Source organism: Neopelma chrysocephalum, unplaced genomic scaffold (genome assembly GCF_003984885.1).
Source record: "Neopelma chrysocephalum unplaced genomic scaffold, ASM398488v2 Primary Assembly neopelma1_68, whole genome shotgun sequence".
Classification (NCBI taxonomy): Eukaryota; Metazoa; Chordata; class Aves; order Passeriformes; family Pipridae; genus Neopelma; species Neopelma chrysocephalum.
In genome coordinates, this window is record NW_020897727.1 from 9,101,701 (window position 1) to 9,162,648 (window position 60,948).

General features: G+C 42.8%; 4 protein-coding genes across 5 annotated transcripts; 1 reads left to right on the forward strand and 3 right to left on the reverse strand.

The window, feature by feature from the left end:
• Positions 1-22,280: 22,280 nt before the first annotated feature.
• On the forward strand, positions 22,281-30,332 carry MPHOSPH6 (M-phase phosphoprotein 6). Its single transcript, XM_027684968.1, has 5 exons — positions 22,281-22,389; positions 26,057-26,169; positions 27,744-27,834; positions 28,840-28,937; positions 29,373-30,332. The coding sequence occupies exons 1-5, from the start codon at positions 22,339-22,341 to the stop codon at positions 29,533-29,535; spliced, it is 516 nt and encodes a 171-aa protein (XP_027540769.1). The 5' UTR covers positions 22,281-22,338; the 3' UTR covers positions 29,536-30,332.
• A 400-nt stretch (positions 30,333-30,732) lies between these two features.
• On the reverse strand, positions 30,733-39,128 carry LOC113968417 (arylamine N-acetyltransferase, pineal gland isozyme NAT-10). The gene is made up of 2 exons (XM_027684966.1): positions 38,993-39,128; positions 30,733-36,539 (listed from the first exon to the last, which is right to left on the reverse strand). The coding sequence occupies exon 2, from the start codon at positions 36,532-36,534 to the stop codon at positions 35,662-35,664; it is 873 nt and encodes a 290-aa protein (XP_027540767.1). The 5' UTR covers positions 36,535-36,539; positions 38,993-39,128; the 3' UTR covers positions 30,733-35,661.
• A 183-nt stretch (positions 39,129-39,311) lies between these two features.
• LOC113968416 (arylamine N-acetyltransferase, liver isozyme-like) lies at positions 39,312-50,204 on the reverse strand. Of its 2 annotated transcripts, XM_027684965.1 has the most exons (4): positions 50,095-50,204; positions 44,372-44,477; positions 42,842-42,933; positions 39,312-41,547 (listed from the first exon to the last, which is right to left on the reverse strand). In XM_027684965.1, the coding sequence occupies exon 4, from the start codon at positions 41,540-41,542 to the stop codon at positions 40,649-40,651; it is 894 nt and encodes a 297-aa protein (XP_027540766.1). In that variant the 5' UTR covers positions 41,543-41,547; positions 42,842-42,933; positions 44,372-44,477; positions 50,095-50,204; the 3' UTR covers positions 39,312-40,648. The 2 variants fall into 2 exon arrangements, with proteins under 2 accessions (XP_027540766.1, XP_027540764.1); XM_027684963.1 differs by lacking the exon at positions 42,842-42,933.
• Positions 46,038-50,208, reverse strand: LOC113968418 (arylamine N-acetyltransferase, pineal gland isozyme NAT-3). Its single transcript, XM_027684967.1, has 2 exons — positions 50,095-50,208; positions 46,038-48,241 (listed from the first exon to the last, which is right to left on the reverse strand). The coding sequence occupies exon 2, from the start codon at positions 48,232-48,234 to the stop codon at positions 47,362-47,364; it is 873 nt and encodes a 290-aa protein (XP_027540768.1). The 5' UTR covers positions 48,235-48,241; positions 50,095-50,208; the 3' UTR covers positions 46,038-47,361.
• Between the last annotated feature and the right edge of the window lie 10,740 nt (positions 50,209-60,948).

Sequence of the window (60,948 nt, forward strand, 5' to 3'; positions counted from 1 at the left end):
CACACTGATTATGATGGGGCTTTTCTTTCAGCAGCTGCCACTGAGCAATGTCACACACGGAGAAAACGGAAAGTTGACTCTGCCCAGTTGTGTCAAACATTTGAAAAGAAGAGAGAAAAAAGAACACGTGGTGAAATGCAGGTGGTAACTCTCACTGTTGCATCCTGCTTTAAAGAAGACTACAGGAGGGATTTTTTTAAGAATTTAGGCATGGTGAAACTCTGTGATGTGAGTAATCTGATAAAAATCAGCCCATCAGAAATGCATGATATGTTAAGCGCAGTGATTAATTGAGTTTTGGCTTTACAGCATCAAGACAAATGCATCCGTGTATCTTTGAGGAGGAAGGGAAGATAGGGAAGACATTAATTTCCATAATGTGACTGAAAGAAGTGTGGCCAAAACCTTGCTTACACCAATGCAGCAAAGTCCTACCCCTCCACAACAGGATAGGGATGATTTTTATCTGGTCTAAGGGGTGAGTGACACTTTGGAATTTCAATTCTGAAATTAAAGTGAGTACATGTACATGTACCCCTCACTTGCACATTGCAGCCTTCAGAAAATACTAGTGATGTATATGTTTGCTGATCCCATCACCATCATTCACACACAGAGAGACAACTGCAATTAGTATGAAAGCTGGGGGGCTCCCTAATGATTTGAAGCACATCATGCAGCACTGTGGGATGCAAAGCTTTCTGTTCAAGTGCATCCTCTGTCTACAGTCAGGAGATACAGTACTTGTATCCAAACTGGGAAAAATGCAGCAAGACGTTGCCTTCAAATAGCAGCTGTTCTGAAGCAGCACATCTCTGCCTTTTTGCTGTCAAGAGACATTGCACTCTGCGAGGGCAACCTTGATTAGGAGCTGCTTGTTGTGACAGCCTGGGTAGAAGTCTACGTCGGATCAAAAACTCCTGCTTTGTCTTTGGAGAAGGTTCTCCCTCTCTTTCCCAAGGTAACCTTCTCTGAACCACTTCCATTTTGGATGAAACTGTTGCCCTTTAGTGAGAAGCTGAGCCCAGCAGGTGAACAGCCAGGTGAGAGGGACTCATCAAAACCAGCAGCTGAGCGTGACTTTCTTCTTGCAACAACAGTTTTGCGGCTGATTTTCAGTAGACTCAGTACCCTCAAACCGTTTGGGAGTGGGGAGCTGGAATTTCTCCGTCTAATTACCTGGCTAGAACTTTGACATTTCTTTGCTGTGAAAGAAGGGGCAGGGAATACCATGTAAGAAAAACATGCCAGAGAAAGCAAAGCCAGAGAGAAACTCTAAACCCAGGTTCTCCTCGGGGCTGCGTGTTTGAGCTGGGCACCGCCATCAGTCACCACGCAGCCCCAGATGGCACCGAACCACGGGTGAGGGCTGGTGGCTCTGCTGATGCCCGGGAGGGTGGGAGCCAGGCTGGCACACCTGCAAACAGCGCCTGCATAAGAGGCATCCTGGCAAGCCCTGCTCTGCTGAATCGGTGGCTTTCCAGCTCGCTTCTGGCCTCCACGAGGGCACCTACTGCCTGGCAGAGCCAGGGCACAGCTGCTTTTTGCAGCCACGTCTCTATCTCTTGGCCGCCGCTCTCCCAGTGCCAAGGCAGCCCCTGCCTCTTCTGTCCTTTGAGCCCATAAATGCTGCTGGCTCGAAGGCAAGAGCACTGAGAGGCAACTCTGAACCCTGCACAGCTGCACACTTTGCCTACGCGACACATTTTGGAGGAGCGGGAGGCACCGTGTGCTCCCAAATTATCACATAATTTTTTTCCCCCCTCTAACCCTTTTCCCAACAGCTTGGATGTTTCAGTTGGGGGATTGTGCAAAAAGCTTTCCCCAAAGTGAAAGCTGGAGGACATATCCCATGGGAGGGACATCTGGCATCCCTGCCTAGGGCGCTGAATGCAGCAGAGCTGAGCTGTGCCAGGGCTCGATGGGAGTTAAACCCAGGGGACCCCATCTCCTCTCCATTGCTTTAACCGCTGTGGGAGCTGAAGTTCAAAACTGTTCCATGTGCTGTGAAAACGTGAGGGATTAATTTAGTACCTCGAAATATTCCTGCCTCCCAAAGCACACAGAGCGAGCACAGCTCCCGTTTAGTGCTCACGCTCGGTGAAGAGGTTTTCATCCTCGCCATGGGGAAAGAGGGGTTGTTTTTATTCAGAGCAAGCAAGAAAGGTCCATCTGATGTAGAGCAGACAAAAGATGCGATGAAGATGTAGTGCTGGGGAGGGAGGGGGATGGAGAAGCACTCGTGGCGTGGCTTTCAATTAGGTGCTCTATTTTGCTCGCAGGGGTGGGGAGGCATTTTAATCTGTTCCGTAGGCAGGCAGTGATTGTGCAGGACCAGTGCCCTCTGGGAGGATGCTCATATCTCCATACAAAAGCGAAAGAGAGAGGTACTATCAAACAAATGTTAAATAATGAGAGCAGCCACACAGCCTATTAAGGGCTGGCGGAGCGCTGTCGCGGCCGCGTTCCCGACAGATTGCTGCGCTTTCTACTTCATTCCACAATTCCGGAGATGTTCGTCGCGTGCGTGGCTCAGCCGTCCCCCCGGACTGCCCTTGGATTAGCAACACCTGGATCCAAGGCTTGTTTGCCACCAGCATTTAGTTTTCAGGGATTTAGAGTGGATTTGGCCTACAAGGTGGGATTTAAGTGTTTGCTCCTACAAACTTGGTGGAGATCCTTACAGCGTGTTCACTCATAAACTTCATGTACTTTCTGAGTTGTTGAAGGCAGTTATTGAGATCTGCAAATAAATTCCTTATGTTCTTCTATTCACAGCTTCTTTAATATAGGATTTCTCTGGATTAAATTTCCACCATGAGATGTCCATGGATCCCTGCATGGGCCATTCGCTTAAGAGTTGGACTTGATGATCCTTGTGGGTCCTTTCCAACTCAGAATACTGTGTGATCCTGTGAATTTTCAAGTGTTGTCCAAAGTGAAGCAGCAGGTATCATGGCATTTCTTGCCTCCTCACAAGATAAATTACAGCACTAATTCACCCTGTGAATTTAACTTGTCCTAAAATTTCTTTGCTTCAGGTTCCTGGCTGTAAAATGTTATACATTAGGAAGTGTAATCATAAGGATAATTAATGAAATTCATGATTTAGGGGAGGTGGTGAACCTCCACCTCATTAGAAAGGGTCAGGAACAAATGGTCTAATGAGGAAGGTTTCTGGCATCATCGATCCTGTCCTGGTGCACAGGGGTGGAGGATCATTTTTCCTGAATTCTCTTTCTACCTTATTTTCTCTCAGTGGCCAACCACACACCATCCTGAGAGGGGACTCCCCAGGAATAGGGAATATGCATCTAAGGAGCACCAGGAGAGCTTCAGTAAAGAGAATATGTCCCAGGAACTGTTATTTCTGTTCTCATCCAGTGCTTGGATTTGGCATACTGCACATCACTGGAGCTTGTTCTTTCCTTGCAAACAGAGGAAAAGGCAGAGAGAGTAGAAGCAGACAGGGATCCACGAGAGGCCACACTCCTCTGGCAGAGCCTGCAGCTTCTCATGGCTGACATTTGCATTGGCTCCACTGCAAGACCACACTGAGGATGGGGTTCACCTTGCCTAACTTTAAATGCCTACAGTGATTTTTCTCTTCCCAAACTTGCTCAGATGAATTATACCTTGGAAGAAAACCCTTCTCCCTGTTTACTGTGGAGGGAGTATAGCCAAGGGCTCCACAACAGAGCACTGGAAGACACACTGAGGCAGGATGAGCCCCTGCTGCCCAGTTCTGCCTGGGAACACTCTGCCTGTACTGTAAGTTCCACCGGATAAAATTGGGTTTCCATAAGGCACAGCCTCGTGGCAAAAACATCCAACTTAAAAGATGCACAAATCACTTTGGAGCAGCAGAATCCATAAAAACTCGTTACCAGTGTCATGCTGTCTGGAAATTGAGCTCTGGCTCTGATGCCTAATGAGAGCTAAACTAACACAGCAGAGGCTATGCCAGCAAGCCTGTATAAAAACTGGAGAAACTAAACATGTCGAAGACTCTCCCCCTCAGCCAAATTTGACCGAAGTCAGCCTGTGGGTTCAAAATGTGCACAAGTACACAAAGCACAGTGGTGTTGGTTTGATTTCTGCTAAACCCAAAAGGAAACAAGGTTCTGATTCTGCTGAAGTCAACCACATCTCTGTGCCCAGGAGTTTCCTCAGAGCAAACCTAAATTATTTCTTTCCACAATAAAGGGATGTTGCCAGCTGAGCTCTTTGGAATTGTAAATGCTTCCCCACAATGCTTTATTTTCCCATTATCTTGAGCACTCATAAACCTATTGCCTTAATTTTAATAAGATTACATACAGTTTGGTATAAATACCTTCTATCCATCACTATATTAGAGAAAAGAGAAACAATAATAACTTAATTATCTCTTATGCAGAAACTAATTATAATTCTCTGGATTCATAATCAATACTTTGAAGCTGTTCTATCTCAGAGAACACTTTGTCAATATTTTATATACTGTTAATAATTCATCGGTTTATTACACAATCAAAGAGGAATCTAACTGCAGAAGGCCTCAGCATAGGAGGAAACAGCACAGGAAAAAATGAAGTGGAAGAATGCAAAACCTCAGGGTATGAGGTGAGGGGCAGATTGACAACTGCTCATACACACCCTGCACCACCAGCTTGCTCCACCTCTGACAAGGGTAAGGCTGTGTTTGTTTGACAGGAGAGTTGGTCAGAGGAAAGAAATATGTCAAAAATCCCCATTGAAAGAACCAGTTAGAAGGGAAAAAAACACTTTTCAAGTGTGATGTAAAAATTTAGTATCCGGCAAGCAGCATTGTCCTGGCTCAGCGCTATGATGGGCTCTGTCCTACAAATGCAGGGACATAAATCACAGTCTCCTTCCTTAATATCCTTAAGCCAAACACTTGTCCAACATTTGTCCTTTGTTACTGCAGTGCAGCAAGTGTTGAATCCATTGTCCATGTGCCTGAACCCAAATCACCCAGGATGATGCAGTTTCTCAGTAACCTCTTCAATTGATCACCTCAGGAGATACAAAATCTGCCTAAAAACAAAGGGACACGTGGAAGCACAATCTCTGTGATGTGTGGGGGGGAAATGAAATATTATTTACGGTGATCTAATTGGTATTTGAAAGAGCTCATCATCACCTTTAGAAGAGGAGAGAACCCAAGAAAATATAGGAGAGGAGAGCCCCTCAGGTCAGCCTGACATTTGCTGTCCCATGCGGGGGAAAACACTTGCACTGAAAATAAGATGTTACAGTCATGAGGATTTGGAAGCAAACTGGGGAAAGTGTTGGCTGTGATCCTGAGCAATTAGGGACAGCTGCCTCTGCTCGTGGGCTAATGTGTGCTGTAGGAGAACACAGAGCCCGATGCAGAGACACAGTTCTGGAACCTGTACAGAGCTGTGATAAAAGATGCCTTCTGCCTTCAAAATTCTAAGCAGATGCAGCACTGAAATCAAGGCTTAGCATCACCTCCTTACCAAAGGGAACCCCAGCAGTGAAGCAGCAAGTGCCCTCACTGGCACAGGGGGTGAGCAGTTCTCATTTCTAAGTTCTGTGCAGCATCTCTCACACAAAACCACCCTCTTTGTCAGTTTGGTTTACTTTACTGAGTGCAGAATGGGTGCACTGGGTTTGCATGGCAAGGTTTTGGTAGCAGGGGGTGCCACAGGGGTGGCAGAACCTTCTCCTGAGTCTGAGAGAGCCAATGCCATGGCTGAGTCCATCAGGGATGGTTGGTAGTGCCTCTGGGATAACAGATTTAAACAGGGGGGAAAAGCTGTTGTGCAACAACAGCTGAAGAAAGGAGTGAAAAGGAACAGCTCTGCAGACATCAAGGTCAGTGAAGAAAGAGGAGCAGGAGGTGCTCCAGGAGCTGGAGCCCCTGGTGCATCCCATGGAAAGGCAGTTGTGTCCCTGCAGCCCATGGGGGCCCATGGGAACAGAGATCCCCCTGCAGACCCTGGAGAACCCTACACTGGAGCAGGAGGATGCCCGAAGGATGCTGTGACCCACCACAATGGGAGTGCTCTCTAATTTTTCTCTCTCTTAGCATTTGCATTCCACTTCACAAGGAGCAGTTCTGGTATGTCTGTAGTACAGGCTGGGATAGAGTGGTTCTCAATGCACCCTGTCATTTTTGTTTTGATTACATTTTTTTTTAATATCATTATCGACTTTTTATAAGTGTCTATAAAATAGGTGCAGGATAGTAAAAGTCTTCGGAGTAAGTAAATGGATGTGGTGCTAAATGAGTTATGCCTTTGATGCTATTATCTCTAAATCAGCATAGATTATTCAGGCTAGGGGCTTTTAGAATCATAAGTGCCTGAGATCATTTCTCAGTTCATCATCCTATTACCCATAATGAGAAAATACTTCTAAATACGAAGATTACTCTTCCAAAAGATCCCTTGTGAACAATTCCCCAGGCACTGACAATATTTATTAACTCTTTTCCTTCTGAATGGAAGGGACTGTGAGACACTCAAAATCCTCAAGGATTATCCTGAAACGTTCAGCAACTCTGCATTTGCCATCACTCTCCTGGGACCCCTTTGGCTCTGCACTCCCATCTCTAACAGCATTTGCTTCCACCTCTGCGGTGCTTTTCTGCAGTGTGTAAATCCAGCTGAACCTGGAGTGCAATAAAGCCTTTTAAAACTTCATTTCATTATTTTTGAGTGGCTCTGTTTATGCTGGTATTAAGTTTCCATTTCGTCAAGCATAAGTTTTGCTGTTGCTCCAGCCGATGATTTCTACTCCCAAGCTTGACAAAACGACAGCTCCCTTCCCTGCCCAAAGTGGGAAAGACCCTCAGCATACCCATGATGAAGCTTCCCTGTCATTCCTTCATTTTTACACACCATCACTGACTCATTTCCTTACTGTATGGGTAGAATTACCGGTTTTATTTATTGGGCTGCACATTTCTAAGAACGTATTTAATGCATAGTTTCATGAGACAGTTTTCATGGAGTATAAACTTCATATTCCAGCTCTCAAGTAAGGATTCCTTTTACCTTCTGCTCACTAATACACAGTTCTGTAAAAATATAGCTTTTTGTTTCTGCTGGGCAAGGTGAGGTTTCAGCATTCCACACCTATGAGCTAATCCCATCCGGGAACGCTGCTGCTCTTGCTGAGTTTGGTCCCATTGCATTTCCATGGAAGAAGTTCAGGTCTGTGATTAAGGAGCTGATTAGGCATCAAAAGCCTCCACACAGTCCTGTATGTCCCTTGTAACACCACTTTACATCAGCTTCTGCTAACTGCACTAGAGAATTCCCCCATAATGTCCATTTACCCAGGTAGTAAAAATCAAACCAGCTACAAAAGGTCAATGTCTGGCTATGAGCTATCAATGACTGGGCATCTCAGAGGAGGTGTCACAAAATCCTCTGCACTTCATTGCAAAAATTACTGTGCTCAGGTTGGCCAAATTAGGGCCATTTCATTAGTGTATTTTCATTTGTGTAAAACCATGCTTCTGTAAATCACAGATGTAATATCTTTTCCTTTTACAAGAGGATGAAGCAAATGAAAATGCCTTTTTTTTCTCCAGGGGAGCTGGTATATTTTGCATGTTATATAAAGAATGACTGCTACCTCCAACTTCTGCCTGGCCTTGCTACAGTTTTCTTATTCTCTTTTCATGAAAAACTACTTGTTCTGGTCTAATTAATTATTAAAACTTGTGTGTTTCTGAGGTTTTGTCAGAGATCTGCATCTGCAAACAGCACATGATGTTTGCATTATTTCAGAATTGTTTGAAAGACTTTACAGGCAAACGCCAGCCTGGGTGTTGACAAGCAGCTCTTTGATGGCAGTTCATGACAGACTTTTTTTATATCATCACAGTAGTTGAAAGACTCTCTTGTTAACACCATGTCATACCAGAAGCCTGAGGTTTACTTGCTGTAATCATTTAGCAATATAAAACATGGGTAGCAAGAATTAAAAAAAAAAAAAGAAAAAGGAAGACTGAAATCTAGTGTGAAAGGTGAATAATTTGACAATTGATTCCAGCGTGATCTTTACACTTCCAAGCACAGTATTTCATGTTGGTTGCTGGCAGAGACAGCATTCTGGGTTAGGAGGACCCCACATCCAAGGCAGATGATCTACATTCATCAAAAATTGATACCAGCTACTTGTCCAGTCTTTCATCATAAGATAATTTTCCTTAGTCTTTCCGCGTAGCTCCATAATTACATCCAGAGTACACTTGGAAAAACATCACTGGAACTATGAGTGTCTCCCAGATCTGTTCCCCCATAGTTTTGCTCACACATGTACATGTGATGATGAAAGGCTTACACACTATGAAATTCGGTTTTTAAATTAAATGTGGGGGTTTTAACGTATCTGTTTTACTTTGCAATGTCTTGTTGTACTAAGTCTTTGAACTTCTGTGTAATTCTGTGAAATCCTTGTTTTTGCTTAGGCAGGGATGGATAAAGCAGCAGGGCCACACATCTTGGATTCCTTGACAAAAGGTCAGAGCTTAGGCCATGCTTGTGATACCATAAGTGCTGTGACCAACCACTGTGGGGGCAGAAACAACCACCCTGACTCTGCATTAGAACAACCAGTGAAGTAATGCTGTGCTGTGTGTTCATTTAAACAGCCAATGCCCATGGCCCCAAGCAGCTGAAAGCCCTTGCTGAGCCCCACAGCTGCTCTGGTTTTGACCAAACTACTCTTCTTTTCAGGGTTTTTTAAAGCTCATATCAGTGGTAAGCTCAGCTCAGTGAGATGCAGCTGCAGCACAGAGAGCAGCAAATCAGGGGTGTGGGATGTCTGGGGGAAAGGGAACAGCCAGGTAGATCCAAGACAAATCTTGGAGCTTTGCTCAGCATCGACTTGGACTTCGCAGGGATGTGTCTGACCAGCCAATGGACCAGCTGGAGGTTCCTCAGAGGACTGGAGAGAGTGCCAGAGGAGATCCAAAACCAATTGTACCATTGCAAGAATGTTATTTCAGTAAGTACTGAATTGTACATTGTGTGGGATATCAGAGCTTGGGTTCTGTTTTTTTCTTGTGTAAGAAAGCACCCTCCTAAACAGTAAAAGTCCATTTATTTACACTGTGCTGGCATATGAGATGATAGTTGTCAGAGAGGAGATCACAGGGTGGGACTGAACAGAATATAGTCCTGTTACATCCCTTCAAAGGATCCTTTCAGACACATTACCCTGGTCTTGAGATTACTTTTTTCTGAACCACATTACTGTTGATTTCTGAATTTAATGTGATATATAAATCAGCCAATTTCAGCTGCATTTAAGAGCCAGCAGTATTTCACTTTTCCTGTGTCTTGAAACCCACCATAAAGCACACTAATTTTTCTTAAAACAATAATAATAAAAAATAGCCTATCTGTTTTCCAGAATAAATGCTTTTTATAATTTCAGAATGTCTTGTTTAATGATCGTTATCCAGCCATTTAAAATAAAGTCTTTCAGGAAAGATGTCTTAAAGAAGATTTTAAATTGATTTTTCTATTTTTCACTGTTTAAGATTCAGCTGAAGAAAAGCAAAGACTGCCTTTCAGTATAGACAGGCTCCCAACATGTGCTGCCAAAATCTGTACTTGTCATTTTCTTGGTGGAAAGAGTTGTTTTAGAAATGTTTATATATTATCAAAATTAGGTTCCAAAATGAGCTGCAGTATCTATTAAAAAAGGGGGATAATATTATTTTAGGGAAACTAATTGGAAACTTGTTTTTAGCTAAAGTAGTTATTATTTCCATTATGACAAGCTGGAAGCAGAAGAAATTCACCTTTATCTTCCCGAGCCTGGTGTCTCACACTATTTATTCCAACTGAAATTAAAACCTGACAAAATCCCAGTGAGGCATTTCACACCAGTTAAAGACTATTCTTCTGGAAATGAACTTTTGTTCAACAATTTCATTATATTGTTACAAACATATCTATTGTAAAAGGAGGCACAATCAAAAGATACCTGGCCTTGCATATCTCCCTGTACTCCCCAAAAATCCCCAAACAAAAAAATCCCAAAGCTTAAGATTGTACTTTTTCCAGGAAACTTAAGTTTTAAGAGAAAGTGACCATCAGTTCATAGAGTAAAGAAGGTGTGTTGCAGCACAAGGAAAACTGCCATGGGGAAACAGATGCTCTGCCAGCTTTTGGCACCAACTGGACCCTCACTAGTGAGGGCAGAGTGGCAGAATCACAGAATATTCTGAGTTGGAAGGGATCCACAAGGATCACTGAGTCTAACTCTTAAGCGAATGGCCCATACAGGGGATTGAACCTGCAACCTTGGCATTATTAGCACCAAGTTTTAACCAGTTAGGCCAGCAAGGGCAGAAAATAAGAAAGAAAACTCTGTTTGCTTCATCCTGCCTTTATTCTGCCATGCCAACCCGTAGCTGTGTGCCCAGGGAGAACTGGCGTGTCCTCCTTGGATCTGCACAAGAGAAAAGGGAGAATTTTGATCCTGCACATTGCATGGTTAAAAACAACACAAAATAGCAGCTGGATGTAATATTTGCCGAGGGCTGTGCACACAGGTGTTATGTTTGGGTGAATTTAAAGCTCTGACTCCTGTACCCCTGTGAAAAGTGGCCAACACAAGGCCACACATCCCGGCACTGCTGTTGGGCAAACATCACTTGCATACGGAAGCAACAGGGTGAAAAATTGTTTCTTACTCTACTAACTAAAGGATATTAAGAGGAATAGGGCCACAGGGGTGCAGGCTACTTTTCATATTTAGCAGAATTTTTTCCAGCAGTGTAAAATGATAATTGCATGAGGAAAGGGCGGTTAATAATTTTCCCCGTTAATTCAAACGCACAAAAGTTGATTGCGGTTTGGCAGCCTGAGATATACAAATTAGGGGAGTTTAATTCTGCTAATCCTCATTTTAAGTTGCAGGGTATTGAATACAAATATGACTGTCTCACAAAGGGATGAATCCTGCCTCCAATTGAAGCCAGTAGGAGCTTTCCCATTGACTTCAGAAGGAGCTGAGTTCAGTCCCAGGCGTCTGGGTTAGCTGAGCACGAGTCCTCAGAGAGACTAACATGATTTTTTCTCTCATAATGCGGGCCAAAAATTCCTTGAAGATCCTGAAAAACTTTGGAAAACTTCCCCAGCCCCACTATTCAATTCGTGCAGCTTTCTTGGCTACTCACACACACTGCGGACGAAGTTGAGTTTTCTGTGGTTTTCCATTTCCCACTTCATTGTCTGACCCATAAATAGCCAGTGACAAAAATCCCTAAAATTCAAGGGTTTTAACACAACCGTGCCATGTCACATTCAACAGCCTACAACAGTCCATCTGCTCTACCAAACTCTTCTCCTTCCCTGTATTCCATTGCCACCACTTGTTGTTTTGTACACCTTATTTGAGATCATGTGAGATTTTAGCCCCTTTGTCCTGTGAGTAACCCCAGTGAAATCAGAAGAAAGCCAAGCAAACTTGCTCTCCAGAGGTTGAATATTCTGCTTTGACAGAAGTGAAAATTTTGCTGTTGGCTTCAGTGGATGTAGGATGAGCCTACATGTGATGGTGTAGGAAGGCTGTAGTTCAGACCTCTGCCTCTGAGATAGTACATGTTTTGGGGACAACTGTTGTCTTTGAACACCTCTAAAATGACAGTAAAGCTATTTATCCATCTTTGGAAAGCATACCTGTATAGCTGAGAAGTGTAATTTAAGGTTGATCAAGTCAGAAGGATTTAATCTCTTATGGTGTGGTATATCTGGGCCAAAGCACCCTGCCATCATTTAATCTGAATTCACATCTACAGATGACATGACATAAATAGTACAAAGAATCAGTCCAATCAGAAATGTATACAGCTTGAAAATACCCCTTTGGCTTGAAATATTGCAGGAAAACCAATCCAGGATCTCTACAGATCTGAATATGAGCACAAGTTACCAAATACATCTGACGTAAGTCAAACCTCCTCCTCTTGAGTCCAGCAATTGCTGACCTTTCTGCTATTATTCATCAATTTAGGGGGAAAAGCTGAACCCAGACTGTTTTCAAAACCTGTATGGTATTTCCAAACACTTCTGCCTTCCTGGTGATGATTATTATATGCTGTTCTAATTAAACAGCTCTAATTTACATCTCCCATCACGAGAGGATAGGAGTACCAGAGCAGATTTATCTCTCTGGATCGCTTCCCTCAGTCATTGCTTGTAGCTGGGAGGCTGTAGCAGTACTTTCTCCTTGGACCTTCCAAACTGCAGAAGCAGAAATGCTCTGTGATTCTGAGTGAAACAATTTTGATGTCACAAGAAATGTCATTAAAACTGCTGCAGCCTTTTAATAAGCTCCTTCTTGGGAGAATGGATTTTCAGCCTCTTCGCACCAGCACTCAGCAGAGTAACTACAGTGAAGCTTTGTGCCAGTGTCCCTGTTACAAAATCCACTTCTCAAGGGTTTATAATTACAACATGCCTATAAAAATTTACTTTAGTCTGAGGCCCAGGATATAGTTTCTCATACGGGGAGGAAATATTGCTGGCTGAACTCGGTTTAAATCAATTTTGAGTTTCAAGAATCCAAAAATAATAAGGGTTGTGGGTTTTATACGCTTTTTCTGTGGTTCTATAATTCAGAAAGAAATCACTTTGTAGAATAAAGTGTCATGTTTGTTTATAAAGTAGAGCGGGAGAAAAAATAACACAGATAAAACTTTCTCTAGTGGCTACTGAAAATTCTAAAAAAATCATTTTCTCAAAGAATTTCCCTACAGTGTCCTCACACCCAAGCATTGCCCTGAATAGATATGATAATACATATTGCAGGAACTCAGTGGGTTGTGGAGAGCTCTTTCAAACAGCTGGATAATTTCTACATCAGATGCTGCCTTGATGAAGATTAATCTGCTCTGTTCCCATATCCAGGAGAGGAGAAGAGTCATGGATGGGCAAGGATGCAAAAGGCCACATTGCTGAGACACCCTGGCCCTGTGCTCACAGGTATTTACAGAGCTGGTCACAGGACACTGATGTGCTCAGTCAAAACTTACACTCAGAGCTAAGTTCAACAGGCATTTTCCTCATTCCATGTTATGGCAGTGAGAGGGAAAGCAGAATGTGCCCTTATAAAAATGGCTAATGAAAACATCAATAACTGGGCTGCACACAACTGAGAGTTCTCATTTATATTGGCATTGCCAAATGTCTTGCAATATTTAGCCTTTGGCTTTTATCGATACAGAATATAATGGTGCTGCTAAACTGAAATATTGGTGATGCAAGCAAAGCCCAGCAAACACAGGCAGAAAAAAACAGACAGAAAAACAAACCCTGTAAATCTAGGGCAATATTTTTAATTTCACTTCGAATTCGCAATCAAGTCAGTTCTATCCAATTAAGTGTTATTCAGCCTGTCTTTGTCAGCTCTTCCCTATTAGACAAAATATTCCACTTCTCAATATTCTACTTCTGTATCAAATTTACAGGGTCATTTTTCACATGGCAGGCTGAGATTAAGGTGATATTAAACCACTTCAGACACAAAACCCAAAAGCATGCTGCAACAAAAAACTAGCTGTTTCCTTCTGCTGGTGTCATTAAGGATGCCCCTTCTAGATATTTTGGTGGGTTCCTGAATATCTGCAGGTTTCCCAACCCCAGGGGATACTGAAATGATATTGCAGGTTTGGAAATTGAGTTTGGACCAGTAACACTCAATTTTTCCCATTAGCATAAAGCAAAAATATTCAGATTTCCCATTTTCAGCATAAAGCAGCAAGATTCAGCCAGTCTTAGGAGGGGTAACCTGAGGGCCAACTAACAGGTAGCACAGGGGTACCCCCAAAATCTTCCAAAACATATGCATTTGCTACAGGTGAGCCTTTTTCTTACATTTCAGGTAAAGGAGAGGAAGCATTTTTAATTAGTTTGGTTAAATTATTAATTTTAAGACTAGAACTATGACTTCTTTAAAGTCAACCCATATAAGGAGAATTACCTCTTTTTGTGTGTGTTATTCCCACCTTGCAAAGTATCAGGTATCTCGCTGCCACAAAATGACTGAATAAATGATTTTTAAAAAAACCCACCTTATGAAGGAGCATGGTTATAAATGCATTTGTCCTTCCTTCAACTTCAGGCTTTTAGCACTGCTGACTCAGATCCCATATGTAAAGAAATATATTGAGTATGTGCGTGGGTATAAGAGGAAGTATGTATATCTTCCACACCTGGCTGAAATCCAAATGTGTTCCTAAATCCTAAAGAAATCCTGGCAGTGCAGTGTGGGAGTGTGTGACTGGGGGAAAGGGTGGGCTCTAATGAGGAGCAGACAGTCCTATGCAGAGAGATGCAATAATAAACTTGATGATGATGGTTTGCTCCAACCTAACGGTTGTCCAGGACTTTAAAAGCTTCATTTCTATAGCAGTTCTGGAAACCCTAGAGGAGATGTTGAACATAAAACAGATGTTTGGGTAATAGAGCCTCAGCTCTCTGGTGTTGTACCACGTTTGGTCATTTAACTAGCCCTGCAACTCAGTTCAGTCATGGCTGTAGGAAGAGGTGCTCTCTGCTGCTAAAAGCCATTAGAGGTCAGATTTTACAGTAAATTTGGACTGAACCCATCAGGGCTTAACTATGCAATTATGTTTTCTTCAACAGCACAACAAAAACAGACACGGGAGCAATATCACAAAGTTAATCACTTGCTATAGACCCATTGCATGAAGCAATCAATACACCATGAAACTTCACTGTTTGACCACCATTTCCTTTCAATATTCTCTTTTTAAATGTCATGGAAAGCTAAGCAGCCTGGTTTTCCTGAGTGAGCTTTTAAAAATACATTTTTCTTCCCTAATAGGAAATTTCTCATGATTGCTCCTGTGCTTTCCTTCTTCCCTTTGTTTAGTTGGCAAAACAAAAGAGATATTCACCCATATTAAAGGAGTGCCATGCAATGGTCCATTGCAAGAGAATTCAGGAAGAAAATTTAAAAAAACAACCTGTAAGAAAGGTAACCAGATAACAGATACACTTCCAAATGAGGAAAAGTGAGATTCTCACTGGCCTTTTTCCCAGGGCAGCCCTAAGCCAGTAGCTTTTCCCATTGTTTTACAATATTACTCCACTGCTTTTATCCTCCTTTTAGACCCTGCAGTTTCTTGGCCAGAATTGCATAAGGTCAGGGAGGTTCATAGGGTCAGCTTTTCTCTGCTCTACGAGACTTTTAGACAGTGATTTTTTTTTTCCCTTTCTCTTACTCAAGTAGTTTTGTAATGAAACGTTAACTTGGAACCCATAAATCCAGTTACTTTCAAATAAGTTTCAGATGGGCATCAGGACTATAAGGGGCATATTAAAAAAGAAATGGATTTTTTCTGGGTTTGTCCAGTAGCATCTAGGACTCATAAAACTATATTAAATATCAGCTTCACTTTTTATAACATTGCAGTGATGAAGAACTAGTTCAAAATTGATTTATTGATCCTAAAAAGACAGATATATAAGGTAATTAAGTTGATACGCCAATATGTGCAAAATCTATTATTTAAGCTTGTTAACACTCATGTTTTGGTTAACAGTGGATATAAGAAGGAGAAGGCAGACACCTCCCCTCTGAAACAACTGCTCACAGACAAGAATTCAGCACTGTGTCTTCTGAAGGGTATCTATATCCAGGCTGGAGTCACAGGGAAACATCATTTGATGTTTAGTCCCTTCAAAAATGAAGTCATGTATTTAGTCCATGTTGAAAATTTGGATTCCATTTTTCCAACGTCAGTGTCTGTAGTTGTACCAGGATCTTCCATTCGTGTCTGAAACATTTGGCTCTTTTCCTATGAAGTTACTTGCAAGGAGAAGAAATGAATGTTCACTGTGTTGAAAATCAGCCGTGAGCCAAAGAATGGACTGAAGGACTGCTGGATGTGCAGCTATGTGTATATTCAGAGAAAAGGGTTTCACTTCACAGATGTAAACGAAATTCTTTTTCAGTCAGAGAAAGCAAGTCTAAGTCTCTTGTGGTCCTTCATTTTGAATCCATTAGAGTTTTCAATAATTTATTCACATGTCGAGTTTCTGTCGCAGTGGGTTTGCTTTTGTCACATCACCTCAATTTTTCTAATGAGTTGCTAATGAGAGGTCAATTACTTATGGAAATTAGAAAAACATTCATTGAGGAACTGTACTGAGGTAAAGTGTGCTAGCTTATAATGTTATGATATAAATCATTACAGCGTTAATGAATATTTTACTTTTTTCATGTTACAGCTTATTTCCCAACCTATAAAATGGGCTCAAGATGATTTTGAAATGAACGTAACTGCCCTAAAAATGTCACCATATTGTACTTACGATAACTGCAGAAGAATATCTTTTTGCTTTTGTTATTAAAGGTTTGCTCATGCATTAACATCTTGCTGTGAAATCTTCAGCTGATTGGAACAGCGGTGTGAGGAACACCAGATTTTTCACGGTGAGTCAGAGCACTGATCTGACTTCTACTGGCCCTGTTTCCAGGCACTGTGGGGGGGAAATGGGCACCCTGTAAAGCACCTGGCCAGCTGGATCATATCCAAACTGATGCTTGTAAATAGTCCTCCTGACCCCAGGTATCCAGCACCAGCAGCACTGCAGGAAAACAGCCAGAGCCTGCAGCACTTCATCCTGACCCCAGTGTTGGTGAACTCTACCCATCCTTTCAGTTAGAGACCGTCAGGAATTGGTGGCAGGTAATAACTTGAAACATCTGCTTCACAATTTGCCTTCTTCCTGGGCACCTACTTTGTGCTTTTTAAAGGTCTTGAATGACTGCTATAGAAACAGAAGAAAAGAGGCAAAAAGAATTCGAGGGACCAAGAGAGATAGTGGGTTATTTGCAGTACCATGCAATTAAATTTAGAGGCCAGGGATATAATTCACTGCTGAAATTCAGCTCTGCGCTGTTGTAAGTTATTATTTCAGAGCAGAAGCTGAAATGGCCAGAGAGGGGAAAGTGTACAAGCAGAAGTATAATTGGACTTCAGTATTTCATATTGATACCCTGAGACTTCCACTGCTGAGCACTGTTTCAGAGTCTGACCAGGGTAACACTGCAGTGTAAGATCTCCCATACTCAGGCCATTAGATTATTCTGTTTCCCCTGCAGGCACTGTAAATCAAAAGCAACAGACACCCTGTTATGTTCTACAAGACAGTTTTGTTGGCCTTTCTTTCCAAACACATTCTGAACACACATGTTTTTTATGTGAGTCTCATTTACTTCAGCTTTACTGTCTTGAATATAGGTTTAAATTGGGGGGAAGTGAAGGAAAGTAAAAAAAAAAATCAGACCTTAAAAACAAGCAGCTATACACAGAGAAGGAATGTGGTAGGTGGTTAAAAAAAAATTAATGCATCATCATGTGGATGTGATTTTCTCAGTTTCTAAAGAATTACAAGGTCTTTGTCCCATTGAATCAGGCTCAGTCTGGATTTAGGTGAAAACCCTGCAGTTATTTGACACTGTTGCGTTCACAGCCCATCATTTTGGTGCACAGAAATCCATTGTGTGTATTAAGGGGTAAATCAGTTGGTACAAAGTACAGTGCTGCCACTTACTCTTAATTTCACCTTGGGTAGGACTCACACTTATGTCCCTAATTCCCCCTCCCTTCCCTTCTCCTTGGAAAGATAAACATGTGAACAACAACGAGGTATCTGACTACTAATCGAAAGCAATATAGTGCTACACAGATCAGCTTCATGGTGGAATAAAGAAAAAGTGAGCGTGGATCTAAGTACCTTCTCTTCATATCATAGGCTGTATGTTGTTTTCAGGAGCATTTCTGTCAGGCAGTGATGAAAGGCTGAGAACAAAGTGAACAAAATTTCCTTTTACTGCTTAAAAATCCTCAGTTGGTTTGCTATATCAAAACGCTGTCTCTTTAAACAAATAGCATGGTTAAAAATGCCACCTTATAATTCAACAACCAACTCCAAAAATGACAATTTAATCAATCAGAACCAATGCTCCTGAAAAAGGGGGGGGGGAAGAAAAGGAAAAAATTTTAAGTCTTTCATGCAATGCGAGTGGTTGAAACTATAAAAAGGTTCAATCACTGCAGAACAAGCCTGGAGCATCAATGTTTATTAAAGTCAGGGGAGCCATTTATTGACCTGAGAAACAGCAAAGCACCAGCAGCACTGCTGGATTGCATTTTTACAGTTACCAAATGGAAGGCGATATTTTCCTTTTCTCTTTTAATTGTGATTCCATCAAATCCAAAAAGTTAAAAGCCTCCTGATTTTTAAAGGAAAGCAAAGAGGAGGACGTTCCACTGTGGTCTTCAGTCATTCTCTCTGTTCTGGCTCCTGGCGTGGGGATATATCAAATCATTGCAAACCAAGATCAAATTTTTAAGCTCGAGTTTTGAAGCTTATCTACATGCCAGCAGAATGTCAGACTGGTGTGTGTTCCCACCACCACTTTAGGTCTAGGTAAAAGAGAGGGAGCTACCATTATGAAGCTGGTTCTTTCTGTAATCAAAAAGGAACTACTGTATTTATTCGTACAAAGATCACCCTGGCACAGGGACAGCCAAAAGCACTCAGAATGAATTGTCTTCTCCTAACCTGACAACAGACATTTCTCCAAAGACACATCTTGGTTGTTCTTGGAGATTTTGTAACTGTTTTGCTACAAACGCATTTTTTAGACACGCCTTTTCACTCCGCATGGATTGTGAACCACCTAAGGCTATTAAAAGAAAGCATCAGCAACACGAACTGTGTTTGCAGATCCACGTCACCCAAATCATAGAAGTTGGGCTTCTGCTTCATCCTTTCCGTATCGTCCCTGCCCACGGGAAGACTTGTGGTCCGCCGAGGAACGCGGGGCAGGGATTTAAAACGTCGTGTGTGTGTCAGCTGCCACTTAACCCGGTGTCAACGCCAGAAAAGGGGACTTCAAAAGCTGAGAGGATGAGTCAGCGCAGGCTGAGCCGAGAGCTGTCGCTAACCCGTATCCTCCGTGGATTAGGTACAAAGCGGGATGAGCAGCGCGGGGCCAGCGGGTTCCGCACGCCCGCGTCAAAGGGTGAGGAACATCGTAACAAATCCCCAGCCATCGGGACCCGAGCTCTTGTCAAAACGCCGCATGCATTAGCAGCTCAGGGCTTGGCAGGAGCAGGAGAGAGAAAAAAACGAGTCCTCCGCTTCAAAACAGCGCCTGTGCCACTAGGAGAATTTCACACCATCTCTGTAGGGAGCACAGGGTACAAAAGTGCTTTTCTGATCCCACCCAGTCGTACACAGCACTTCACACCTTCCTTTCAGGTTTGCAAACAGACCTCCGGCGGCTCTACTTCTCATTTTCTTTTCCTCATTCATAGAGAAAAACACATAATATCCTTACTTAAAACACAGTGGAGGAGTTTGACACAAATTAATGACTCACCTGTCATACTATAAGATTTTTACATTTGCAAGGGGGGTAAAAAAGGCTTCAGGTATTCTGAGAGCTTTAAAAAACTGCTTCAGAATTCAAAGACAGCTCATATCAAATCAAATGATGGCTTGGTGTAAGGTTTGAGATACCCATTTTACACTAAAATCATAATACTACGAGAACATGAATAAGTAAAAGGTTACAGAAAAAGTGAGACGTGAGTTCCCCCTAAATTAGATCCCATTGGCGTGAAATTAGTTCACAGCTCTAACTTGTGTTGCTCCAAGAGAGATTATGCCTTAAATAATGTTAATGACAACTTTGATTTGACTTCTCTAATTACTAGAGGGAGAAGGGACCACATTTCCTAGGAAGAAATATCTTTTATCTGCTTGTTTAATGTACAACCTTTGATGAGATGGATCTCCTTTCCCTCGAGTTATTTCCCTGAGTATTTTTGTTTTGAAAAAGAAATGGATTTCCAGGTTGAAAGTGGAGCTGCTGTGCAGAAGTTAGAGCTGCACGAGGGGTGTCTAATTGCCATTTACAATGACCCTCAACTCTTCTCTAAACAGAGCATCTCTCCTACCTCTCCTCCTCACCCTCGCTCTGCCTCACAAGCAGGAGTATTTACAGGGCTGGATTCTCTTCTGAGTTGCCTCCACCACTACCAGTAAATCATGAGAATTTCTCCTATAATCAATGGAGTGTCTTCAGATTTACCAGACAGTATAATCTGGTCCATGAGACAGCTGATTGTTATCTATAACCTCCCCATCCAATTCAAGTGATGGGAGATGCAATCGAAAAATTTCCTTTGGACTTTTTTACTGCCAAAATAGATCAAATTCCGTGGCAGCCTTTTTACAATCTCCACTTTTCTAAATAAACATCACAGAGCCTATAGTGCCTTTACTGCAAAGCACTTCTCCCTGCCTGTATCGAGGCAGGTTGTTGGCTGATGTGCCCACACACAAGACAAACAGTGGCAGCATCTCTGTGCAAACCCGTGGTGAGGCATCAAGACATGGGGTGCAAGGGGGCTCAGGCTGTGGATTTTGAGTTCTCACTCATCAGGGAGCACCGGGAATAACTCTCATGGTTAGATGGGCTGAAAACCCCTTGCACTTTCCCCCTCCCAGTTAGACACTGCATGGTGCCATAAATTACTAGACTCAGCTCCCAGAGAGCTGCTGCTACGATGCTCCTTCCCAACAAAGACATCAGGCAGCTGATACGTGCTACAGCCTCATCCCACACGGGCTGTAGGCACTGCCTGCGGAGGAATTGTTGAGCTGGGATGTTCTGTGGGCAGGAAGGAGGGACAGGAACAGCTTTTGCAAAGGGCACCAAGCAAAGCCAGGCAATGCCATAGCTCAGTGGCTGCAGAAGTGCTGAGGAGCCTGCAGTAATGTATTTAGAAGGAATCATTCAAAGTACGTTCCTGGACTGTAAATGAAGTGAAACTGCTCAGAGAAGCCCTGAGTGACATTGAAGGCTGTGCAATTAAAAACAGGCCTCTGATTGGCAATGATCAACAAAAAGCAAATACATTATTAGAATGCATGGCAAATAGAAAATAATACCAAAAATGGACAGATTATGACTGTACTGTGCCATTATAATAATTAACAGCTTTTCACTATTGGTTTGTTCACTAAGATTCAAACATACTCATTCTCTGATGAACATTTGTATTCAGAAAACGGTAAATTTCTTTCCAGCCTTCTTTTGTTGGGAAGGGTTGATAGCTGTTAATGAGAAAGGGAACAGAGAAGGAGCTAAACAGGATAGTTCCCACACACACAAAGACACTTTCTCACTGGGGCCTTGAATTTCAGAGCAGCTTCAACTCATTTACAGAGCCTGGGAATGAAAGTGCCTTCCCTACATGAAAATTAAATATTTTCTTGCAGTGTTACGACTTTGCCTTGAAGCATTTGTTGCTCAATGTTTCATTTACATTTCTGGTCATTTTAACCCACCGAGCTTAACTGTATAATAAGGATGTCTGGATGGGGATAATTCTTCCTCCTTTCTCTCTGCAATCAGGTTTTGCCCTTCATTATACCTTTCTGTGGACTCTATTAGAACATAAATCTTGACAGAGTTCTTCAAGCTTTTGACCTACATCTTGCAAATACAGGAACTTTTCTCCTTAGATTGTCTTTTGGAACACAGCAGTTCATTAAAGTTTTGAACACTGAACCCTCACTCTTATAACTTTATCACCCAGTTTATGTGCCAAATGTCAAAACAGGCGTCAGAAATCTGATTTATGAGTGTATGTAGAGAAATTGTGGTACCCTGCTTGTGACTGGGAGTCAGCTGGCAATTTCCTATCAGGATTTCCTCCTCGGCTCCCAGGCCCAGCCCGGCAGCCCAAAAACAGTGAATTCACAGATCATGATTCAGGGCTAACAAAGTTTGAGGCAATTTATGATATCTTTGCATTTATATGCTTTCCAGTTTTAATCACATTTGACCACTTTGTGATTGGTGGGATTTTATTGCAAGTCAAAGCCGGTGCTGATTGTAAAAAAATGAAAGCTAAAGAAGTCGAGCAGTCTCCAAATGCCAATGCAAGACTGATCTTATATACTCTTTTTCCTTCTCTTTGAAGTATCAGAAAATCATAGATGAAGCCATAAACTTGCGGTACCACAAGCGTTGATAAGACATCTCGGGATTTCCCTTCTAATTTACCAACTCACACCGGGGCGGATTTACGTCCCGCTCACACCCCCGGGCGTCCCTCACTCCGCACAGCCGCAAAGTTGTTACTTTTACGGCTGTCTGTGCCTCCCCCGTGCCGTGGGCAGGCCCCGCTCCCCGGCCGGAGGTGGAGCCTCCCCGCTCCCCCCGCCCCTGCCGCGGCCTGGGCGCTACGCGAGCGCGGGGATCCGCCGCGGCCTGCGGGCCGCCATGGCCGCCGAGGTGAAATCCAAGCTTTCCAAGAACCTGCTGCGCATGAAGGTGAGGGGGGAAGCAGGTGCAGGGGGTGCCTGAGCCCCGCGCGGGGGTGAGGAGAGGCTGGAAGCGGCAGGATGGGGCCGCCCGGCCGGGGCCGGGGCCGCGCCGGCAGCTCATGGTCGGCGGCGGCCCCGGGGAGGGGGTGGGTGTCCCCCGGGCGAACTGCCCTGGTTTGGAGCATCTCCCGTGCCCAGCCCCGGCTGTGCCAGGCGGCCATCGGTGCCTCCACGTTTGAAATCCAGTTTATCGATGGTGACCGGGCCTGGCCTCCCCCTACCCCCAGGATTCTGGGCTGCTCCTCTCCAGCTTCCCTAGCACGAACCCGCTGCTTTAAACGCTGCCGACGGGTCTCAGGGGGTTATAAGCTGCAGAATTCGGTCCAGCAGAGCAGCTTCGTGATTCCAGCGAAAGTGCCTCTTCAGGAGCCAGCTGCAGTGCCCCTTTCGAGAGAGCTTTTCTTCCATCTGGCCCCTCTGGGTTGCTTTTCGTGAATATAAATTATAAGGCTTGCCCCACCGCCACGTTGAAATTAAAATGTTAATGCTGCTTGCTTTACTTGGGGGTGGGGCCTTTACTATAGGGCGGGGGAAGTTTCTTTTTTCTTGTGTCCATTTTTCTCACTGTTCACATTGTTGGCTAATGAAATCCCCAGCCTGAATGGCAGCGTTAACCTCCTTTCCCGGTTTATAAATGTCAGGGAGCTTGGTAACATCCTGGCGTGCCTGTTACTCTTGGAATTGTGAATCTCGTGTCACCAATGTGAAATTAGTCTCTGCTTGCTGGCTAATGGATTCTGCTTCACATGGTGTACTACAATTCCTAATTCAGTAGAGTACATTCTCCTGTGATTGATAGTTCTTTATTGCTGGAAAACAACCACTAAAATTGGAGTTCCCATTATTATTTTTTTTTGCTAATATCCATTCAATTTTTATAACTGAACATGATGGGGCCTTTGTGGCTTTTTGCTTGTGGTGGTGTTTTATTTAACCATTTTTTCCCACACACACATATATATGGGGCTATATTTCACATTCTAGCTGAAAAGAGTTTGGCTGACATCAGTTCAATCTTTAACATAAAGTGTACTCTGCTGCAGTAAAATGATGGAATATTTACCCCAGTTAATAGATGCTGCTAATGAAAGACTAAAACTTGTACACAGAGGGGATGGAACACATCTTGCCTCCTCTCACAAGGGAGTAGGTGTTGAGTTGAGTTAGCCAATAGTGTGACACTCAGACTCATAACCTGGATTGCAGGTTTCTTATTTTTATATAATACTCTCCTTAAAATTTTTACTCCTGTTGCTTGCCAGTTTATTAACCCCCTGGAGATTTCAAAAGCAGGTTTTTAGACTTTCTTCCACAGAAGGTCGTGAAGAACCAGCCTGTGACATTTGCAGGTTTACAGTCTGGGCAGGAGTAACCAGCTTTGAAGAGATGAGTAGGTTTTGAAAAGGTCATAGCCAGACCTTGCATTTAGCACTTTCCTTCTGCGGATCTTCTTGTTTACAAATGTTTTAATTAAGCCTTTAGCAGCTGCCTCTGCAGGTACTGCTACGATGGGTGAAGTGGCACCCAGAGGTGACACGTGGTCAGTGGTAGTGTCGTGAGGACCATTTGCACTAAGGATTGGGCCACAGTCACCCACCACGTAAGGATGGCTCCCACTTTTACATCTTACACCATTTGATCCAGGTCCTGTTGCTTAGGGAAACTAATCCAACCAACCACTCAGTTACTGACTTTGTGTCTAGCACAAGGAGTATATATTTAATTCATCTGTGTGTGTTTACTTTTTAGATAAACGTGACTACATAATTTTTATCTAGTTCTTCCTGTAGTAATCTTTAGGAACATAATCTTTAAAATGTAATGTGAAATGATTATTTAATTGGGTGCTTGTAGCAGAATTTCTCCTGTTGAGATTTCTGACTGGCTAACCAATTTCCTTGAGCAATGTGGTTTTCCACATGATAGATTCACTTATTTTCCTCAAGAAGATACTGTAATTTTAATTGGAAAGCTTTGACATATTCTGAATCGACTCAGAAAGCAAAAGTCAATTTTTCTTGCATTAAAGATCTTGCACAGTGGATGCAAATAGAAATATACATGCAAAATGAGACACTAGCTCTACTGGCTTTTACTTCAGAGTTTGGTTTGGTTAGCTTGGGCATTTTGTAAGGACTGAAAAGATGTGTGGGGTATATATAATACATATATTACACATCTGTATTACCTATATATTTTAAATAAACTCAGCAGTGCAGGGTATTGTGAGAGAAAAGTGTTTTGTGATGCATTCTGGGGCTTTATCCCCAACCAAGCCCATTTTAGCTGGGACCTAAACTGTGTTCAAGTGTAGTGTTACCTGTTAGCCTGCAGGCTTATCTGAACATAATGATGCAGCTTTAAATGAGAGGGGTAAAATTAATTGATATAAGATTCCTCTGCAGTGGTGCACATATAGGTATACTTTGATAGCCACCAAACAGTTTTTATAGGACTGCATGTAAACTGTACTCTATCTGAGAATTACATTCCCATAAGTGTAGATCTGTGACAGGTACAGTTACTCAAACATTTTCTGTAGATCCTAAGGGAGGTCCCAGCTTCTAGGGGTGTGGGATTATTTCTGCAACATTATGAAGAGTTCTGTTTTTTCCAGCTTGTTTCTTTGACATTGTTGAGACTTAATTGTCACTCAGTTCAGGCACCTGGCTTGAGACAAATGGAAATTACAGTGATGTTTCACAGACCTCAGGTGTGTAGTTCTGTGCTCTCAGCAGTTTTTCAAAGGCTGTGACAGATGTCTTCTACTCCCAGCTGTTGAGAGGTTACTGTCCCTACCTGCCTGTTCCCATCCTCTGACAGGGGTTATCACCGAGGAAGGGATTGACAGCAATGTCCTTGTATTAGGCAAAAATAGCAGTCTTGCCCTAAACTTAATTATTAGTCTCAGCTACTTTGGCAGACTGTTCCTGCAGTGGGTTTACAGGTGCTTATACACCATTCAACTGGTGCTTTGGTGGGTCATCAGTGAGAAGTGAAGAGCTGGTAACACCTTCCTTTAGCACAGCTGGACGCAGAAGACTTTTTTTCATAGTCTGGTTTCAAAGTCTCAGTTACTTTTTTTCCACTTCCAAAGGCAGGTTTGCACCTTCAGAGCTACAAATGCAATCCAGTTCATTAAATTAAATCTGAGAAAAGAAGAGGATGGTTGAAAGTATAGGTGTTTCAAAAAAAAGGACAGCCTGGTATGACCTACCTCTAGCTCTGAGTTGTGTGGGTGGAGTTGGCTTCTGATGTGCAGCAATAACTTCAACACCATTATGTTCTCTTTGGCCTTTGTTGAAACATTAGAAAAACCTTAGCAAAGTTACAGAGTTGTGACAACTCAAATCCATCAAAACTAACCAGGAAAGATGTTTCTTTATGTGTAAGTACAGATGTTGACTTGCTGTGATCAGCAGCTGTTTAATTTTCCATGTCCTGTTTGCCCAGACTTAGACCAAACTCAGAGAAAAATAAAAAAAAACATTTATTTTTTATCAACTGCTAAATGTTATGTAATGGATAATTGCCATCATGTAATTATTGCATGTTCAGAACATACTCATGATGAAAAAAACTGACGCTGTGTGTTTATGTGTCTTTTTTTGTAGTTCATGCAAAGGGGTTTGGATTCACAAACTAAAAAACAACTAGAAGAGGAAGAAAAGAAGATAATTAGCGATGAACACTGGTATCTTGATGTACCAGATCTAAAGGAAAAAGAGTAAGCTGTAACCTTTTGTACTTCTTAGCATCATTGGATTGTTTTGAAATGGAAATACTATATTCGTATTTTTTTCTATAAAATAAATATTGCTAATGAACAGTTAACAGAAGCCAAAATAGTAAGAGACTGGCATTACAACTTTATTACTTACTTTCAGGGCTGTTCTCAAGGTTGCCTAGTGTAGTTTGACCTACTTTCAATTCTTGTGTGTGTTGTTTTCTTTCACTCACACATTGTTCTAGATGCATATAATTAGTTTCTTTCAGTCAGAGACCTATTCATTCACTGATGCTTTTTCCCTTCATTTGAAAAAAAAGAAGTTTGAAACTTTGTGTTTGTAAATTCAGCTCCAGTCACACGGTTAAGTTCATTCAGGACAGTTCTGTCTTCTTGTGTCCAGCTCACTTCAAATCCTGTTTTTGAAATCGGAGAGATAATGGCAAAAAGAAAGGAAGGCTTAGCTAACAAGGAAGAAAATGTCCTGCTCTTTAGAAACGTGCTTCAAATAGCAGGAAAACCACTTTTAAAACTGCTTGGGTTTCATCCTTTCACAAGTGTAAAAAAATTCCATTGAGGGAGAACATACATAGTTTTGAAAAAGCTGGGACCCAAGGAATTAACTGTAGTTGAATAAGGTCATTGATAAACTCTTTTCCGTTGCTCTTGGTGGATATGACAAAAAGGTATTTGAGCTTCAGTTGCAGCAAGGCAGGTTCAAGCTGGACATTGGGAGAATTTTTCTAACAATAAGGCTATTGAAGCTCTGGAATAGATTGCCTGAGGAGACACTGGATTCTTCATCATTGGAAGTCTTTTGAGGACAGGTTAGGTGGACCTCTGCTGTTCATGGTACATGTTTAACTGATACTGCCTTGAGGTAGGAGAATGAGCTTAATCTCTTCAGCCTAAGTTCCTATGGTCCTGAGAGTTTGTTTCACATGGGAGATGAAGAGGATGGGGGAACAGGTACATACGTGTGTGAGGAAAAGAAGGAAGGAACAATTCATGGAAATACTTTTATCTAGCACATGTATTGTGAACACCTCAGGGTCATGTTTCTTTTCTCACTCCATGCTCATTAGAGGAGGAAAAAAAGGAGAGAGAAGGGGGAAATCTGTCCCTGCTGAACAGAGAATGACACAGTGTTTTATGTCCTGGCAGACTCAAACTAATGCCAGGTCTAACAGCACAATGAAAAATTAATTAGAAGCTTTTGCTAGTATAGTAATGCCACCTGGAGAGTGATATTTATGTGGTATTTTTATTCTGGCAAAAGTATTGATGTAGGTGGAATCATATCAGCAAAGAGTGCTTTTTTGTCAGGAGAGTTAATTTTGCATGTGGAACTGGCACAGTCTTCCTGGCAAAAAGTATTCCTTTGCACTCCAAGCTCCTTGTACTGACAGATTTATCAGAGCAATTAAGCTTCAGAAAGTGGTTGATGGTATAAAATACACTGGTTTTGTTTATTTGTGTGGGGGGAAAGGCAGCAAATCCTTTTTGCATTTGTTTAATTTGATTATTTTAAAGTGCACCATTTGACAAGATGCTGGGTTTGGGGTTTTGTGCAGGAGCTGTATAATAGAAGAGAGAAGCTTTGTGCGATGTGAGGATCTAGTTTATGGCAGAATGTCCTTCAAAGGATTCAATCCAGAAGTTGAGGTACTGTTTAAATGTCCTGGTTTGAGGTGGTCTCGCATTGGGATTGAAAAGCCCTTGGGGGTGGGGATTTGAGTGTTCACACTGCATCCTGTTTGGCCTTTGCAGCACCTTCCATAAATCCTCTTGTGCAGGAACTCCATGATTCAATCCAAAATGTTGGATCAATGCAGCATCTGGTAAATAGAAGCTTTTTATCTCCCTGTGCTGGTAGTCAGTAATTGCATGGCTCCTGCAGATTTTCTCTCCCTGAAGTGGGGAAACCATCCCACATGCTGCTCACCAAAACAAAAGCTCACTTTTCCTCCTGACATTTAATGCAGAGTCCAACCTACAAACATTCAGTCCTATTTATTCAACGCTTACTTGTGTGAGGTCTTAGAGTTCCAAAGTAAAAGTGCTGGGAAAGAGAGTCTTTAATTTCTTTCTGGCATGATTCATGCAGATAGAACTACACAGGGACAGTAATAAAAAGGTTACCCCTGAACTGAAGCAAGAGGATGAAGGTGTAAAGACTAAGAGGTTTGCAGAAGGCTATGCAAGATGATTTACTAGGGGATTCTTTTAGTTATTTTGAACTTGCTGTCCCTGTGACTCAGCATCTCATTGCTTCCTGGCTTTAACTGTGAATCCTTGCAGATATTTTTCCCTCTTAACAAAACTATTTCAAGGACTACGTGGTAACTTCACAATGAAAAATTAATTATGATCTAATTCTCTGGTCTCCTGAAGATGTTTGGAGTGCCCCTTAGGATGTTTGAGTACCACAATACACTGAAAACACTCTCTCTGTGTCGCCTCTTTTCCCAAAGGCAAACTCTAAGCTCAGCTTAGCAACAGACAGGCATGTTGCCTTTTCTTCATGGGTTTTCCCAACAATATGCTCAAACCTGGCCAGGTACAGCAAATAATTATTAAATTTGATTCTTACCTTTTGTGTGCTTCTTTCAGCACAGTTGCCACTGTGACATGGTTACATATTTAAGCTGTTTCTTACTTCAATTTCAGAAGTTAATGATCCAAATGAACTCCAAGTGCAAAGAAGAAGAAATTGAAGTGGATGATAAAATGGAAGCTGATGTGTCAGATGAAGAAATGGCCAGAAGGTAAGTTGTATTTTATGACATAATGAACACTAGCTAGGAATGTGATATGTTACTGTATTATGTGCGGGGAATAAAACCCAAGACACAAACAAACAAAATAAAACCAAAGAAAAAACCAAAACAGACTGTACAGAACTGATTTTCCAAGAATGCTGATTTATATTCAGTGGAATCTCCATCACTTTTGGGGATAAAATAACTTCTGCCCTTTGATATCTGGGTATTCTATACTACTCCCCTTTACCAATTGCTAAAAAATTCAGATTGTCAGAATGAATAATCTAATAAACCATCATGTAATACTTGTGCTTCTCAGGCTTTTAATGACCAGGTTTTTTACACCACTTAAATTGTTGATTAGATTTATGATTTGCTCCATTGAATTTTTTTTTCTGATTTTAATAAAAGGTGTAAAACTTTTTATTCTCTTTACAGATACGAGACATTAGTGGGAACAATAGGGAAGAAATTTTTGAGAAAGAGAGACCAACGTGTACTCAAGGATGATGATGAAGATGAGGAAGTTGATGAAGATAGGAACAGTAACATAATACCTAGGAAAAAAGCTAAGAAAATGTTCTTAAAACCTCAGGATTAATGTCAACTGCACAAGTGGAGCCAATAGAAATGTTACCTAATGCCTACCAGAGTATCACGGACTGGAGACTGTTTGGAGATTTTGCTATTTAATGTAAAGGGTGGATTTGTAAATCTGTTCTGTTCTCACTGGAATTTCAGCCATCCACGACAGACATTTTTCAAAGTGGATGTGTCTATAATGGATGTCATACATCCTTTCCTCCCTCAGCAGCTTTTAACGTGTGGGGCACTAATCCCACCAGTCTTTAAATGTTGTGCATAACTAGATCAAGTGTTACATGCAATGTTTTTTTACAATTTAAGATAACATCTGAAAGAAGTATTCAGAGTAAAGATGAGCTGTGTCCAATTCAGTAAGGCAGCTCAGCTTCCACTGCTTTCTTTATTATGAAAATGAAAACCTTTGCTGTCTTCAAATTGAAAAAAGTCAGCAGAAACATGTTTGTCTTGTGATTTTTTTTTTTTAACTGTGCTAAAAATAAGATGGGAGAAGAACAGAGAGATAAAATCCACTTTATTGAATTTTATTTTTTATAAAGTTTATTTAAAAATAGAGGATTTTGTAGCGCAACTTTTTTTTTATAGAGCAAGCCAAATATTGGGCAACGTTTACAACTTGACATTTGAGCAGATTGTGAGTCTTAGTTTCTGTCTTCCAGAAGAAGTTTGCTCATCTTGCCTCTTTTTCAGCAAAAAAATCCAATCTTATAATTATCCAAGTCTTGTCATAAAAGCATAATAATGGCTTCAGAAACATGCTTGAAAGCTGAATAAAAACTGTGATTTTTTGGGCTTTATGATTGTGGTTTAGCTTATTTAATGTAAAAAAAAAAAAGATGCTTAATACAGTCTGATATAAGAAGTGATCCTGTTTTGTGCTGGCCACAGATGTCCCAAATACTAGTTGAGTGCACTGATTTGTTCAGCATGTGATGAAGCCATCTGAAATAACAGTAGGAGGAAACATCATGTCCTTTGGTCAGTCAGTGCTCTGAAAAATGTCAGTGTGGTCTTGCCTAAAATCACAGCAGTTCTCTGTGAAATGCCTTTCAACATAAAATACTGCTATTACTGCATTTGCTCAGGATGTCTGAGTTACTCATCCTTAATGCTGACTCTCAGGAGAAAGAGGAATGGGTTAAACTGAAGTGAGGAGTGGCCATTCTGTCATGGACACAAGAGGCTTTTTTTTTTATTCTTCTTTTTTTAGCAGCTCAGTGAAGCAAGACGTGAAACTCAATTATTTAAGGAAGGAGACACTGTGTCCTGCTGTATTTTGCATGTGATATATAAACTATAATCTATATATCAGGAGCACCTCATTAGATATTCAAGATGGATCACACATGGCAAAAGAAATATACTTTTAACCTAGTAAGGGGACCTCATGCAGGTGGAAAGGCTGTGATTCATGATCTGAGATAGTTTTTCGGAGCTAATTAAATGCTACTGGTTCAATTACTTAAAACCTGATCATATATTATTGCTAGCTGAAAAGAAGTTAATGATGGCAAGACATTTTTCTTCCCATGCAAGATGTGACCTGAGCTAAGAAATGATTTATTGTTGGTCGTCACAAGAAAAACTTGGAATATATCCCATTATTCTTTCTTGCTTATTAGTAGGAAAATGATTCCTCTCTCTCTCAGAGCACATTTCTTGAATGGAGAGCAAATTTCTGCATGGCTGTGCTGGATAGTTGAGGGGTAAAGGATGTTCTAGTGAACCACCAACAACCAGGAGATGTCACTGCAATTGCACGTCCTGAGAGACAGTGCACGGGGGAAGTTCCTGGTGGTGCAACATAAAGGAGTTTTTGGATTATTTTGATAACCATAGTGGCTCAGATGAATTCCATGTGAAGTCTGCCTTTGCCAAGGCTCCGTGCAAAGAGCTCTCCTGGATTGCAGCGTCCTGTCCAGTCCAATGGGAGGTAATTTTGAGCAGTTAAAGGGCATTCTGCCATCTGTTGGTCCTTAATTTCATGTCATTTCCCTAGGGATAGCTGGAAAGGTGAGTGGCATGGTGCCTGAATAAGCACGTGAGTGAACGCTAAACAGCTTCCCAGAAAATCCATGATTTTGGAGTCAGGAGAGGGGGAGGTAGTTCTGCTGTTTCCTAAATAATGTTCAACACCAACTGTGAAGAAATGGTAGATTTCAGTTTATTGTCTTTAAATCTGGGTGCTTTGCTGTTCACATTTAGCTGGTGGCTCAGTGAGCTACTGAAATGCTACAGTAAGAGCAGCTACTCATTTTTAGCACAATCTTTTATTCATGGGGAGTTTGTAAAATGTGCCTTTAAAAACACCATCCATAGTGCACTATTGGGAGCAAGACAAAACCAAAAATCAGCCCTACATGACTTTAAATGTACTTTAGATGCCCAAAGTTACAAGCAGGTGTATTATAATGGGCTCTTCTGAAATACCTGTCTGCATTTCCAATTGTATAAATATGTATATATACGTATTTATATAAGTCTGGCTCTGGCTTCCTACCCAAGGTGGAAACATTCTGCTGTACAAAATCTGTGCTCAAGTACTCTTGATAAAGATGTAAGTGTAGCAGTGAAATATTCATAAAGAGAACCTATAGTAATTCCAGCTTTCTTGGCTCTGACAGACTCAAATGCATTTTCATGTGCGAGTTCCTAAGCTGTAGAACCTTCCCACGTGGTCACGTTTCTAAAGGAAAAGTGAGAACAAAAGTTGGGTAAGTAGCATTTTTATTAAGGAAAGTGGCTCCCTGCAAAATGTAGCTGGTGTTACCAGGCACCAGAAGTGTTTGTGCCTGTGACACCGAGGTACCTGTTGGGGTGAACAAAGCAAAGTGTGGGTGTCGTTGGTGCTCACAGTGTTAGGTCTGTCCCTTGTCAGGTGAAGTTTGGTCCTTTGGCAGGCTCACGGTGTTTATTTCTGGGGTTGGAATCATGGAAGTACTGAACAGTAAAACTTTGTCTTTCTTGCTGATGTTTCTCATTTTGCTTTTATTCTGCTTAGTGTTGGATCTTAAAAAGTCCAGGACCAGAGTCCAACTGAAGTGAGCCATCCTGTGTCCTCCCTTTAGTAATGCATGAGCTGATTAAACTTTGGTTCTTTGGGGAGGGGCAGGATGTTCAGCGGTGCCATGGAGTTTGAACCGTGTTTCTTGTGTCCTGTGTCTTGTTTTCTAATCAAACACTCCATTATGCAATGCTACAATGGCTGTCATTGCCACTGGGCATTGCGTGTGTGTGTAATGGGCAGCTGGGCTGGGATTCTGGGACTTAATCCAGCATTTAGACTTAGAAAAGAAATTGTCTTATCTTTCTCTTAATTGGAATACCATACTTTTAAATTGTATTTGGAATTAGACAAGTCTGGGGGCACGGGGGATGTTTCTAAGCATTTGTTTTGCTTCATTTCAACAACAGTCCACAACTAAAACTGCAAAATCGTTTAGGCTCTTATTAAACCCTTCTCAGAGAGTGTTAATAAAGCAAAGTGGTGGTGAAGGATGTAACACATCCCACAGTTCCTTCTGAATGTGAATGCAAGTTTCTGTGAGAGCTGATGTTTTAAGGACCTGGGTGTTTCTTTTCAGGATGGGATAACATCAGCTTGTACAATAATGCCTTGCTAATGGAACCCCAGCATGAGGCCCCCGGGTTTGTTTGTTTTTATTTAGTTTTATGACATTCTCATCTCACACCTTTGAGGCACTTTTGGTTTGGCATTCACACCTCAATAACCTGCTTTCCTCAGCTTTTGGGGAGCTTTGGTTAAACTGTGAAACTGTTTCTTAGCTGTATATGTTGGCATTTATTTGTGTGAGTTGATGTTGCACAGTGAGGACCTGGTTATAATTGTCACATCAAGAGGAGAAATCCCACTCACAGTGGTTATCAACAGATGGATTCAAGGAGAGGGTTGAAGCTTCAGTCACCATAGATTTTTAATATGAACTGAACAGTAGAAGGAGTTGAATCCCGTTATTGGAGGCACAGTTAAAAATGCTGATATGAGTCCACAGACCTCTGCTCAAGAAACCTTTGTATTATCACAACCCAAGCAATTATCTGGGAGCAACAGCAGGAACACCTCTAGAGAAGCTGGGAGGCAAAATAACCACTCTGTTAATGACTGTCCTCAAGAGGGAGCAGCTCCAGAAAACAGCTGTAGTTCACTGCGTCCAGAAATATGGTTTGGTTACCTGGGTGAGTGCAGATGGGAATTTCCATCGGTTAGAATGAGTGTTTCGAAGCTTGTAATGTCCCCTGAGGTCTCAGGGAACACCTCGTAATTATCAATCATTTAGAAAAGGGTAAACCCCCTTAATGGGACCTTAATATAAGAGAATAATATGAATACAAATTACCCAGCAAATCCCACAGTTTCATTATTAATAGAAAAGCTGTGTTCTCACCTCAGTAAGATCTCTGTGTCCCCTGTCACCTCTTGCTTGGCTCTCAGTTCCTCATCTCTGGGCAACGACAAGTGCACCCAGGCCATCAGCTGCCACCACAGTCCTAAAGGATTGGAACAGTCTGCCCAGGGAAGTGGTGGAGTCACCATCACTGGAAGAGTTCAAAAAACAGGTGGATGTGGCACTTGAGATCAGGGTTTAATGGCGAACCCGGTGCTGGGTTTGAGGGTTGGACTTGATGATCATAAAGGTCTTTTCCAGCCTTAATGATTGAAGGAAGTTTGAGGTGGGAAGGGTTGCAGGTCGGTATCAGGAGTGAACAGACCCCACTTAGCAGATGGTGTGTGCAGGAGTCATGCAGCTGGGGGCAGCTGTACTTAAAACAACTCTTAATGGTTTTATTTTCCTTTTATTTATTTTCTGGTATACACTTACAGCATTTGTGAGATTAACGATCAGGTGATGCCTTTGAGCAAAAATACACTATCAGTGGGAGGAATCAACATTTGACCAATACTCAGGCTTATCATAGACTGGGGAGAAAGAGTGTTTTTCACTACTTCTGCTATTTTTTTATGTATTTAAGAATGTTTCCCCTTTCTTAGTGGTTTCCTTGCTTGGGCTTTATGCAGAGAAGCATGGTAGGAGGAACAATATTTTTTAAAAAATGGGGAAACATGATTGTGAAATAATTAAAAAAAAAGAGTTTCTTTTAGATTTGGCTGGCTCCTGGTTTTGTTTTCTCTTTGATACAGACGAGCAAACTCCCTTGTGACATTTAAGCTCCTGTGCTAAGCAGTTCCCAGGCAGGACAACTACATGGACTCTCATGTTTGCTATACACAGAGAGGAGAGAATTAAGGATATAGTGGGCTTAGCTTCATTGTTCTACCTTTGTTATACAAATAAAACGCAATGCTAAAAATACAACATTTCCACCCCTTTTGGGACAAAAGTAAATCTAAGCCAGCTGTGACATTTAATCGCCATTTATAGGATGATTACTTATCAGAAGCAAAGCTTGTAGTTATCTCCTTAGAGCCCATCAGCCACAATAACACTGCAATATATAGAATTTTCATCACCAGAAAAACCTGTACATACCAAAAATTACTTTTTGGTAGTTTAGTGCAGTGCAGTAATGGCCAAAAGGATGCACATGATGATAATTTTCATTTTGTACTACATTTTGTCTAAGGATGATAGCGAAAGAATTATGCCTCCCAATGCTCCTTTCAAAGACGACAAAGGTAGAGAAATGACATGAGTGATGAGTGGTCACATCTTATGAAAAATGAAGTTTTAAATGTGTACTTCATTGTGTAAATGCTCACAGATGACTTGTCTCCCTATAATAACCACAGAAAATGTGTTGGCAGCACATCACAATCAATAATCCATACTCCTATTTGTGTGCTACAGGCAGTCCAATATACCCCAGACATATTTCTTACCCAAGCTTATAACCAGATTCAAATCAGATCCTACGTTTGTGCCAAAAATTGAACAGCAGTCATCTCACAGCAAATAATTTTATCTGACTGACTCAAGAGTCTTAAATTCCTAATTTTTCCCAAAGTGAAATTCACTTTAATCCCATATTAATGTATATGTCTTTCAGTCACCTGCAAATGAATCCCATGACCTTGCAGAAGGGATTGCACACACAGTGGAAGGTACTGTACCTACGTAGCATTGTTGTAGGTTTTCCTGATCATCTAGATTGTGTAAGATCCTTTAACATTAATTGGGACAAGTTTTCTACCTAGGGTAATGTTGAATTTCTCTTTGAGGGTTTTTTCCACCTCTTCATCTTCGAGAGTTACAAACTCCACCAGATCCATGTTCTCCTTGTAGTTGTATGTGGTCTCAGTGAACGTCCTCCCAATTAGTGCTCGGAAGCCGTCGGTGGTCTGGAGGGAGCAGATGGACTTCTTTGTAAAGAGGGAATCTGGAGAGGTCTGAAGGTACGTGCACTGGAAACGGAAATCTTCCACTGTCCGTGGCTCAAGGCTGAACATATAAACCTTCCGACACTCTTTTTTCTCCAGGAGGTCAGAATTAGAGAAGTTCTGGTTGGGGATACACTGTTTCCGTCTCATTTTCTCAAGGTACCAGATGGCGTTTTTTTCCGTGAAGCGGAAGACGCCGGGAGCCTGGGGCTGGTCTTTCCCCGACACAAGCTCCATGGGCTGCCACATCTGATAGGACACACCAAAGCCTCCATCAACGATGTAGGCTTTGCCATCAATGACTACCTTTACCAGGAGATGGGTCATGAGGGTGGCATATGTGTTTTGGTGGGGGTTGAACACATATGCACCCAGGAAGCTGGTGTCGTACCCCAGGCTCTTCAGGACCCAGCCCAGCAGCTGGTTGTTTTCCATGCACCAGCCCCCCCGCTTCCTCTGCACGATTTTGTTGTAAACATGCTCCAGTTCCAAAGTAATTTTCTCGCCGCAGTGGATGCTGAGGTTCTCGAAGGGAACAGCGCGGATGTGGTGCTGGAATATATCAGTTAAGGTTTCCAAATCTTGCTTTTCAAGGGAGCCTTTATAGCCAGTTCTTGCAAAATACTCTTCAAGGTTCATGTCACCTGTAAAGGAAGGAATTGCGTTTGGTTTGGTTTCTTTACATCAGTGATGCTGTGAAAAGCTGCCCTGGCTCTGCCAGCAAAGATGCTTTAATCTACTGAACCTCATCAGAGCAGCTCTTAAAGGTACCAAGTATTCATATCAAATGGCTCCCCGGGCAAAGAGCAGTGCATGTGAGAGTTTGCTTTTGTCTGAGGGGCATCCCTATAGCAAACAGCTGATGCCTTTTCAGCTTCATATGTGGTGCCTGTGAAATGGGGATTTGCTGTATTTGCATTGTAACAGCGGGGTTAAGAAGAAATAAAAGATAATGCTAGGGAGTATGTATAAGGGTTCATGAAAAATGGTCTAAATCCTCTGTTCAGTGCAAGGAGTGTCAGTGGGGGGAGCAGTGTCAGCTGCCAGTTGGAGGAAGGATAATTTAAGCCAGGATCCGCATGCTCTTCACATGAGTCTGCCACTGATCGACGTGACAGTAAATTGCTTGTTCAGTACATGATGCTCTTCCACCACTTACAAAAAGTTTAGATGATACTCCTGCACATTTTGTAAAGTGTCAAGTTTTATTCAGATAATTTTAACTGGAAAAATTCTGACCTCTGAAAGAGTCACAGGCCACTGATCTGCTCTACTGCAGAAATGAGTATTGTAGAAGCTCATTTTGGTGTTGGAATAATGAATCCTAATGGAGGTGGGTGACCCCAGAGACAAAAGAGCACATCTGCCCTGCATCTCACAGGGTGCCCTGAAAATGGACATGGGCTGTTTTACACCTCTCCAGGCCTTTCTCAAAACTCACTTTAATCCTTCCAGAGAAGGCATGACTGAGAATTACCCAAGCCTCACACAGTGCAGCCTCGGCCTGTGCTGACTCCAGCAGTGCCCATCCCCTGGCCTGCCTTGGTAGGACTCCTCATGGACAAGATTTCTGGATGAGGAACTACTCAACTTCATTCCTGCCTTCTAATACCATGAAAAGCCACTCACAGTCATCTGGCTTTCACAATGGCCCATCACAGTCTCTGGCCACTGTCATGAGCTGGATCCTTGGTAGGTATCTGGTAGATGCTGTTTGTAAAATACACTGTAGATCATCTGCTTGGGTTTGGAGCTGGGCACAAAATGTTTTGAAGGCTTGAGCCTTTGCAAAGAGAGCACTGAGCGTTTCAGCAGTTCAGAGCTAGTGCAAAACTTTAGCTTCTTGCCAACACACGAAGCTACTTGGAGATCTTTTGTGCATACACAGTAAGCTGAGGTTTAGACACGTCTTAGTGGCTCAGGAAGACTATTGTATTTAGATAAATTCAGCAGTGAATCATTGAAGGTTTACTGCAAACTAGAATTTCTCAAGATGACTCTCAGTGGCAGATTCGTGCTGTGCCTGTAGCTGGTGTAGAGGCAGCTGTCCAAAGTGCATGGAGAGCACCATCAAATCTACCCTTATCTGCTGCAGAAAGGAATTTAGCTTCCAGTGTATTGTTGGAGGATAGTCTCAATGTAGTATTTGCTAAGTATAACATAAGATTCAGGGCATTTTTGATTTGCAGGATCCAAGTACATCTGAACCTACTCGCTCTGATTGTGAATGCCAAACAGATCACACCTGCATAAAGCTGGTTCTGGAGTTTATATTATTTGTAATTTCTCTCTGCAGCTCCATGACGTGATTGATCAGCATTAGATCTGGACTGTAGGAGATGAAAGATACTGTTCTTTTGAATTATGAGCAGGTCAGATGAAAAGGCAGGTACTGAAAGGGCAGGGTACTGCAAAGGCAGGTGCTGAAAAGGTAGTCCCCCAAATGTGGCTGTGATTTATGCAGAGAAAAACATCAGCAGAAGAACTTTAAAGAGCTTTTTCTAAATGTGCAAATGAAGGTGCTCATGCAAAAATATTCCTTACCAGGACTATACACACTATCAGCAATTCCATTGTTAAAAACATGTTATTTGTCTTACTTTATCTTAATACCTCAGCACATGGATTTTCTGGGTTACACAACCTGCAGTTTGTAATTTTTTTTTAAGTTGTTTTTATTGCCATAAAGCAGAATCTATTGATTATTAGATTGCACTTTTACTTCCTTTGCACTTGCAATACTTTTAAATAAATTTAAAAATCTAAAAGCATCACTTCCATCAAGAGATTGCAGTTCTAAATTTGTATCTAGTATTTATATCTAGTATTGTATCTAAACAAAAGAATCTATATCTCATAGTCAATTGAAGCCTCTCCTGAAGAGCGAAAGGTAGAAGAATTGAAATTGCATGTCACTTTTTTGCCCTCTTTAAGAGCTCCTGTTTAGCAGGTGATATTTTAGCTCTATATCTACACATTTTTTGAACATTTTTCCTAGAGAATATTGCTTACGTTATTGCCCATGACCTTTACCACCATAAAGAAAGCAGGGGTTTTGTTGCTTTGTTTGGAGGGATTTTTAAGAAAATAAACTTACCTCTTAAGAGATCCCTTTTTATTTATTGAGGTATTCAGTTTCTGGGTGGTTTGTTACAGTCAGTGAAGCCAGGAGTGGATACAGATTGTGAGGGTTGTCTTTCTAAGCTCTGCTGGCCCTCGCTCCTGAATCTTAAATTCCAAGAAAGGGCAGAGTCCACCCAAAACGAATGCACATTTTTGGACTTCACTGATCCATGAGCAAATTAAACTTTGTTTCTTCTCTATTAGTAGATGTTTATGCCTTCCCCTGGTTAAGACCAGAATGAACTTGTTTTCCATGTAAAATAATTACAGTAGGCAGTTGCAAATGGCTTTGTAACTTTTTAAAATTAAATTATGGTTATTTTGCAAACCAGCACTTTGTGGTGGAGGATGGTATCTGTGTCCTGGTGGGTCCACTGAATTGCCAAGGCATTGCAGGCTGGGTGTTCCCATGCTCCATGGATGCACAAAATGACACTTCTTTTCCCTTTTTAATCTGTTCAAATCTTCAGCTGCAGCAGGTAGTTATTTTGGAGCTGCCACACCTAAGAAATACCATCACAAATACTTATTTGCACAAAGTAATTTCCTCCTTCTGCATCCTTAAAGAGTTGCAGTGCTGCTTATTTAATTCCCTCCCTGTCGAGCATGTCCCCTCTTCATTTGATGGAGGTGGAATGTCAGAGCAGGTCCTTTTTGGGAAGGCAAAGAGCACATGAGGCTGCACCTGGGAAAGCACCTGAGTTTTAGGCACATCAGGTGCTCCGTGGGTCTTGTGTGGTTGACTGAAACAAGCATCAAAGTCTCTTCCTTGGCAGAAGACCAGTGTTCTTCTATCTATAATATTGTCATGCCCTCTTGACATCACAAGAAGGTTTGGTCTCAAAAGTTGAGATTATATTTTGCAAAGGGTGATCTAACTTTGATTTTTTTTTTCCAGGTTTGATAGCAAAAGCCTGATTAACTGTTGAATCATCTTGTCTTCTATGAATTTTGCTTCAGATTTAGAGACACAAAAATATCAGACTCAGAAAAAATGGGATGCTCAAAATTAAACAGCTTCTGGGGAGGTTAGGTGCCCTTGTATAAATAGCTCACTTTAAGTCAATTCCTGGTAAAAGAATAGGACCAAGTCTTTTAATTTATCTCATCAGAAGCTAATCAGCACCTAATGGTGTCTTGTTTTGAGAAACTCCTAACCTTTCTTTTTTTCTAGTAAGTCTTTGAAAGCCAAATTCAGCTCAACTTTCAGACTTTTAAAGGAAGTGAATAAGTTTTAAAACTGTGCTGAGAAGATTGGAAATAACAGCAAAGAGGGGTAGAGGTCTTCTGTGTAAAATGGTAACACAGCTTCTCCTTCTGTATCATTTTGGTCTCCTTTAATGCAAAATATACCTGCAATAAAATGAGTTCCAGAGAGTTGGAACAAAATGTTAAGGAGTCAAAAAGCAATTTCCATATGAGCAAATCAGAGGTAGTAAGATGTCTTAGTTTCCAAAGAGGGAGAAGCTTAAGAAAAATTATGCAAATGGTATAGGCAGTTAACTAGCAAGGTACTTGAATTTACCAAGCTTTGTGTCTAGTTCAACTTCAGAATCAATTAATGTAATTAATGTTAATTTTAGAACATTTCTGTTGGATACTTACAGATCCATCTAGCACAGTGCTAGAATTAGATCTTATCCACTAAATTAGGTGGCAAGCCACGAACATTTACTGGTACAAGTTTGTTCTCCAGCACTATATTGAATTTATCTTTCAGTGTCTTCTCAACCTCTTCATCTGTAAGAGTTGTGATGTGCACCAGGTCCATGTCCTCTGTGTAATTATACTTCATTTTAGTCAAGGTCCATCCAACTAAGGCAATGAGCCCTTCAGTGGTCTGGAGACTGCAGAGTGACTTCTTCCGAAGTATGTTATCTGGAGACACTTGTAGGTATGTGTTTAACTCCTGAAAGTCATTTATATGTCGTGGCTCAAGAGTGAATCTATATAATTTTCTGATGTTCCCCAATCCTGGAGCGTCAGTGAAGTAAGGAGCCTCACTTTCCTCAGGAATATAATGCTTCCTTTTGACCTTCTCAAAGTACCAGGTGCCATTGTCTTCCATGAAGCGGAAGATTCCAGGGACCTGGGGTTGATCCTTCCCAGAAATCAGCCTCAGTGGCTGCCACATCTGGTAGGCACCACCAAAACCGGCATCTACGATGTAGGAATTTCCCTGGATCGCCACCTTCAGCAGGATATGGTTCATCGCAGCAGCGTACGCCTTCTCTGCTGGGTCATAGCAATTCGCACCAAGAATGCAGATGTCATACCCTAATTCTTGCAAGGCCCAAAATAAAAGGTAGTTGGTTTCCAGGCACCACCCACCACGTTTCTTTCGCACGATCTTATTGTAAATGGGCTGTAAATCCAGCTCGATGGTCTCCCCGCAATGCATGCTGAGGTTCTCAAAAGGAATTGCCTGGACGTGATGCTGGAAGATGGCTTTTAAGGTTTGCAAGTCTGCATCCTTATGGGGCTTGTTGTAAGATATTCTTCTGAAATACTCTTGAATGTTCATTTTGCCTGTGTGAGCAGAAAAACAGCCAGTTACTGCTGTGCAGCTGTCAAGGGCTTCACTCCTATTTTTGTAACACAGGTTAACCAGCCTGCAAACATAGCCTGGGCCATTTCACTGAGGATTTGAAAGAAACTTTTGCCCCTGATAGGAGACAAATGCAGGCTAGACCTGCCTTTGGCATTTATATTTCTTGAAAAAGAGACAAGGATGGGAGCAGGCAACAATAATGCTTTCCCTCTCTCAGGTGTTGCCTTCAAACCAGATGGATGTCTTTCCTGTGGGAAGACACAGCACACACCATAACAGAGTCTCTGGCCACAGATGAGGATCCCACATGACAAAAGTTTTCTAAAACTGGCAAACAACAAGTTTGCAGAAAAGCTGTTAGACCATACCAGCATAAAAGTCGCAGCAGGTTCCCACTGTTTCTTTTACCAGGTAAGCAATTCTTTCTTTATCCCACAGGTAATTTAACCAGAAGGTTTTACATTCATGGCTTCATTTAACTGGGATTAGCATCTCAGTGTGTCACCATTTTAGACAGGCTTCCATGTGAAGTAGATTGTTGTTTTCGTAATCTCCTAAATTTCCCTGTGGAGTTTAGACAGGGCTTTGGCCCTGGCTGTGAAAGGAAGGAACTGTTAATTTTTCTAACCTAAGGGTTAGAGGAACTGGTAATTACTAAGAATACATACAAGGTGTATTCATCATCTTTTGGGGTTTTTTTACCATCTTGTACAAACCAAAAACTTCTATCTCAGCTCGAATTATTGGAAATATTTTATGTCTTTAGGTCTTTGATCCCCTTTCCTTTCATGAGAAAGACACTGTCATTGGTACTGGCTGTGTGGTCAAAGTGCAAAAGGCTCCCTGTAACACTTCTAATCCACTGACTCATCCAGTCTCTGCAAGGATTTCTCTTGCCTTTAGTTTAGGTTTAATTTGGCTTTTTTCCATGGAAGGATATTTGTTTTCCAGAACAATTCACCATCTGCTAAGGACTGTAGTAATTTCTAAAAAGTCTGAGATTTCTTGCTCAAAGTCGGTCACGTGTTCCCTGGGAAGATTTTCCAAAAATCATTTGATGTGGATGAGATCAAGAAACTCCCTTCTGGTGACTATTTTCAGCTTTGCAGTTTGACCCCATGCCCATGCCAGCACTCAAGGGAGTGCTGGGAGCTTGTGAAAATCCCACCTCAAACCCATGGGTGGAAATGCCCCCACCCCAGCAGGTGAGCACGTCAGACGACCTGATCTCTAGACTTTAACCCCAACCTTGATGCCAGCAGGACAACTCACATGACTTAGTTGTAATTGCTCCTGATCTCCACTGGTACCAGGATTCAGACTGGCTGATGCAAAGCCACAGGAAAATGTGATAGAATAGAGGCCTATCCCAATAAGGGAATAAGAAACAAACATTTTCACTTCAAAAGGACCCGAGGAGGCTACATGAAAAAACAGTAATGTCTCTTTGATACTGCATTTTATGGTTTTTTTCCATCCCTTTTTTAGGACAAGGGCACTCATCTCTGGCAGGATCTGCTTTGAAAGACTTGTAGGAAGCCATTCCCTCCCCAACTCACAGTGCACATGTATGCTGGCAGGCTCATCCTGTGGTTTTCTGGTTTATTTTTCTTTTTATTCTCACTTTTAGCAATTTTGCATAGCAAGATAGAAACATCTTTTCCCTGTGATGGTGTCCAGCTGAACCTCTGTGACCAAGAGGGCTCCAGGAGAGTCCATTAATTAGCCTGGTGTGTGTGATACAATTAAAATTTGCCTTCAAGCAAAAACCCGATGAGTCCCTGCCCTGGTCCAGCAGCAGAAGACCTGATGCCCTCTCTATAACCCATCTCCTGGGTCTGGGTGTTCCCACTGCTCCACTGAGAGCTCAGCATGTAACCAGTTCCCCTCTTCTATCCATGAGCAACCTCCCCATGGAGAGCCTCCGTGGGGGGCTGGCAATGAGGCTTTAGGAAAACACATTTTGGGAAATTCTTGGCCCGTGCCTCAGTTTCCCCAGCTGCCCCTTCTCTGGCCTCCTCAGTGTAAAGCCTGGATCAGAGACAGCCTTTGGTGGCTGGCAAAACGTGCTCTGATCTCAATGAATACTTAAAGAGGTTTAAGTATAATAAAGCTGCACTACAACATCAGTGACATCAGGGAGCACCCACATAAATCAGTGTTCACTCCCTCGCCTTCCCAAGGGCAGATTTTTTTTTCTTGGCACCACCATTCCCACTGTGTGAGCTATGAGGCTGCAGCAGTGAGCAAGCCCTCGCCCGGGGGACAGTTTTTGTTCCAAAACTGAGTTGCCAAATATCCCAAGCCTCAGTTCAGCCTTGTTTACTTCTGCTCCTGCAGCAGCTGAGCTTCACTCAGCATTCATGCAGCTTGGGGGGTAGTGAGATTCAGACATTAGTTCTGCCTGCCTGGAAGAGCCCTGGGGATCGCTGTGTCCTTCCATAATCAGGGTGAGTGTTAGGAACAGTTCTTCTCTGCTAAAAATCATGAGGGACTTCCAAGTGGATCCTCTTGCACATGCCTGTGCTATTTGTTTGATTTTTAAGTCACGGTGTGAGTCAGTAGCTGGCTCAACATAAAGGGGTTAGTTTAACTCTCAAAGCATTGCTGTACTTGGAAAACGCCCTTGCCATGCAACACACGCCATTGGCCCCTATGTTCCTGTAATTTGTGCTTTGCTAATATGCCTCCAGTGCTGAGCACATGGTATGCAGACCCACAGGGGTGGGCTTTCCCAAACTGAACTTCTGGGCTGACCCAAGGCTGCAGGGTGAAGTTAAAGATCAGGCACTCAGCACTTACCTCTCAGGCAGTCAGCTCAGGCTTTCCACGCTGGTTTGCTCCAAAGTTCCCAGGAAGAGCTGCACTGGGAACTGCTGCTCTTAAAGGTCCAGGCTGGCTTTACTGCCTGTCAGGGACAGTGTTATTCTCTAGCACGGCAGTAAAAGAGATGAGAATTTCTTCTTTTATAACAGTTTCTATTCTAATTGTTTTATTGGTTTATTTGCACTGGCATATGTGTAGATAGCCCTGTCATGACGGAGAGCCTGGAAATGATCCAGCCCCCAGATTGCTTACAATATTGAGTAGATTTTAACCTTCCATGTTACTGAATGAGAACTGAAGCCCTGCAGAAGTACAAAGGAAAAAAGCAGTATGGGTATCGTGACCAACTTTTGTAAGTGGTTATAACCCCTATAAACCCATCCCTGACCCTGCAGGTCACCCAGGGGCTTCAGTCCGTGGGGCACCTTGATGGGTGCTCCCAAGCTACAGCAGCAAAGAAATAGTGCAAATTTTGATACAGATTTTATATTGCTGACACTCATGTAGTCTGGATTCCTGTAGGAAGTGACTAGTGATAGAGAGTTATCCAAGGCAAGAAGTCACTGTTTCATTGATGGGAATGGCAACTGTTGAATTAATCACACATATTCCTCATGGGTGATACCAGCCCTCCCCAAAGCAAGAAGATCAGATTTGCCAAATCATGTAGCTGTTTAAATCCCCTTGGGTTCAAAAAGAAGCCCTGTTCTCCAGCAGCAAGGACACTGCTCCCAGAGAAGTCTGTGCTCAGGGAGCCTGCTGTGCCTTTAAGGATTTGCCTCCAAAGTTAGTGACAAGGAAAAAACAAACCAGTGCAATTGGAGATGAAGAACCTCTTTTTTTTTTTTTCCCCTTCCAGCGGCAAGTTTCATTTGGTTGCTCAGCAATCAAATCTGCCTCTGTGGGTGTGCTGAGCAGGGGCCAGGAGTGCTGAGCTGTGCCATGGAGGGGCAGCAGCCCTGGCAGTGGCCGGGGCACACGGTCCAGGCGATGTGTCAGCAGAAAGAAAGTGGTTTTCCCTGTTATTGCCCTTCACGTGTCGAATCTCTGGGACAATGGATGTAATGCTCTACTCTGATCTTAAAGGTCTATGATTTTATGGTTCTGTAGTCCTTGCCCCGAGCCTATGGAACAGTATAAAGTGCAAGAAACACCCAGGCACAGGGAGAGGAGCGGGCACAGCCCCTTCTAGATGTTTCCTATGTCTGTTCCCACAAAGGATGGAGCTTCTTGGCTTTACATGGATCTCCTTCTGCTCCACAACTTTGCAAGACCTTCTTGGACTTTTGCCTGCATCCCAATGCTTTGCCCCAGCTGCCAGGCTGCTACAAGGACAAACCTCCTGAGTTTAGCTCCTTTAGCTCTTCCACTATTGCAGGGACCACAGAAAGACACAGACCACAAACAAACCATATCCTGGGACAATTTCTTCTGATCATCTGTGTTGCAAGCTGCTGGTCCACACCATAAGAAACCCCTTTTTCTTCTGCAACCCACTACAGGATGTCATTAATATTTCATTTCCCTATGGGGTGGGAGAACCTCATATGCTATAAAGGACTATTGCACACCTGCAGCCAAGCACATATAGATGAGTTTGGCTCTGGGGAGAAGGGGATTTGGGGAGCTCACTGTGTCTCTGTGAAATACACTTTGAACGTGCAGAATAGCAGCAGCATTTATTCACCATAAATTGCTAGTTATAGAAAGCTGCACATACTGCATACCAAGTAAAAAAGGTTCAGTGAGTTATTGTGTTTTTAAAAGCCTTCGCTGCAAAATATTAGCACATAAAAATAATCAGGACAACTGCAGTGATTAATGACATTTTTTACTTTGGGAATACATGCTGTAATTTGGGGGGGAAATGTCTGAATAATTCTGCCACACAATGCTTGATTTTTTTTTTATTTAACTGTAAATCACTTCTATAATTTACTAAATTATAAGTGCATAGTTGTAATGTTTCCAAGATTTGTACATGAAGGAACATCAAGTATCTTCTCAAAGGGCAAAGTGATCACATTTGAGTAATTTCTCCCACTAGAAATCTTAGCCTTTAGGTATGTGATTAAGATTCATCGTTTCTCCTTTTATCAATATAATTTGTATCACCGCGAACACATCCTCAGTAGAACAGATATGTTTCAGATAAATAATTCTGTGCCTGTTTTTGGGTTCAGCCATAATAATTAATGTGCAATAACACTCAGAGTGACGAGAGGAACATATATTCCCAGCAGTCTGCTGCTGGGTGGTAGCAAACAAAATGCTCAGGAAATGCTTTCAGTTTGAAGAAATACTGATTTTTGGTTATGTCACTGAGAGAACAGGAGTCATGTAAAGTCTGAAACAAGACAGAATTGTCGCTAATATTTCTTATCATCTGTTTTAGGCCATAAATAACCTGTCCTTAAGTATTCTCACGGTGCAGCACAGGTGTGACACCATCTGACTGCCATGTGAGAGGGTGTTGTGGATGCAGGAGGAAAAAGGACAGGCTTGTGGAGCCAACTCAGCACAGGATGTCTTTGTTTTTCTGGCTCTTAAATTCCCAAAATAATATAGTGTTCATTTAAGAGGTGGATATGATTTTCCCCAGGTGGCAGCACCAGGTAATTAAGAAAGAGCCATGTGGTTCCATCGTTCTGCCCAGCTACTCTGGGTGTGTTTAGAGAAGCTTTTAAGAGATGAAAGGAGTAGGGAATGGGCAGAGTGTGCTCCTCGCTAAGCACAAACAGAGGACAGTGATTTGATTGAGCTAGGAAGGAATTATTTGTACTCAAACCAAAAAGAGATGTAGGAATAGTTGTGAAAATCCATTTCTTTTCCAGATTTGTGCTAGTATGTTCTGCTTTACACTGGTGTAGATGGAAGGGAAAAGCTTAACCTTTAGATGCTTCTCAGGAAAAGGGGGAGGGATTGCCTGTAATGCCCCTGAATCGAATTATAATTCAGGCAGTGAGTTAGAACAGAGACAACCTGCTTGTATTGACGGGTACAAATTTCTTGTCTAGCGTTATATTGAATTTCTCTTTCAGTGTTTTCTCTATTTCTTCATCTGCAAGCATTCTGATTTCCACAAGATCCATATTGTCCCTGTAATTGTACTTAATCTCAGTGAGTTTCCACCCCACCAGTGCCCGGATGCCGTCGGCAGTCTGCAGGCTGCAGATAGACTTGGTCACGAAGAGCGAGTCGGGCGCTGTCTGCAGGTGGGCATTGCAGCCTCTGAACTCTTCAATGTCTCGTGGCTGAAGGCTAAAGAGGTAAATCCGACGGCAAACTTCCTCTTCCACTTTGTGGGAAGTGGAGTCACCATGGTTGGTAACCCACTGCTTCCTTTTCACCTTCTCGAGGTACCAGGTCCCGCTCTCCTCCAGGAAGCGAAAGACCCCGGGAGTCTGCGGCTGATCTGTCCCTGAAATCAGCTCCATTGGCTGCCACAGCTGGTAGGCCATCCCAAACCCCCCATCCACAATGTAGGATTTGCCATCAAGCACCACTTTTAGCAGCAGATGATCCATTTCCTCTGGGTAGGCGTCGTGCTCCGGGACATAAACTTTTGATCCCAGAAGGGTGACGTCATAGCCAAGAGTTTTCAGGACCCAAGACAAAAGGTAGTTGTTTTCCATGCACCAGCCCCCACGTTTCTTCCTCACTATCTTGTTGTAGGTCGCTTCCAGGTCCAGCTCAATCGTTTCCCCACAGTGGATGCTGAGGTTTTCAAAAGGGACAGCTTGGATGTGGTGCTGGAATATATCTGACATAGTACCCAGGTCTGGCTTATTGTGGGAGCCCCGGTAAGAAATTCTGGCAAAATATTCCTTGATGTCCATTCTGCCTCTGAGAGAAGGGTGGGGAAAAATAATAAGTTGTGTCAGAAGTGATGGAAGGCTCTTCCCATTCCTTATAATGGGGCGCTCGGAAGAGGAGCGGGATTTGACTAATGTCTGTCTCAAAGGCAGCTGAGTATTAGCACTGAGAGAAGCCAATGGGATGCTGCTGATGAGCACAAATGTTATTTTTATTTGCTTCTTTTACAGCTGTGATGAGAGGCTCCAGCTGTGCTAAGCACATTTCAGCAGAGTTCCTGCCCAGCAAAGCTACAAATCTCTGTAGGAAGGAACAAAAGCAGTAGCAGAGATGTTTCCCTGCTAGAAACGATAGGAACTGAGACTCTCCAGATCTGAACTGCTCATGGTTTGACTCATCGAAGCAGAAAACAAACCCTTCCACTCTTGCAGAGCAATCCAGAGCCTCCTCTGCAACCAAACATGAAACAAATCTGTCCTGCTGTGGTATTTCTTCATTATTTAGGCAGCCTGGCACGAGCTGGTCTCACCTGCTCCTGCTCTCTGTGCCGGCAGTAGCAGATGTGACCTGGAGTGCAAAAGGCTGCTTTAGGGCAGAAAAGGCTGTGGGAGGTTTTTTGCTGCATCTGCTGTGAGCTGCCTCCCCCCAGCACAGCTTAGCTCCCCAGCTCTGCTAATCACACGCCAGCAGCAGGACGAATCCAAGGTTTGGGCCAAAACTACAAGTTTCAGGGGGTCTCAGATTTTCTGGCATCATTTTTCAGGACGCATTTGCTCCTTCTACTCATGGTCACCCCAGCAGTGGGTGTCTGCCCAGGGGTAAGGGAGCATTGCCCTGATGTGGGATGGCAGAGGGCTCAGTATGAGGCTGTTTCATAAATATGGGGGTGGAAAGCAGCTCAAACCCTCCCAGCCCTTTGTGGAAGGAATGGGATTTTGATGGAGCCAAGTACTTTTGTTGTTCCTCCCCAGGCACTGCAAAAATTCAGGCAACTGTAAGTATGGAACAATGTTGTTCAGATTGTTAACCCAAGAGGTCCCAAAATGTTCTTAAGTTCCTGTATACAACTCTCAAAGTAAAATCATAAGATAAACTCCAACAGTTCCAACAGGATTATATTCTTGACCTGATGAAAAACAGCACAGCCAAAATTGTATGGGAATTTTGGAAAGATACTTTCAGTACATAAACAAAGCAATGAAAATTAAAAATTCCCATTTGGTGTAATACCCTGGCAGAAGCAGAGGGTGTTTTGGTTTGCCTCCCCACACCCTTTCAGATAGAAGCTTTACAGAAGTCTTAACTGTTGCATCATGGCCACTCCCATGTTTCAACATCCTACAAGCAGGCCTGAGTGATCCACTGTGGGGTTAAGAGCATCAGATTTAGGGCATTCTCTTTGTTCAGCTTTTGCCTGTTCCCAAGATTTTCCCCAAAGCCCCAGAACTACAACTCTATTCATTTCTGAAAACTTGGCATAAGCTTAGTTGTTGCCGTGTGAATTTTAAACCAGCATCACCAGCAATGAGCTGTTTTTCCCTTTCTTTCTCCCTTCCTTTCCCTTTACCACAGCAGGCAGAACTCGTGTAGTAACTTTTACTTGCAGAGAGAATGTTGGTGTGGGCTTTGTCTGTCTATCTGTCCGTCTCTTGCAGGTGTTTATAAGGCTGTTTTAACTGAAATTAGGCAGATGGCACAAATGCCTGAGTTGCTTCAGGCAGACAGCTGAGTAAATAAACCAGTGTATCTACAACACTGAGCAGCTGAGCTCTCCCTGCTCTGCCCTTACACCATTTCTGCTGTGTTTTGTCTCCAGCCAGATTTAACTTCCTGGTTAGACAGCGCTCAGCTACCAAGATCCGGGGGTTAAAATAAAGGCTTACCTGGAAAATCAGTTCAAGCACCAGGATACCTCCAGGATTTGGGGGGGTGGTTCTAGGCTAAAGCAAGTGGAGTGGCTGTCTGTCCTCTGCCTAGCACAAGCAGGGCTAGGACTGCTCTCCAGCTGCTCTTCAGGGGAATGTCTTTTCCGTGAACTTGCTTTCACCCGCCTCTGTCAGATTGCAAAAGCTGGAAAAAAAAAAAAAGCAACAAACCAAACAAGCTCAAAGGGTGGAGCATGAGAGCTGGAGTGAGCCAGCAAAGCCAGCAGCAGCGGCTCAACACACGTGCAAACCTGGCAGTTAGAGCAGAGGCTGCTTCACATTTTCACCTGTTTCCTGCTCTCTGTGGGGACCAGCTCAGGCTGTCACCAGAAGGGTATGTTTTTGTTCCAGTAACTTGCTGGATGCACTCAGGTGACACTTTTTTTTTTCTCCCAGGTATTAGGTTACTGTTTGTTTGGAAATGTGGGGAAATAAATCTTGCACGCGTTCAACCTGAGAAGGATTTTGCACTGTTTCTGAAAATCAGCAAGATTTCGGTGCAGCAACTTGCACCTGCAACCCCCTTGCCCCAGTCAGCAACACGAGAACTTCAGCACTGCCTTTGCTTTGTTTGCTCTCTGTGATTTACATGTGTTTTTTTATTACTGTAAATGTCATAGAATATAAGGAAGCACTGGGACAGCAGTGTCTCTTCTTTGGCCTTTGCCCACAGATATCACCTGTGGATGCCATGGTGGTGAAGATGTTCTCGGCAAAGTGATGGCTATGAAGTGCCAACACATAGGGAGATCCATCCTTTCACGTTTCATGTTTGTATCCACCAATTTTGCTGGCATTTGGCCAAGAGAAGTCTTTTTCATTCTCTGACATATACAGCTGGATTTTTTCCTGTTAGTTCTCCAAAAGTAATTCCAGTCCTTCACATTTAGTATCAGTGGCAAGTTCCACTCAAACACTGATTTATTGGATAATTAGCAGAGATAATAAATCAGATGAAGCAGACACAATAAATCAGATGAAACGGAGATATCTGTGGTAACCCATTACACAGCTCCACTCCCATATCAAAAATTGGCTCTTTATCATCCCATCAGTGGCCAGTGTTTGACCCCACAAGCGAGAACCGATGCCCAAGCCCAACCAATGCCAAGGCACTGAGAGGAATGGGTAACCTGCCCTTGTCAGGCTCCTTTGGGCAGATGCTGTACATGGAGTAATCCCTTCTCATCCCACAGTCTAGGAGCCCCTCGTTTTGACAGAGAGAAGCCAAGAGCTGAGCAGCCAGACCCCAGTGCTGGTGGGAACTGCACTGAGAGAAGCCTTTAGACCCGTCACTGTGTGGTGTGTGAGCAGACCTGGCTGTGCTCCTTCCCAGAGTCATTCGGGACCACAGATGGTGCCAAAAGTGGACACGTGCTGTGCTCCCTCAGGTGAAGTGGCTGGGGATCTGTTCCAGCTAATTTTGGGGTCCCATAAGTCATAAGTTTTTTCTAACCAAGTAGGAGCGAAATCCATTTCCCCTGGTGTTTGGATACTCAGCTTTTCTCAACTCCTCTCCCTAAAACATAGCAGATACTGAGCATTTTCTTCCATGTTTTTCAAATTCTCATCCCAACTCACTACCCTATGCCATTATTCCTGCATATCACTCTGCTTTTTCTTCCCATCCCGCACATTTTGGTCCCCAGGCCATTAAAACCACCCTCCCCAGGCGTGCCTGAGGCCATCACAGGGCAAAGCTCAGTCAGGGAGCACTGAAGGGAAGGAAAGGCTGATCTTGATCCCAAAGCCTTGCTGGAGTTTTTTTGCCTTTCAGCACTGTGGCAGATCACCAGGGTTAATTCCAGGAGTGGTGGGGCAATAAACAACAATCACAGCTGTGGGTAATGGCCACAACTTGCCTGCACCCATCCCCAGGAGCCACAAAGGGCAAAGCCCAGCGTAGGCCAGGTGGGTTGTGGAGAACATGACCACAGAGGGAATGTGCAAATGGGAATGTCCTTGGAAAGGACATTGCTGTCCACCTGGACACTGAGATGCCATTTCCCTTGGCAGGAGCTGAAGCTGCCCGAGCTTTGTCTAGAAGATCCTCAATGTAATTGCACTCAATTTTATTTATTTATAAATTTAAACTGCTGACAGCATTTAATTTATTACTGAAATCCTCCTCTCATCCTAACTCTCCTGAGAGGCCTCATCAAATATCCCTCCCTCCCTGCTTTAATGGAGTATTACATGCTGCAATATCTGCCTGGGGAAATAAAAGCATTAGGTGCCCTGTTTGGGGTAAAAGTCAAGGGTCTGCTCCCTTCTATGATCACCTCCCTGGCACACTGTATAACAAAGCAAGGTATATTAGATTATATCGTATTATAACCAGAATTCTTAATATACAAACTATCTGGTATGCTAGAGGAGCCCATGTTGGTCTGCAGGTCCTCCCATCCCTGAGGGTTTCAGCATAAATGTCTTACATGTAAATGGTCGTAATTCAGTTAAATTCCATTACAAGGGGAACAATCTGCTTTTCTGCATGAATGGCTTTATTTCCTATAAGTTTTGAAGGAAAAATAGAACATTTTAAGTTAAGTGCTTTGGTGAAAAGCATCTGCCTGTTAGGACGAAGGAGAAGTTGCTTCCATTTCACAAGAAATAATTGCACCCTCAACGTGCCCTTCCTGTTTCCATCTCGTGGGCCTCTTCTCCTGGAAGATGCCAGGGGTGTGGTCAAACCATGAAAATGCTGAGGAGAAAGTTCTGAAGGTTGGAAAGGAAAGTTGTGCTGGTTTCTCTGAACGTGTTGGTAGTGGGGTCTGTGAGAGCTGGCGAGCAGCTGGGGAGGCTCCAAGCCATGGTAGCAATGGCTTTACTGGCATTTGGAGACAAAGTGTTGGAGAGCACTGATGAGGAGGATGAAGAAGACAAGGAGAGCAAGGTGCTGTAAATGCTCTTTAATTAACCATAATTAACCAGTTAATAATGGCCATCATGTTAAATTGTCACTGCCTAACAAAAGTATGACAGTGTAATATGTAATGGGGCATCAGCATTGCTGGCTGGATCCTGAGACAGTTTCATTTCACACATCCCAATGAGAACTGTCCATCACACTGTCAAAAGCCTACTCTGGATATTTTCCAAGGAGGGAAATTTGGAAAAATTTGGGGCTGAAATGCTGTTGCAGAGCTGCAGCCGGGCAAAATGGGCATCCATGGCAGAGCCTGCAAATAAAGCAGATGTTCTGTGGGGAAATACTGTTTAAAACTCTTTAATTTCACCACATTTTCACCTTTATTGTCCAGCACTCATCATGATTACCATTACCCAGGAGCTAGCCAGGTACCTCTTGGGTAATTGCAGGGCAATGCATTCTCCTGTGCGGGGAAAAAAGGCCTCATTTGAAATATAGATATTATGTTGGTCTAGTCCAAAAGTCAACATAAGATATCCTGTTACAATTAATTAGCTGATCATCTGCAAAAGCCCTGTACAGTTGCTAATCAAATACATAAAATACACCATGACCTGACCACATGTAATTCCACCCATTTTGGTACGAGCTGCCAAACAAAGAGGGTTTGCAAGTCAACAGTCTCCGTCACTGTCAGGCCCAGAAATGGCTGAGTGTTCCAGCCTGTGCACCATATTGTTGCACCAAAAAATTATTGTTGCAAGATATTTCAAGAGGAAAATATTCCTTAATAATAAAAAGGTTCAATGACCAAAGGAGAGTTATATGTGTATGAATACAAGGGGGTGATGAGCATTCACTCAGCCTCTGAAATTCCTTTGGTGATCCATATATATACTATATATATATACATTTTTTTATATTTATAAGCTGAAAAAAAAATCTTTGTACGTGTGCCTAAATGCAGCAACAGTCACCATTTATGAGCAGGGAAACTACCAGGCTCCATCCTCAGCAGGGTTAAATTGTCCTCATTCCACCACAGCCACGGAGCAATGCTGCTTCTACTCTCCTGGCTTTGAGTCTGCTCCTCCAAAAAGCTCCTGTAACACCAAACTGCTGTTTCAGTGCAAAGACTCTCATGGAGTTCAGTGGGAATTTGGATCAGTCATAATTCAGACAATCAGCCTGGAAGCATGCAAAGCAGGAACAATTACACGAGTTCTGTCATTCCCATTACTCAGATTTATTTTTTTTTTTGGAGGTAGGTGGGAGGGAAACCTTTTATCTCAGTGAAGAGTAGGAAACAGAACGTTACAGTGACAGCAAAGGGGAAAAAAGCAACTGTGCCTTTGGAAAACACATTTTCATTACAATGTACTAACACGCATCAGAGAAATAATATATGTTTGTGATGACAATGTATTGCTGCCACTCCACTGCTGACTTTGGAGTGCAATTGGGGAAAAGAAAGAAGATATGCTCTGGATTCGAAACGCTCCCCCAGACTTACCTTTGTTGGGATTTTTTTGGCTTTCCTCCCTACAATGTGCTCATGGGGGGACACAGGTGTGACTTCCAAGTGGCACTGCACATGTAAATACACTTTCCACATGTTTCTTTCTGCCTCCCTGGTATGTCCACAGCTGGTATGTGCAGAACAAATTACTGTGCACCATGTATAGTGTATGGAAAAGAAGAGAGATGGACTATTCACACCTGGAGCAGGAAGGGAGCAATTGGAGCTGGGAGGAATCACCTGTGGGTTTGCTGGCTGGCAGCCTGCACAGTGCAGTATCCAAGGAGGGATGGAAGGAGGAATGCAGCCCTCCAGGGCTTTGGGAAGGACCGAAAGCTGGGAAGCAGGTTTTAGATTACGTCAGTGCGGGGATCGCAGAGTAGGGAAAGAAATTCAAGGTAAATTGTCATAGCTGGTGGGATCTCAAATCACATCCACTTCTGCATCGCTTGCCTGGGAGCTGAGTGAACCTTTTAAAAAGAAAATTTCAAGTTGCTGAATCTAATCATCTTCCATGAATCAAGGTATGCCAAAAAGCAGCCCTTTCCCAAAAAACAGCTCCACACCTGCTGTGCTGACTCACACATTACCCACAATATTATTACTTTTTTTTCTAGCAAGGAGCAATTCGGTCCTTGATCATATGAACTAGTGAATGGCCTTTGCTGTGAAATGATGAACCTGATTAAATTGACATCAACCCTGGGCATTTTCATCCCATAAGGTAAAAGGCAAGTAATTTCCATGCAATGGCGATGGTGCTTTCTTTTCCTCATCAAACCATTGCAAATAGATGCTGCACCCAGGTCAGTGTTTCCTCACAGGCAGATGCTGAGGGTGCTGTCATACTGGAATATTGTCCTCCACCTTCCACACCTTTATTTAATAGAAGTTTTAATATGAAATTCTGCTCAAATAGTCCTTGAAAAGTAACCACTTCTTTTTAAGCATCTGGAGACACAACTCTTCTGTTCCTCTATTTAAAATAAATAGACCTGTCATGAAGAAAAACCTACGGTTCAGCCACACACCGTGAAGTCCCTCTGAGACCAAACCCAACAGTAGATTTGTCAATTCACAGTGATGTTATTTTTAATTGCTTTCTCAGCAGTTGTGCTGGGAGCACCTCGTGTTCCAGCACAGCTCCTCCCAGCACAGATCACATCCCCCTGGGCCAGAGCAAATGGAGTCAAACGTGATGCTGACAAATACAGCATTGTCACTGGGGCTGGAGTCTGGGACCCTGAACCCAGGATGGTGGTGGAGGACAGTGCCTTCAACTCAGGAAAGCTTTCTGCTGAAATATCAGAGCTCTGCAAAGCCTTTGGGAAATTTCCCGGATGTAGCAGGACTCGACAAAGCGGCTGCAATGTCCTTTCTCCTCGCTTTCCAGCTTCCATGAGGGGCACCAGGTGCTCCCCAGCCCTGCAGGGAAGATGGGGTGAGCAGCTCTGTAAATCCTTCAGCAAGTGCACCCTATCCCCTTCATCACCCATGAAAGCACTAAACAACCTCACCAATCATCGGTCCACTCATCTGTCTTTGCCAGGTCCTTACTCAATTTTGCAATTATTCTTCTATTCCTGTCTGTGCCAGCATGGCCAATAATTTTCCAGACAGCGTTGTATCAAAATCTTTACTGAAATGCAGCACCTGAAGTCCCACTACACATTTCTTCCCTGTAGAAAATCACGTAACTAATCAGAGAAACCCAGTAGTTAATTTGGGCTACTATTTTTAATAAACTCCCATTCTGTGGTTATCGCTCACAACAGTCAGAGGCAGCCATAGCATCTGATGTGCCTGGATCTGTCTCTCCCCTTATGCATCTATCCGAGGGAAATTCTCCAGCGGCATCTGAAATCAGACAGTGGGAATGTATATTCTGCTCTCAGCTAATAATTGAGAGACTAAACCTGCCTGGTTGCTGGGGGCTCAAGGGAAGGGCTTGGAAATTGGCTGAGAGCTTCCTTCTCAACTCTTGTCAAAGCAGCTCCTGAATGTTTCATCACAGGAAAATTTGCCTGCATATTTATGTGGCCACAAAGATACCCGGTTTAAATCTGCAAAATCAATTCACCAATTGCATCAGCTCTCTCTCTCTGTTGTTACTCCAGCTAACACTTCTGATTCAGTTTTCTTCACTCTGCACAATGAAGACGTAAATAGGCAATGCCCTGCCCCATCCTTCTCAGAGAAAGAGTTTCTCTTAATCCTTTGCTCATTAATGTACCATTTTTCATACTTAAGGGTACTTGGTCAGGACAGCAGAAGTGAAGCCCAGCCTGGCCAAGTGGGCAGACTCAGAACCTGAAGAAAAATCCTTTTTTTCAGTGACCTGGAGTAGAAAACAGTCAATCAACATCACAAAACCAGTTAGTTCCTAATGCTGCCAAGTACAAACCCAAATCTCGCTTTGGTTCAAGATGCAAACCTGAATCATAGCTCTGATGCCCATTCCCTCCCTCTGATGCCATTCCATGGCATTCCTTCTTTATTTGCTTTTTCCTTAGTGTCTGCCCAGTGCTGAGGCAGAGCTGCTGCCACACCACGTATTCCAGCCTTGGAACAGGGTTAATTCTCCTCTTCCCTCCCTGGGGGCTAGCACATACTTTCAACACTGCACATCATTTTATCAGTTCTGTTCCCAGTCTCCAAAACGTCGAGTTTCTTTAATATGAATGTGCTGCAATTTAGTACCATCAGCAAACTCTGCTGAAACAGTGAGAAATGCAGACCTAGGAAAGATCCCTGTGGAAATCCACCCCCAGCCCTTCAACAGCACCAGCACTTTGCTCTCTGTCAGCCCTGCAGCACTTTAATTCACATAATCTACTCTCATTTGTTTCCCACCTCTTTCCCTGGCCTCCATTAATGATCTGGTTTTTTGTGTTATGTGTTTAAAATGCTAACTAATAACACATACATGTTTACTTTTTCCACTGGTAGCACCTTTGTGAAATATTAGTGATCACTAGATGTCACTGTAATTTTACTCTGTCTCCAGCCCCACTGAACCAACCTGATCCCTGGGCTCTACTGAGCTTGCTTTCAAATCCTTTTGAAGAATTTATTAGTGATCAGAAAACTACCCAGCTGCCATCCAGACAGAGGGTTTCCTGGGGCGGGAGGGAAGGACAGGTTGAACACACAGGTTTTTGCTCAACACATGAAAGTCTTATTAATTTTATGCTGAATTATTGAATCCCCCAGGTGTGTGCCTGCAGCAAATTGTGTGTGAGGCCTCACAGTGCCCTGGCACATCCATAATGTTCCTCTGCAGAATTCCCTGCAGCTTTAATGGCCAAATGCCCTTGAAATTTTGTTGTTGTTCCTTAATAATCACCCCATTTTTCTCCCAAACACGCAGCCCGGATTCCTTCACCATCATCTAAGCACTCCCATCTCCTTCCTTTTCATCCAGTCATCCCATTCCTCCTGTAAATTCAGTTAATCCCACGGGTTTTAGAACTCAGAAAACTCCATAGAAGCATCTTGCCTCTTTCCGTTGCCTTAAAAGATTTTACAGAATATATTTCTTCAAGGCCAACTCAAATCAACACTCCCTATTTCCTGAATTGTTGATTTCTCCATTGTACTCAGCCTTTGGGATATAGCAATTTAAATATTACAGACCACACTCCTGCACAGGCACACATGGGATTTATTCTTTTTTTTTTTTAATTGCAAAAATTCACCACTGAAATTAGCAGAAACGCCTGCTTAAAAATCATTTGTCTCCATCTGATGACATTATCCAGATCAGCAGAATAAGACTTCACTCTGCACTCCGGTCCCACTGGGGAATATGCCAAAATCAGGTCGTTCAAGAAAAATCAGTTCTCGGGTGTGCAGCGCTGGCAGCTGAGCCCGAGGAACCGAAGCTCTTTGCTGGCACCTTTTGGTGAGCAGGGAGAAAGGACCAAGGGCCACGGCTGTCTCCACCCCCGAGGGGTGGGTGGCAGAGCCTGGCCACGTCCAAGGGAGGTTTGCAGCCGGGAAAATGCCTTTGCTGTGAAGCAGTTACAGGGAGCCACAGCAGTCCAAGGGATGCTGGGGTGATGTGAGCTCAGTGGAAGCCAATTGATATGTCTAACAACACGTTTCCCTCTGAACTCACCCTCTTTGGCTCTGTAGCCATCTGTTCTGGCGACAGCAGGTTTTTTAAGGCTTGTGGGTACTGCCTACAGGCTGTAGCAAGAGTTGGGCTGTCTGTGCAGGGGGTAACACCACAAATAAAGGCACCTGCTGGCTTGCTGCTTTTACCCAAATTGTACAGCCTGCCCACCTCAATCCCAACATTGGCTGCTCTAATACATTACATTCTGGTATCAAAACCATCTCGCTTTTGATGAGCTTTTCTGTTCAGGATTCATCAAAGAGAACCTAAATGAACAATAATGCTTATGGACAAGCATTTTGTTTTTCTGTAGAGACACCAGAGGAGATTTGTTGGTTCCCATGAGGTCAAACACCTCTTGTCTTCCGTGTCAGCCACAGCCTAAAAAGTCCTAAATTTTCGCTGACTTCTATTAATTAGTTGAAGGGATGCAGTTCCCTCTTTAGAAACTCTCCTCCACTTCCCACCCAACAGCACAGACCACATTTTGTCTGAGGAGTAACAGCAACAGTCAAATTAGAAGATAAAGAGACTATTAAAAGTTTTGCCACTCAGTTTAGACAAATGTTAGGATTATGGTGCTGACCCTAAAACATTACTTGGAATCTTGTTAAAACATTACAATGCACCTGTGTTAAATTACTGCCCAGTAGACAGAAGTCCTTGTTAATTGGAGATTCATTATTTCTGGGATAAAGGTAATGTAGCATCGTTGGTGTTTTGCCTGGGGCAGGAGGAGTGGATTTGGGGTGCAAATGGCTTTGGGTGCACCCACTTGTCTGGCTCAGGGCCATGAGAAATGATGTCTGTGATGGATTCATGCCAGCTCTCTCATTGCTTTCCTCTGCCAGGAACAGCACTGAAAGGTCTTCCCTGAAGATAACTGGTAGAAAAGGCAAGGAGAGACAGAGAAACCAAACTACTAAAGTGGTTAACTGATGAAAACACCATCCTGGGTCTGTTTTCGTAGATATAGCAGGCTCCCCTTAAGGAATTGCTTCAATTTTCTTATTTGTTTTGAAGGGCCATAAATTACTTTGGAGCCTGATCGTGCATATGTAAAATGTGTTGAAACAGTTTCAATTACAGGTGTGACAACTTTAAGCCCCACTCAAACATGGGCAACTCTCCACACAAGGAATGTCTCTCCAGGTCATTGACTTACTTCAACATAATTCAGCTCAATCAGGAACCCTTTCAACAAAACCCAACATAAACTGCTGTCAATCCGAAGTGAGGGATTGCATATTAAGAGTTAGCACACATTTCATTTCAACAGTTGGAAAACAGATTAGTATTACATGGAAAACAGTTCAAAACAAGACTAAAGTTATGCGGAACACCCTCACATAAACATTCCTGTAAATCATATTTTTGAACAGATTTAATCTTTCTTTACCCAGAAATACCCCAGAAGACTAACTTGAACAATACAGGGCTATGAATTCATAGCACAGATTAGTTAAAGCAGATGGTGAGCCTGTGTGGATGCGCTCCATCAGAGAAAATGTGCCCATAATTGGATTTATTTTAATTCACTTATATTTTGACTCCAGGAGAAATGCGGGTAGAGTTCCTCATGCAGACAAGCCCTGAGGTTAAAGCTTCCAGGGAGCCTTGCTCTCAACTCCATTTTGAAAATTGGACTTAAATGCAAAAATAACATTAGGTGTTCATAAACGAAAGTGAATCCCCAGTCTTAAAACTTTTATTCATGGTCAGATCTTGCCTCCTTAATTCACTCTGACTGGCACTTTATGCAAGTAGCCTTGAATGAAATCATATTCCTCATAAACAGATCTCACTTATCAAAGTGTTTTGCACAGACGAGGCTGACACAGGCTGTGGGAGTCCCCATCGCTCACCTCCAGCGGGTTCAATTTTCACTTGCTTTGCAGCAGAGGAAGGAGACAAGTTCCCATCAGTAGGTGCCACTCCTGCCATGCAGTGCAGAGCCAGGGGAAGGCAGGCAAGAGCCTTCTCCAGCCACATCTGCTGCTGCCTTGGATGTGCACCATTCCCACCCCTGCAGCCTGAGTCCTTCAGGGATTTTCTTTCCACCTCTTCATTTGTAGGGTTCTTGTATTCCCACATAGCCTATCATCTGTCTGGATGGTAACTAATCGTCCCTGTTCACCCAGGTTCCTGTTAAAAAGAAGACTATTTGCTTTTTCCACCCAGAAAGGTGCTGGTGGTCTGAGCCCTGACTATGCAGAGGATGTGCGCCGTGGTTGGGAGCACCCCAGCCAGAAAGGGGAAGGGGCTCACTTCTCTCTGTACTGGGCTGTAACGGGTGTAAAT

Excerpts from the sequence above, each read along its gene's own strand:
- LOC113968416 (XM_027684963.1), bottom strand. The coding sequence starts at position 41,542 with ATGAACATTCAAGAGTATTTCAGAAGAATATCTTACAACAAGCCCCAT.
- LOC113968418 (XM_027684967.1), bottom strand. The coding sequence starts at position 48,234 with ATGGACATCAAGGAATATTTTGCCAGAATTTCTTACCGGGGCTCCCAC.
- MPHOSPH6 (XM_027684968.1), top strand. The coding sequence starts at position 22,339 with ATGGCCGCCGAGGTGAAATCCAAGCTTTCCAAGAACCTGCTGCGCATG. Across the intron at positions 22,390-26,056 it reads AGAACCTGCTGCGCATGAAG|TTCATGCAAAGGGGTTTGGA; the intron begins GTGAGGGGGGAA and ends CTTTTTTTGTAG. Across the intron at positions 26,170-27,743 it reads CCAGATCTAAAGGAAAAAGA|GAGCTGTATAATAGAAGAGA; the intron begins GTAAGCTGTAAC and ends GGTTTTGTGCAG.
- LOC113968417 (XM_027684966.1), bottom strand. The coding sequence starts at position 36,534 with ATGAACCTTGAAGAGTATTTTGCAAGAACTGGCTATAAAGGCTCCCTT.